Below are 63,988 nucleotides of genomic sequence, written 5' to 3'. Positions count from 1 at the left end.
TAGCCAGTTGCGATGATTGTTTAGATCATGTTTTTTTTATGATTAAATGTGTTGTGATGTTTTCAGCGGTGGATTGTTCCATAAGCAGTGAATTTCACAGATTTTTGTTTGCTAAAATAAACTTTTATGGTCATTGAAAGAAATTTGTAGGATTTTGCAATTTTATTTTTCAATAAAAAATATGTTGGATTGGGTTTTATGAAAGTGTACAAGTAAAAAGAAAGATAAATTTTGTGAAAAAAGTTGAAAGAAATGGTGAAATTCAACAACACTGATTCTAAACAAATGTCTACAAAATTCTCACACAGATATAACACTGCAACAAACAAACAAAAGTTCCCAATTATTTATAAGATTACTGTATGTATATTTCAAAAACTAATAAAATTTAGCTTTTAGAATTAAAATATTAGAAATATTTTAAATATTTGTCTAAGTAAATTCTTTTATATTTACAAAAATTCCTATTTAAGTCAATGTTCAATAATTCTTTAAATAGTTTTAGAAATAACAAGTACTTTCAGTACAAAATCTTTAAAGAGTTTTTATGATTTCCTTCACATTGTTCATTTTCATGTATTTTGAAAAGAATTTTAAATGTGTTTTTTAAATTTTTAAAATATTTGAAAAATTGTATAAGAAATAGTTAAGCATTGAGATCTTCACTTTATTCAAAGATATCGTTAAAATATTTAAGTTCATTACAATTGAAATTTTAAGTTGATTATCAGTTAGCCACTTTCAGTACGACACCAAATTTGATTTGTTTTTTGTTGATTATTTTTTAAATTATGAATTGTAAATTTAAAATATAAGTCACTTTTGGAATAATAGCTAATACGATAGAAAAATTACCGATGTCTGACTAAAAGGTGGTTGTGTCTAACGTATTCTAGATTAATTTCATAAAATGTGTTAATCACTGTATTCGTACAGTTAATTTGTGTTTTAAATTAATAAAAAATTAATTATTATTTAAATTTTAACTACATCATTAGATCAGATCCTCACTTTTGTATATAATGAATATGTAAAGTTTTAAATGATTAGTAATGTACAGGGAGTGGAACTTTGCAGTAAACAAGGTAAGCATGCACCTCACTGTCCACAGCTGGGTGGTGCATGCTTTGGGAACCACTGAATTATATATTAGCCAATTGAAAAATACTAATGCTATACATGTGTAGGTGAAATCTAGTTTTAAACATCATAGTTGTCATTATTGATTGCAGAAATTGTTAGTTCTTAGCTTGTTCAGCTTTCAGTTACACTCTAAAGGTGTGCTCATAAAATTGTTTTTCAGTAAGAACACTATTTTATAGAAATATGAGCTACAGTTTTTGTTAAATTTTTGTTTTGATTGAGTTTGATGATGAATTCTGAGATCATAGAGTTGAAATATAGTGCACTCTTGCTGATATGAAGTAATTAAATGTACAGGATTGTTTTGAATTATTGGGGGTGTTCATAAAGAAAAATAAAGTAAAAATGATTATAAATTCAACCTGTTAAAAAAAAAAAATTAACCAATAATTTTGTTTTTGGCTGGAACATTTAGCAAAAATCAAACAAAATTAATCCAGATTAGAAGAAAGTCCGTTTGAGATGTTAAACTTCATTATGACAGCAAATTTTTTAATGTGATTTTAATATGAATATTCTATAGCACTATTTATTTATATTTTAAAATATCTATGTTCCAAGCTAATGTCTTGAATCATATTAATTAATTGTATAGACAACTTAACTATGTTTATAATAAAAATTTTCCTTAATAAGTTAATATAAAATGTTTATGTTTTACTAATATAAATATTTTAGATTATAAAATAATTATTATAAATATATTTGTTTATTATTATAAATACAGATAAGTTCATTCTTGTGATTTATCATTTCCCTCCCCCCTTCAGTTCTGATTGTATAATCAATATATACTACTCATATTTGCTTGGTTTCATTATCATTTATCATATTTTATCTTTCGTTCTTATTACCAAAATCATCTGTTTGGAGTTTTTGTTACTCTTCTCTTCATTTATAATATGAAATATTATAGGAAAATAATTCTCCGAAATAGAGAAAAAATTTATCTGTATAAACATCTAAGGAAATGTATTAATAAAATTAGAATTGATGTTCTAAGGAGATTTATCTTACACAAGTGTATCATCTTCATTTCTTAACCTTATATTCGAAAGAAAAACACCGAAAAAAAAATTTCATTCTTTACATTGTTTATGCCCATTCCTGCAATTTACTTTGAATATAAATTAACATTAAAGTAACTATTTGATTTTGTATTTAGAAATGTTCAATGGTTTTTTTTCTTATTTTAAGTGATCCGAAAACGAGATTGAGCGCATCCCGAAAACGTTAATCAAGTAAATGATTTTTGGTTCTTAGAAACTCTTTCGGCATTTTTCTGTTTGAATTTAAATTAGAGGTTGGTTTCTAATTTCAAAAAAATATTGATTATTTGAATTTGCAATACAACAAAAACTAGTGTAATTTAGTATAATTGGAGTCGGAATTTATTCTCAAAAAATATTTTTAAATTTCTCGAAAATTTCATTCTAATCATTAAAAAAAAATTCTTTAAAGCGACTATTTTCTAAACATGTGATTGGTTTTTTTTTTCTTTCTTTCTTTTATGAGGAAGTGATGGATTGTTTCACTATTTTTTTATAAATAAACTTTCGCTGTAATTAGTTGAAAGGTTGTTTATTATATAAAATAAATGACAATTTTTAAATTTATAGCTTTTTCTTGTTTAATCTAGAGTAAGAAGAATTTCTTATTATCAGCAATTTCAGTTATTAAAGTAGATAATTGATTATTTTCGAATTAATTTGGAATAGACACTTCACAGTTTTAAGGACATTATTCATACCAAATTGCATTTTTATTGTTAGTTCTGATCATAAATTCTTTCAAAATTATTAATAAATAGCAGTAATAACTAAGGATATAAAATTGACAAATCTGTTTTGTTAATATTGTTGTTTGTCGTAAAGTAATCTTGGGTTTAATTTGCGTAATCTGCTGTTAGTAATTTGGAAGGTGATGGAGTATTAATCCCTTTGCCAATACCGTAGCACCAATAGTATGAGAGATAAAATAATTCATGCTACTTCACTGTTTTGTTTGTTTGTTGAATGCCAATAAGAAATGTATTATCGATTAAAACAGATTTTAAAAAAATATTTCATTATTATTTTAAATAATGCAAAATTAGATTTATATTTTCCTTTTTTTTCTGGAATTTCATATTTAATTTATTATATATAAATTTATGTATTATTATTTAGTTTTAAGAAAATATTTTATTCTTAGAGAATTTCTAGATGAAGTAAATTTAATCTATTTTTGGGTGGTAAAGAAAACTTCTCAAAAAAAATCATTATGATTAGCTTATAACTCTTCAAAGTTTACCAATTTAATAACGAATAACTAGCTGGATTTTCCTTATTAAAATGGCAAGAGAAATTTCTTTTGAATATTGTAAAATTAAAAGTTTTAATTTTAACCTAAAGCAATTCTTCTCCCGTCATTGTTTGTAAATTTTTATAAACACAACTTAAATTCTTAAAGCCTTCATAGTATTTCTGGAGTTTTTACTGTTTTGTGAATAGTATATTTAGTTTCTGTTGCTATGGTTAAAATTATCTTTTGCCTGCTTTATGAATTAAAAAAAAAAAACAAAAACATTTTTCTGAGAAAAGTGTATCCAACCCAAGTTTATAATTTTTCCAGCAAATATTTATTCAACTCTTTGAAGAGGTTGATGATTCCATATTACTTCTCCCGAGGACGACGTGAATGTTTAAAAGTATATTGTTGTTTGCTTGATCAATGGTGAGTTGCATAGTTTATTCTTGACCATTCAAATAAAGAATTTCTATCGTCCTCATGCATTACAAATCTTATGTCATTTGTTTATTTATTAATTTATAATGCGTAATAACTGTATAATTAATTTAATTGCCAATAATTCAGTTTTTGTGCAAAAATTGTTAAAATAATAATTTTTATCCACTACAAAATTATTTATATTTAGTAATTTATTTTAAATTTAAATCCAAATTATAGAATAGTTGAGTAAAGAAATTTATTTAAAAATTACGACAAACGAATTTCAATTATAATTAGTTATCGTATAAATTGCATGAAATTTAAAATTTTCTTTATGGTGTTCAGTAATTTTAACTCGATTTTTAACAAATTAAGTAATTTTATTCTCGTTATTTTATGAAAAATATCTTAATTTTGAACAGTATAATTTTTATAATTTAAGAAATATGAATGAATGTTAATGATTAAATTAAAACTTAAGTTGACTTCAGGAATAGCAAACAAGATAAATTATGTTTATATTATTGTATAGTATAACTTCGTATTAATTAAATTGTAGGATAAAATTCAGCATTTTGAGAATTTGAAAGACTTGATAGCTTAAGATAAAATATACATTAGAAAATATTAATGTAAAAAAAAATAGCAAAGCCCAAATGTATGAGAAAAGTTTTAAAAAAATTCAAATGCATCAAGTAAACAAACAAATTAAACTTTACAATTAAATAATTTATAGATTTTGTCTTTCAGACATTATATATACTTGGAGAAACACAGTGTATATATACATATATAAGCATATTAAATAAGTTAGTTGTATATAGATGTTTATGTATATATACACCATACTGGGTAAAGTTATATCTGGCTTGAGTGCCACAGTGGATGATTATATAGGCCATGGGTGTATGAATCATTCTCAGTCAGCGTCGTGATTAATCTTGGATGGTTATATCAAGAATTAAATATGTCCTGAAGCAAAAAATCAGTTATGTTCAATGGTCTGAGTGTAACTGGCAATGCATCTGCATGGTAGGCGGGAGCGGAAGGTTTGAGTCCCACTCCAGGCCAATTCTTTTTTGCAGAATATTTTAAATTATTTAATAAAATATTAATTTATTATTATTATTAAATTTAATAAGAGATGGTGCCTAATGCCTACCTCTAATACCAAATTATTTAAAATTATAATTATTAATAGTAGCAGAAAAATAGCCTGATACATTATGGCAATCATTTGGCTCTGAGGAACACTAAGTGAATTGTACAAAAATTAAGCATGTTCCATCAAAGTTGTCTATGCATAATTCCTAAAATCATCTACTACTATAACTATGTCACAAACAATAAAGTTGTAATCTTCTTGATCTGCTTCTATTTATAAGACATCATAACAGACTGTAGGATACGTTGGGTATCAACTACTATATTTACCAAGTCGACAGACATTCTAACATCAAATTAACTCCTGACATGTTGGGGGAAAGAAAGGATGTAGGCTGAGCAAAGTTTGGCACAATATATCCACAGATGACTTCTGAACTCTGAAATGTTTAATATTAAGCAAGATGGAAATTCTGTCATGAAAGATAGCTGGAAATGAAGTCTTGCTGCCCAGTGTACCAGTTGCATATTTGGAGATAGCTACTATTATTAAAGTAGAACAAAATGTTTATATGAGAAATTAAGTTCAAAATCTAAAAAAATGCTTCAGAGGACGAAAACAAATTATACTTTTGAAAATCTTAAAGTTTATCAAACATTTTTTTATAATAATAAGTACTGTACATTCCTGAACAAAGAAATAAACATTCTTGGAATAGACATTTACTCCAAATTTGTAAAATTATTTGATGACTATTGCTTGCTTGGATATGTTTACCCAACAAAAATCAAATTTATCGCTAACTCCAATTAGATTATTGTGATGTATCAAAATTATATGATTACTTAGACAACTAAGTAATTAGCTGATTAACTGTTTATATTTTATTGTGTAATATAATTTATGAATTTCATTACATTCGTTCATTGATTTAATAAAGCCAAGAAAATATTAATATCTATGATTTTATAATAGAAAATTTACTTTTCCATATGATTTTTAATTGATATTTTATATTATTGTTAGTATCGTGCTTTACTGCAACCGTATCACAAACAATAAAGTTGCAAATAGATGCAGATCAAAAATATCACAAGATATTGTCAAGTTGGTACCAAGCTTCATTTTTCAGTTAAGCTCTGTATTAACTTAATTGCGATTTTTGAAAGCTTTAAATAATTTTACACTTATAACAACAAGAACAAAGCTTAATAATAATAATGATAATAAAGTGTAAATAATCAAGTCTTTTAATACCCTATCATCTTTGATGCCATAAAAAGTTTAATGTTGAAAATTCCTTTTAAAAGAACAGAAGATATACTTTATATTTTGCATATTTTCTTTTTTGGTGTAAAAATCATCACCGATTTATTAAATAATTGGTGAAATATTAATTATAAAATTTCTGAGTCAGTTATTCTATGTTTTAGCTTTCATAAAAAAATCTGTTATTGGCTTAAAACAGAAAATAACTAGTTTTTTAAAGTATTTCAAAGACCACTATCTGTTTCATCTATAAAAATAACAGAAATTTTGTCATTTTTGGCATAGTTATAATTATATATGAACATCAACTCTCAAACTGTTAGATTAAAGCCAAACAAACTGCTGTTTCGATTATAATTCAGTTCATCTCCAAAAATTGGTTGAAATTAACCAGTTTTAAAATAATACTTTTCATTTGTATCAGTTACATGTTCATCATCTCATATTATTTTTTATATACTTTTATCCTCAACTTTTTATTATAACTTTTTTCCATTAGTCTTAATGTTTCATTATCATATACAGAATTTACTATTATTAACTTTTGGATGTGTCATTTGCAACTGTTATATGACAAATTGAGAAAAATCTTTTCTGTTTTATGTCGGATTTTAATTTTTGATTATAGCATCCATTAACTGAAGCATAGCAATATGACATCAATTTTGCAAAGTTTTATGAACAAGTCAAAAATTTTCTTTCAGTATGGATACGCTCAGGTTTGCATGCGGTTGGCCCATCTTTTGACCGAGAACACAAATATTTGTATACAATAACATCAAAATATTGTTAGAAGAGTATACTGGAATGTGAATTGCTTGTTTAAATAATTTTCTTGACAATTTTCCAAGTAAAAGAACTGTATTTAAATAGTCCAGGGTTAACTAGATTTGTCAAGGATAAGTATATAATTGCCCTTTACAATTTTGATACAATATTACATCTGTTTTTAAATAATTGAATTATAATAAGTGTGTGTTATTACAAATGGTTTATATGTGTATGTATTTTTTTAATCAAATAATAACACAAATTTGCTATCTATATATATTCCAAAATATGAAAAATGCTTGATTTCTTTAAATTGTTTACTTAACATCAAAATCTGAGGTTTTCTTTTGTTTGTGTTGTATGCCTTGTGGTGTATGCCTTGTCTAACTCAGACAAGGCATACACCACAAATATTACTTTATTTTAAATTGAGTATTCATTTGAGATAGACATGTAGAAAAGTTTAAAAATTGGTATGGTAAGACATTCTTTTGATTGCATAATTTAGTTACTCCAGCTCAAAAAATGTAGATATAATTTTCTCTCATTTCAGTAAGATTGGCTTTTCAATCAGTGATTTGTATAAATCTGATATCATTTTTAAGCTTCCATTAACAGGAAGCATTTTTAAGCTTCCATTAATTGTTCAGTGGTTAATCAGTAAGAAGTTTACTGCATTTTTTAATTAAAGGCTTAGTTGCAAACAAAACTGTTCAAATTCTGAAGGTATTTTTATATTTTAAGTACTCCATGCTGTACAGTGCAAAAGTATTTAGTACAGTATATGAAGACATCAGTATTGAGATTTTGGTTGAAAAATGTTTTGAAATGTAATAATAATAATTTGATTATAAGTTTATGCACAACTTATAAATTCATAAATTATATTTACCATAAATCTTGCAATGTTATATTTGAATCTTATTCTGGATAATGTTATGTAAAGACAAATTTAGATTTTGTTTAGTGTCTTCATTGAATCTATCCAATTGCATAAATGAAATAATCATAATTAAAAATTAAGGTTTCTAGTCATATTTAAGCTGCTATTTAAAGCACATACAAGTGGGAAATTAACAAATACTATTGTTGTAGAACTGTTGAAATTAAGAATGGGAAAAATTTCTAAAATAAATATTTTTATTTTTGGTATAATCCCAGATTTATCAGAACAGCCCAAATTAGCAATTTTTTTTATTAATGCTCTAACTTTTACTAATATTCAACCATGAAGTTATATGGCAGATCATTGTTATGTAACTTTACAATTAAGTAGGTACATACAGAGTGTCTGAGAAGTTACTGTGTTGTGAGAAATTTGTAACGACATTAAAGTTACAGGTCTCGTATGCAATAAGTGCCTATAAGTTGTATGCAATACCAAACCTGTAACTTTAACATCATTACAAATTTCTCACTGTACAGTAATTTCTCAGATATTGTATACAATAATAATAATAATAGTAATATTTTTGTTGATAACTAACTTCGTTATAATGTGTTTAAAAATTGTGATAAACTTAAAAAATGAATTAAGCGTTAAAGAGACAGTTTACACATGTTTCTAATTTATTTGGTTTCTAAAATTTACTTATCTGAATATTAAAAACTGGTATATACAGGTAGCATGAATATATAAAGTTGTATTATGTGGATAAAATTGTTTTGTAATTCAGCCATGGTGGTCGTTGTACTGACAAGAGGATTATAATTGAATTTAAAGGATAAACATTTTTGTGTACTTACGCTTTGAAGATGATTGCTTAGTTTACGGTTATAATTGATTATGATTGTTTTACTATTAATCATATATTTGATTTGCCATTATGTTATGATATTCCAGTATTAGTAATTTAGTAGTTTGGTTATCTGATAAATTTAATAGCACGAATTAATGAAATCAATTGGATGCTAATTGGAAAACTGCAGTTTGGAGTACAAATGCAGTTTGGCATGGATCATTCAAATGGAATCTTTATTTTCCTATTCATAATTTATTGTTATTTTTTTTTAAATCTATATTAATTCTTAGATTATATTGAAAAATAACAGTTGGACTGCCATGTAAAAAAAAAATAACAGATGTTAATTTTCAGTCCCGTCTTATTGGGCATCCAATGTACAATTAGAAATTAAGACAATGTTCTGTAGTTGGTATTATTGGTTGCCTAATAGACTTAAAATCAAATTTGTTTTTTTTTTTAACTTAATGTTTGAATAGAAATTATTAAGGTGTGAAAATTTCAGCCACAATTAAAGAAAATCAATTTCTCCACCATGGCTGTCCTTCATTTTTACATTACTAATTACTTAGTGATGACTAAAAAAAATATCACTGTGACAAAGCTCAGTCTATTTATTTTTTTTTTCTAGCATAAATTTTTTTGTTTTGGTTACTGCCGCCAATGAAACGGATCATGTACCTAAGGTTAACTGTGTTTTTGAAGAAAATTTACATTTATTTGTTGAAAACTATGACTGGCGTTGGGCAGCATTTTGTTCCAGAAAATGATTTTCTTTATTATCCACTGGAAAATGAGTTGTCGTGTCCAGCAGAGACGAAGGAAAAGCCCTTCTCTGGGACTCCACAGTCTTTGTTGGATGTCGGTATTCTGTATTATTGTTGCACATCTGTCAAAGACAGAAATATTGATAGATTAAATTTACATGCCATTCCAATGAAAATTTCACTCCATGTATGGTAATTCGAGGTTGATTTGATTGGTTTTAGTGACCCCGCCACATTGGAAGCAAGCTCAGAATCAAAGGCGAGTCCCCTACAGATTGACGGTAATTATGGACCAATAAACATTTTTCTAAAACTGTCGCCAGAATTTTGTGAAAAAAGATCCCTGGAGAAGGGCTTTTCTTTGTCGTAATGCAAAAAAGAATCATGTGTGTTAATTAAGATTTGCTTTTAACTTCCTTTGACCAGAGAGTATTGAGTGTTTCCTAAGTAAAGACCATTTTAAAAATTCTATTGCGAGGCAGAGAGAGAATATTTCACATTACTCATTTCTGTTTATTCTCCAACACCACAAAAATTCAGTCTTACCGAAATTGAATAATTATTAATTAATAATATTTTAATAAATGGAAAATTGAAAGTAGACTAGAGCAAATGGAATGTGAAGTTACTAAAGTTTAAACTGCTATTATTATTATTATTACAATGTGCAATTACTAAAATTGTATGGATCTTCAAAATTTTAATGATTTCATCATTTTCTTATAGACCCTTTGGGATGTAATTAATAAGTAGACTACATTTGATTAGAGGACAATTGTGTTTTGGTTGTTACCGTAATAAAAATTTTATTGAAAATAATTGAAAAATTTATTAAATAAATATAAAATGTTGTCCTTGGATGCTTTTAAGAGCACAACCTTTTGTGTTTTACTTAATTAGTGGAATAACTCGTGCTCATGATAAAATGTATTGTCAAATCTACTTTTTGTTGAGTGAAAAATCAGTATAATAATTATATGAAAAATTAAATTTGGAAAAACTTTCATCGTTGCAAAGACTTGGTGTTTTGGAGAAAGCTGTGAATTATTCTGCCTGTCCCAAATGTTTTGATTAATCATGCTTATGAAACAATTTGTACTCTTGTTTTAATTTTTAATAATTGTTATAATTATATTTTAAATTGACTGCTTAAAATAATTTTTTTAATAATAAAAAAATTTACTAAAAAACTTTTAAAAATCTTAAATTATAATCATAATTTAGTGTATTAATTTCTGTTGAGAATAATGACATTTTTCTCTTTTCAATATTTCAGCAATGATTGCCAGTCAGCAAGCAGTAGCTGCAGCCGTTGGCACAATCCATCCTTACGTGCCAAAACAGTTTGATGTGCAACCTTCTAAGAGGAATTCTTTATTGGAGTGAAACGTGCCATCGACTTGTGCTCATCATGCACCGTAGTTTCTTGCATGTGTTTGTATCAGAAAATTATATTGAAGTAAATGATGCACCGCAGCTTAATTGTTCAAGTTAATCATCGAAAGAATTTGATGAATCCTTCCACCATTGATCTTAGGACCAGTGCAATTTGGAATATTTAATGCATTAACAGACAGTTTCTTGCTGGCAAGTTCTATTGATGTCTTGTGAATCCTACATAAACAAACTGCTGGAATCAGTTGTTTGCTTCGGCTAGAATGGTTTTAGTGATTAACCAAAAACAAGAACATTTAGATGTGAGTTTTCATTTCCATGGTGAGACATTCACTTGTTGAGAAGTGATCATGTGCAGAGATGATAATGTTTTTTAATCTGCACGTCCAGATGAAAAATTTGATGACAATATATATATACGGTATATATATATATATGTATCTAGCATGCACTTTAAGAAAAAAAAAATATCAGACATTGATCGAAATGTTTCTTCCACACATCATGAACTATTTCTGTATCTCGCCGCAAGACGGGAAACCATGTGGTGTTATTCATTTCTTTTTATTTTATAGACATTGCCTTGCATTCAAAACAGTATGTTGTTAGAAACCATGACTGTGATGAGTCCGTGGTATTTGAGTCCACGATCGAGTGGCCAACCTGCTTCATGTACAAAGTGTTGTATATTATGTGTTTATGTAAAACTTTCGACAGTTTCCGGTCCCTAAGAAAACACATGTTGGTGTTTTGACTGTTGTATTTTTATGACACAGAATAAATCTGTGCATTTGAGTTCTTAGACATCAAAATTAGTATCATTTGTTTGATATCACATTATTTAATATTCAAAGTTTTAATAGTGTTTGATAAAAGATAAAATAGTTTAAAAAATTTTTAAAGACAGTTTTCCTGAAAAGATGATAAGAAAAATTACATACATTAAAGGATTACAGGAGCTATTTTAATATTAAAATTTTCACACTACACCTTTTTTTGCTGAGATAGTTTTATTGAAAAATTAACATTTTCTGCCTACTCTATTTTTCTTGTTTTTCCATTATTATTTTTTGTATTTAAATCTATGTATTCTATTTAATGGAACGCCAATGTTCTTTTTTTTTCTATCGTTAAGCCTGAGGATGGCTATTTTAATATTTATTTGTGAGAAAATTATTTGAAATTTATATATTAAATACTATTCTTGTAAGTTATTGTCTCCCAAAAACAATAGCATTATCTAAATTTAGTTTTCATATTAGTTTTGTTTATTAGTTTATACAAAAACAGATACAATTGCTCCTATAATCTTTCTACACTGTTATGGTTAATATTACAGGATGTATTTGATTACACTACATTGATTAAAATAATAATAAGGAAATGGGGTATTAATAAAGTATTTTAATGTTTATTAAAATTGTAGCCCATAATTTAAGCTGTATCATTAATATTTACTGAATTATTATAAATATACATCTTTCTTTTAAGATTTAAAATCATTAAGTATGGAACTTATATGTTCCTAAGGTTTGTTTTGATTACAATAAAGTAATACAATTTGATTGATTGATCTAAAATACATTTTCATTGAATAGAACAATTGGTTTTGGCAAGTTGGTTGCCGCCTCCAGATTTCAAGTTCAAAATTACTAACAATTTGAAACAGTTTTAAATTTTGAATTTAAATTGTTTTAAACTGTTAAATATGAAACCTGCAGATAAGAATAGACTTGCCTATATTTATTATTTGGTTTTAATAGAATGTATCTTGCAACAAGTAGACAAAATGCGTTATTTTGAGATTATTTTGAGAAGAAAGAAAATGAGAAAAGGGGGAATTATCCCATAATGGTTTTTCAGATCATTCAAAAATTCTACTCACATAGGATTTGAATTTGCCAAATTATATAAAATTAGGAAATTTATAGGAAAACATGAAAATGGAAGTGTGAAAAGGATTATTTTTAGCTAGTCATGATGTCATTAATGATCGTATTTTATTCCTCATAGAAATATGTTAGTTGTGATCATTAAAATTAGATGGTTTATTTGTTAAATTAATTATTTTATGATTTTATTATAAGATGTTAATTGCAGAATGTAAGTTAACCTTAATTGTGTGATTAGGAGATATTCTCTTAATTGAAGAATACTTTAAATATTGTTATAATCAGAAAGCAATTTAAAAGTAATGATGAGTTTAAGATTCAAAATTTCAGACAATAGCTGCTGTTCTCTGAAATTTTGAAATTCTAAAAAAAAATTGTTTTCTTAGAATTGATTATATTTTAAATGTCTGAAGATTTCAGTTGATGATAGTTGATGTGCAAGATATTACAAGAGCTATTGCAGTGTTTTAAACCTACATATCAAGTTTAATGTATTTATTATAACTGAGTAAGAAGGTACTGTACATACATATAAATCTTACTCAAATATTATATAAATTAGCATTTGAAAACAATTTACATTATTTGATCTCAATATTTAGTTTTGATCATCATCAATATTATCCCAAAGTTTGACATTGCACTTTGAAGAATGTGTTTTGGAATAGTGAATATGTCGCACTCAATAGGCGACTCAAGCTTTGTCTTTGAGCCAGTTTGATAAATATTACCTTCAAGATATCTCTATGAAAAGACATCTTCAGATTTGGAAAAACATGCAGATCAGTCGGTTCATATTTTGAGGTGTTTTCCACAGTGCAAAGCTTGTTGAAGTTGAGGATTAACAATTGAACACACTAACATAAATGGCTTCAAGTGTGATTTGAATGATACCTGTACAACTTGTTCAGTTTGTAATAAAGCATTAAAGTTTATAACTTTTGGAACACATTGTATATAATGGATTTTGCCCAAGATAATATGAAACTTCATGCTAAAAATGATCTATGTTTGTTACATATAGGATGATGTGAAATAATTTAACTATGCACTATCTTGTGTAATATTTGAACTTACAGAATATTTGAAGAGATTTATCATAAAGAATAAGTTCATTTGTTTTAGCAATCTGTTTATGAAGTTTAGTCTTACAGTGTATGTGTGGCCAGATCATGTTGCACAGACCTCTGCATAAAGCTTAGCCGAGGGGTCGGAGCCACAGTACTCTCCTGTATAAGACTAAACTTTATATAACTTTTATATGTTTCATATAAAAACAAACAAATTGATTTTAAAAATGACATTGAAATCAATTTATCTCCATTTTATAATTAGCATTGTACAAAGAGTGTCTGTTTATATTATACCAATTAACAATTACATTTGGTTTGTCATTGAATTTGGCAATACAATTACATTGTTAACATAATTAGGCAATTTTTGTTTGTGGAGAAAACAATAGATTGCTTGGGAATGTTGTGGAAACCAATAGTGATTAACACTCAATTGAAAAGATTAACAAATTCTATAAAATGAATTACTATAAGAAAATAATTCTGTGAAGTAAACATTAGTAGGAAAATTTGATATTTATTGGGTATATATATTGAATATATATGAATATATTCAAATTTAAAAGGTAGAAACGATTACAGCATTTTAATATTTGTCAGCATATTTGAAATCTCTAGGTCTTGATTATAATTAATTAAAAAATTTTACAAGCCTAAATTTATGCAAGATGATAGCAGATTATCTCACAATATCCCATGTATTAATTTTAAAAATTACATTACCCTATACTGTTGTTGTGTTTATACTATAAAGATACAATGAATGTGTAATCAAAATTAAATTAATGAATTGAACCAATAGTTCAGTTCATTACATATTCATTCTATCTTCATATATACTGTACATATTAATGAGAAAGTTTTAATGTAATATTTTAGTCATATTAAGGATCTTGTGATTACTTTTTACATACATTATTGATATGATCATTAGAATTAATTTCAAATGCAATACTGCATTTCCAATACAAATTTTTCCAAAAAGTAATGTATTATAATTTATTTCTTGGCTGGAACCAGTATTAACAATTTAAAACTAACTGAAGTGTGTAATACAAGATTAAAGTGACCAACTTTTATGATCTAAACAAAATGATCATTGGATTCTTCATTGAAAATAGTTCATCAATCAGTGAAATGTATTATGTACCAAATTCTTTTGTTTCAGGAAGACAATTAGGAATGAATTTTTCAATTGACCATGCACTGTAGATTCTTCAAATATGATTACTTTGGCAAACACATTATTTCCAAATTGGCAATTTTAAGTTAATGGAGAAAGATTTTCTCCCAGTGTTAGAGAATACGAAAATGAATCAGTTACTTTGAACTAGAAATAAAAAAAGATGGTGGAAACTAAGATGATATTTCAAGTGAATGTATTGATTACCCAAACTGATGGGTTTTAGGACTGTAAAACAATTGACAGCCTTTAATATGATATTAACACACAAAGAAACACTTATCACCATTCTACTAAATTACTGTTTGACTAAAATATCAAACTTAGATGCTCTAAGTTTGATATGGAAATACCACTTACACAAGATACATGGTGGATGTGTTATTTAAATATGATGATGGTGATTGGATTTGTACAAAAGCAAGATATATATTATTGGGTTATATCTATATAATGTAAATATGGACGTAATAGGATTTCGTAAGCAAAGCATCCCTGTTTTCCATTTTTGAAATTAAATATTTATTGTGAAATAAATTGTGGTACATTACTTTTATAGTTCTTGGTGCATTCGTAGTGTGGCTATGGTTTCCAACTATTCGGAAATGATCTGAAAAATGAGTGAAGTGTATGTTTTCCAGCTCTTTTCTTCCTCCTGAAAAGTTGGCACCTCTAATCGTAATCTGAATTATTTTCATTCCCGCTAGTTTATTTTTTTCATTTTTGTTTTCTGCTCTCTGGATATTAAATGCTTTTTTAAATCCCATTATGTGTCTGGCTGAATCCACAACGGGTCAGCAGTGAGGATGGGTGCTCGACGTATTCGGAATGGGATCCATATGTAAAATTCCTGGGGTGGTTCGCTGGGATTCGATTCTTAGTCTCCAGAGCTGTAAGCTGACCACCTCGACCATCCTGGCTGTCTCCTCATCACCAAGGAAACAAAATTTGAAGTTTGTAGGTTTTAATTTGCTCATCACATTTTCAAGTTGGTTTTTTTTCAATGTGTTCAGAATTTGTTACTATGAAAGTTGGCAACTCAAGCTGTGTTTGGCCCAGAAGCTAAGTAACCAATATATAAAGATTATTTTAAGACCATTAAATTATAATTGGTTTGGAACATGATTTATTTTGCTTTCAGTGAAATGACTGAATCATGAATAACTAAGTAGCTGTATCAAATTATTGATACATACATAAGTGAGTTACTCGTCAATAGAGAGGTTGAGGCGCACGTTTTAAACGTGTACGTGTGACGTTCGGCGCCGCTTTCTCGTAAGCCTAAAAGTTTGACGATGGTGTTTGGAATGTTGAGCGTGATTCCACCGACTATCCAATGTCTATATATATATATAACCCATTCAACGTGTCCGTCTGTCCCGTAACCGTTTGATAACGGACACTAGAGGCGCCCCTATCGTGTGTCATATTTCAAACATTCAAATTAACAATTTTAATTATTATTTAAATTAACAATATAAATTATTATTATTATTCATTTGGCCCAAAAATTATTATTTGCCCAATATATAACAATATAAATAATTCAATATATTTGTAATAGGAATTTATTATTGTNTGAAATAGTTAAGGTAATATTTTAATATAATAATAGAAACCTTTCATGGCACGACCAAAGAAATACGCCACTGTGGGGGAACGTAAAGCTGCCGCTGCTGCGAGACAAAGGGAGAGACGTGCGCAGGAAACATTACAGAGAATAGCACAATCAATACGTGGAGGCTTGCAGAAGATGAAGAAATGTATACATTTATATATACTAACTGAATCAAACTTTTAAACATTAAGCGCACACAACTTTCATATATTAAGTGCATTAAACATGTCTCAGGAATTTGTAATGCTGCTGGAACGCCCACTAGGGGGCGTCCCGGGCTACTAGTTTCAATATATACGACGAGTAACTCACTTTTGAGCATCAATATTTTTAACGATAAAGAAAAAACATGCCCTTGCCATTCTTTTGTTTGAAAGCCCGTCATCGACCGAGTGGATAAAACCACTGAACATTGGCTACTGGTCCCTGCACGAAAACTCTACGTGGCGAGATCAGACATCCGGACGGACCACTCCCGAAAAATTCCAGGGATTATTCAATTCGTCCGGATTCGATCACGAGCAGTAGGGCTGTCACCTAAACCGCTCGACCATCTGGTCGACGTTATTATGTAATTAGTTGCTGAGTGGATAAAAACCACCAAACACTGATGGTCCTGGTCACGGGTTTGCCTCTCACCGAAGAGCTCTGATCATGTGGAGTTTTCCGGGTCATCTTCATGTGTCTTATACTTATGTAGAAGCCACTTTCCTACACAAAGTCCTCCCGGAGGCATCCCTTTTTGGAAGATCTCCGTGTTGCGTTTCCTTATCCGATCAATCCTACATTGTTTTTTTCCTTTGCTATTTTTAGTACTAATCAAAGAAATATTTTATTAGAAAACTTATTCATTTTAAAGTTTCGCTTGAATTTCGTGTTACCCATGTATTTTCTGCTTATCATTATCAATGTACCACAAACAGTTCAGTTAGTTTAGTTATTTTATTAAAGCACAAAATGCACATTTTCAGCAACGCTAGGCATAGCTGGAGGTTGAATACAGAGAATATGATGTAAGTCGTATACAAATTGTGAAACGCGTACAAAATAAAAGTAAATACTGTATATGAGTACAGTATAAAATTGTTAAATCAGAATACAAGATTATGTGCACGCGTTTAGAAAATGAGAATATAGCATACGTAGTAAGTAAAGATACATCAAAATGCCGAGATACAGTTAATTTTTATAATACACCATTAAGATGAAATAGAAGTAATGATTAAAATATACGTATTAAGAAAATTACAATATTTACATGTTGGAGGATACCAATCAGTTAGCTGACTGTTGAGGCCCAAACCACAAACACAGTAAACTGAGACTCCATCGTTTCCAGAGAGAAAAATTTGGAAATAATTTATATGCAGGTATTATAGTAAGTTTCAATACTAGCAAACCCATAGAAAATCCTTCCGGCAGGACTTTCTATGGGGAAACTTCTATTTAGATGTTAGACACGTGAGAAAGATCTGTAAAACTTCTCTAAAAAACGGACTGGCCACGTGAGATTTTTTGCTATTTTTACGTGTTAATACTTTACTAACAGTTGGTACATCGCATGTAAACAGAAGGACAGACGACACAAAAACAATTACCAGACGCGTATGACTACATTGTGGCACATAAAGCTAATTACCGGATGTAAGCCCTTTCAAAATACCGCTAGATAAGGTCCTTTAGAAGGAGATAGTTGTCTTTGCTCTCAAGAAAGAGACTCAGATCACAAGGCCAATTCACATTCTTAGCATGCAACTTAAGTTTTATAAGTTGCCTTATGTTATGAAGCATTGGGCAGGGAAAGATATAGTGTCGAATCCCGAATTTCCACAATAACTGAACAGCATTGAACTCGACTTATGGAATCGACAGAGATACGTGTTGAACTGCCCGTGTCCCGTCAGAAACTGAGTCTGAAAGTTTGGATTAAACCACCGACTGTGGAGATGCCACTCGATGCTTGGAAAGAAGCTCCTGGAGATGTGATCCAGGGGAATAGATTCCCACTCGTGTTGCCAAATTTTAATCATTTTCTTACAAAGGAGAAGACAAATCTCGAGGCTGAAAGAATACAATAGTCAGAGATGTTACGACAGTCGGCGGCAGACCGCGCCAGCTGATCAGAGCTCTACCATTCCCTGGAGTACAACAGTGCTCTCTAATCCACCCAATAGAAAAATTGTTAGAGTTAGGTGAGATGATGATGTTGAGAATGTTCCTGCATAGTGGTTGAAGACTGTCCTTGTTTTTCAGAGCACAGAGCTGTCGGTGATGATGTTAATCACCCTTTCAACAAGATTCACCTCGCACCAACTAACTGCGAAAAGAATGGCAAGGACCTCATCCTGGAAGACCGCGAAGAACACGTGTCAAAGAAAATTTCTGTTCCTCCAGAAAACATAGAAAAGGCACACCCGGTGCCATTACTAATCCTTGATCCATTGGTGAAAACTTCCACGTCTACTAAATAATCCTGTCTTGCATATAGCCCCTTCCTGTGGGGTGGGTGTGGAAGTTAGTCTACTTTTCTGTTAACCTCGTACTGTACATTGTCGAAGGGAAGAAGAAGCTTCCAATATCGACCTCGAACCCTCTGGAGATAAAATATCGCTTAGCAGTCAAATCAAGCTATAGGTGGATGGAAAGCTTTTTGGCAATGACCTACAGGGACTGATTGGAATTGCACATATGAATCCAACTTGGTGTCAAGTGTAAAGTTGGGGTTTTGTGGGACCCAGGGCGAAAGCCCGGTGCGTCCGCCGTTAAATTTACCTCTGCATCCACTATGGGTTCAGCAAGGCCCATAATAGGGCCTGTTGGGTGGTGAGGGGTGAAGACCAATACATTCGGGATAAAAACTTCTTGGGAATTGCTCACCCAGAATCGAATCCGGGTGAGCAATTCCCAAAGAGGTAAGCTGACGTCAACTTCCTCGTCCTTTCGACCCAGTTAAGGGTTAGTGAAAGTAAAAAGATGGAAGTTTTCTTACACGAGTTCTACTCACTATCATAAGGTGTCTGAAGTTCGACTTAGGAGATTTTAACAAACCGCATTTTATAGATATTCTGAAAACGAATAAACAGAGAGAAAATTGAAGACGAGAAGGAAAAAGAGCATTTGAAAAATTTCAGGTATGAATAATCATTTGCAATTATTTTAATCAAAAAATCTAGCAACGAGTTGCTTAATATACACGAACCCCTTTATCTCCCCACCGCTCGACCTTTAATCGCCAAAGTTTAATTACCTTAATAAACAAACCTCTCTTATATATTTTCTAAATGTAAAGATGGAGTCTATTAAATAAAGATTTTAAAACAGTTTGTCATATTTATTGAAAAGTATTCTTTTTTCAACAAAAGGCAATTATCTTCACATCTTGCTTTTTTACTGTTCGGGTTTCACATCCGTATGATGTCATTGTAAATATAACTTGAGGAAGTTGAATCTTTATGCATAAAGATACATCTCTACATCTGAATATTTTAATCAGGTCTTTCACAGTTGTTTTGCTATGCACAATTTACAGAGGTTGCGGCCGAAGTTTTCATCTCTAAAACGTAAACGTCGAACGTTGAGCGCCGCCATCTTGTAAGCCTAGAAGTTTTACATTGGCGTTTGGAACGTCGAACATGATTTCAGTGACCTTTGTCAAACTTCTAGGCTTACAAGATGGCGCCGCTCAACGTTCGACGTTTACGTTTTAGAGATGAAAACTTCGACCGCAACTTCTCTATTGTCTTTAGCTTTCTTGTTTGCTTACGGGTTCAATCAGGCTGAAATTATATACTGTTTTAATGAATAATTATATTAATTTATTTTATCGATTGTCGTTTACACACTAAAGTTGATCACGCGGATTATCAAGTGTTCTGATATAACCATGTTTATTAATTTGGCCCAGAGTTTTTCACGTTTACCACAGTGTCTTGCAGTATATATTACATAATTTAAACGTATATAATGCAAATTATTTATGACAAACACAAGCGTTAGTTTACTGTGAATTTATTTATAATTATTACAAGGTTCCAGTTTAGTTTCAGTATTATATAAAACATACGGCGTATTGTATTTCAAAATCACTTTAAGTTTACTGCTTTTAACTTTTTATTAACTTCTTATGTAATTTTTCTGTATTAAGTAGATTGTTTCACCATATTTATCTTACATTACTCGCGTTATTATTCATGAAAAATAAGTTACGCATACTAAAAATTTTTACGTAACAAATTCTTATAAAAGAAAGTTCACAGATAAATATATTTGCATAAATAAAAGCTTAAAAAAAAAAAATAGAACTATATTTATATAAAGAAACATTTTCGTTACGGAGGATTCCGGTTCGATTCCCAATTGAAGTGATCCTCTACCCGAAATTATAAAAATATTAATCATAATATTATTATTAACTGACATATTGTTGTTATTAATATATAACAATAACAGTTTAGTATTTTAGTTAAATTTTCCTTCACACTATTTTGATTTTAATTAATCTGGCAACACGAAAGCGTGCGTAGCGTGTTTGATGCAGACGATACAACTGCTGTTTGAAATTCGCATTATTTAAGCATTTTCGGAAATGATCTCGATACGTAACGAACAAGAAGCCAATCAAATTAAACTTTACATTTCTTTCTTAACGAAATTCTTGAGAGAATTTACATGGTTAATCGATTCCTTTGTGTTGGTACGTAATCGTTTTATTTCCACTTAAAATTATAAATTATTCATGCTATAAAGAAAACTCTTACGTAATACATTTCTACAGAAGATGTATTGATTGGTGTTGATGGTGTATAAATCTATTTACATAAATTAAATCACATTTTATAAATAAATTCCCTTAATTTGTGTTAGAATTACTCTAACACATGCAATGCTAACATATACAAATAGGAATAAATGATACAAGTTGCTTTGGTTTAAGTACAGTGTCTAAACTGTAAACTGTAATGTATGAACTGCGGTTGCTCCAAAAAACCAGGACTGAATGTAAACTATTGGTCACGAACTAAAAGAAATTCTTTGTGTCGGATGGTGGCACGAGTGCGGCTTCGAACGAGGTGGTTGGGACCTTGTCGCGTCCGTAGACCGTGCCCGTGGGAGTAAAAGAGATGAAGGTGTGACCCTTTACAATATATAACCCCCAAAATCAATCGATTGTGATTTCGAAGACCTCAGAAATGAGGTAAAATTTAAAAGTGAAAAAATCTCAAACTATTTCTTGAAACCGTGCTAAAATCGATTGTTTTTGCTTTGCTAGAGATGACTAAAATCTCATAAATCACAAGAAATACCAGGGCGCAATCGGAGTTGTGTTGTGGATTCCATCGAGCCTTTCGTGTATTTAACGGGCGTCCCGTGGGTTGATTTCGGGGCTATATCTTGCAGGGGTATGTGTAGACTACTGGTTCCTTTGATTAACTTCTATGGGCACGGCATACGGCTCTGATAAGGTCCGACCGTTTCGTTCGGAGCTTCGTTTGTATCAGATGGGGTGCAATTTGAATCTCTCTCATCTGGGCAAACTAAGTTCTGCCCACTAGTGGCCAAGTGGTTCCGTTCCCTAAAAACTGAAAGTTTGGTCATGGTTTTGTGCCTCGCCAGGACGGGCTGGCCATGTGGAGTTTTCTGGGTTTTCTCCACATCTGTAATTCCTGAATAGGGGCCAGTTACCCTTAAAAAGATTTCCTGGAAGGCATCCCCTGCCCTAGGCAGATTGCCGAAGTGTTGCATTGTCATAACTTAATAAAACAATACAAACAAAGTAAGTTCTTGTTGCCCTTTTTTATTTTTCTGGAGGTTTTGGAATGTTGACATGTGATGAGTCAGCCCATACCACTGCTACTTTGCCTTCCCCCGTTATCCTATGTACTTAATTAATGTTCTTTTATCTGGCACTGATGAATTATCCCTTATAATATGCTCTTCAAATTATTTCCTAAATAATTATACATCTCTCATCACCACCTTATCTAATGCCTGGACACATGCCACATTTGTCCGGCTTAGTTGTCTGCATTGGAGTTTGGGATAAAAACAAAACAAAAAATATACTAAAAATTACTACTATCCAATATTGGATTTTCTGAACAATTAATAATTACAAAAATACAAAATTCCAATTAATTACAAATTGCAATTAATGCTAGTTAACATTCTTAACTTGCATTAACCTGATTAAGGATTTTTTATGCTATTTTCTCTTAATCAATAGTAATTACAAAAACTTAGGCTGATACCACAACAAAATTAATGAATAAATATGCAGATGAAACTTCTACAAATGTAAAATTCTGTAATGTGGATAATGGAAATAAAAAGTAAATAATACAATTCAATGTAATTGTAAATAAAAGTTCTTTTGTTACCAGAATGAAAAAAAAAAACATGTTGTATATGTTAATAAAAACATGCTAAGTCATATATTTATTGAGATGAAATGTTTCTCAAGATTTAAAAGTAAACATTCTGTTAAAAATGATAAACAAAAATTAAACCAGGTTTAAATTTTGTTGATCGGCCCAAACATTCTGTTACGTTTAACAGAATGTTTGGGCTGATGATGAGACATTTGGATTTTGGAAAATATTTTTCTCAATAAAGACACAATTTCTATAACTTATATAGCAATTTTTCATCCTAATGATGATTATGGAGTCAGCAATTAATAAGAAGATGATTCTTTTGTTACATAAATATATAGCAAGAGAAAATTTTTGTTTTAGCCCATGGTTGTGCATTAGCATTAGGTGCTAAATTTTCTATTTGATTAAGCTGCTAAAGCAGGATGAACTCTACACAGTTTAACTGACTGTGATTGATGGATGGTTTTGTTACCTAACAATGTTTGTGGGGAGAGCAAACATTAGGCAACATTTTCCTTCAGAGACGAGTCGCGTGATGACAGATGTTACTACTTTGCTGCTCATAAATTGACACAAGTATCATCCGAGACTTTTGCTGATTGGTTGTTGATGACAGCAAGTCCAAACTTTCAGAAAAGTAAAGTTGGCTAGCCCTTGTTGGGTAGCATGTTTTCTGATGTCAAAATTGGCTTACAGACAATGTTGCGCAGCAAAATTGTGTAGTGTTTGACCCATTTAAGACATGCATATGCCTTCAAAACTCTGGATCAAGAGTTTTAGTCAGTTGTTAACTTGCACATGAAAAGAATAAAGTGGATGCTAATTTGTTAACTTTTAGCTGGTTTTTGATTCTGAGTTTTGAATATGGATATTAACTTTTAGCAACAGTTATTTTTTTAAAACCATATTTTTGTTATAACTTCATTCCTAATCATTCAAATAGTTGAAAATTTCAAATGGCAAAAAATGTACATTATTGTATTATACAATCAAGTACATTATTGTATGACAGATGCTCGGTTTTAAAAGAATTAAAGAATGAAAGAGCATTTCTTCAATGACAAATTGCTTTGCTTATATAATTCATTCGATCTTATATAACTCATCACACATTTTATATATTTTTGAATAGTAAATAGCATGTTGCTACTTGTAATTAGTATGAATATGTTTGTACTACTTTCTTTATTCATGAGAAAATAATAAATAATTCATGATAAAAATAAATTTCTATATAATCAACATCTTTACAAGGGAAAGTGTATTGATTAATCTAATTCCATAAATTTACATTATAATTACAAATAAATTAATTTATTCTGAAGTTATTCTAATAAGTGCAAATTTTGCAAGCATAATTGCAAAAATGATCGAAATTATTTTGGTTTTGTTTGTATAATTTACATACATTTAATATAAAAATTAGGTAATTTAAAAATATTAAATTTTGTAAAATTTATATGATGTCACGTAATGTCGCAATTTATATGAAACAGATTTAATTTTGAAGGTTTTTTTTTTATTTTGTTGCAGTGAAGTGCACTAAATTGATTAATTTAAAACAATGGCGCCACTCTGGAATAGTTCAGAAAAATTAGGTCTTGTTATCAAGTACATTATTGTATGACAGATGCTCGGTTTTAAAAGAATTAAAGAATGAAAGAGCATTTCTTCAATGACAAAATAATTCCAAACAATGAAAAGTAAACACTTGTTTTGTAGATGCCCAATGAAATCGTAATTTGATTCTTCCTTTCACTATGCTTCCATTAGAACTGCCTTAGTGATATTTATATAAGTCTTGAAAACAAATTTAGCTTTGTCAAATCTTAGTTAATAGAATTAAAAAAGAAACATTGTTATAATTGAGACAGGGAGAATAAAAACATCGACTCTACCAGGTGTCTAGAAAGAAAGATCTGATTCATTGTCTGCTTTTCATTGTTTGGAATAATTTTGTCATTGAAGAAATTGTTTCACACTGTCTTTCTGATACTTCTAATTAAGATTTAGATTTTATTTTCTTTTTACAGATTATTTCTATAATTAGAATAAATTCATTTTTTAAATTTACAGAAATCATTAACTTTTTCCCTATTTTTCTGTCTTTTGAATAATAAGAGGATATTATTAATCATATCCATTGTGAGTTTGGCTATGTCCACAATTGGGGTCAGCTGAATGCAAAGGAAGGACCCAACATATTCGTGGCAGATTTCTCGTAAAAAATTTCTGGAGATCTTTCCAACCACCTGTATTTGATTCCGAGATCCTAGAGCAGTAGATCGAGGCTTTAACTGCCTCGGCCATTTGACACATTGATTTAAATGTAAAGATTTGCTGAAAACTGTGCAAAACTTTGGATTGAAATCTCTGCTTAAATTTTTTAAAATTTTTAAACAGTGTTTATTTTTATAATGCCAATTTTTTTTTTCTTAACAACTTTGTATTATGTTTTCTACATGAAATATTTTTGTAGTGTTATCATTCTTAACAAAAAAGAAATCAATGATTTCAGGTTTCTAAAGAAACAACTTAATGTCAAGAACTTTCATCTATTGTTTATTAACGACGACTATTGTTTATTGTTTATTAACTTTTATTTATTAACGACTGTCAACCTCTCCTAACTCCATTTTGATTTTGTATATTTCATTGTGTAAATTTTTCCATTTTTCTCCAAATAAATATTCTGTTCTGTGATGCCATGATTATTTTAAATTAATCTAGATATCCTCTGTCCATTATTATTATTATTATTTATTTTCTATGAGTATGTTATTATTGCATGCTGCAGACCAGATCAAGTTTTACGAGATAACTTGTAGACAGCGTCCTAAAAGAAACCATCACTTACAAGTTAACTCGTTGACAGTCAATGTGTTAAATGAAGATAAGATGATAAACTTGGTTCTGATGATTTTCATATTGTAATATGTAATTAGGATGCGAAAATTTATTTATATAGTTAGGAAGATTCGTATATTTGTTAAAATAAGACTTCATGTTTACGTTCTTTTAATGCAATATCTATCTCTATCTAAATATTTCTAGTTACTGTGTTGATATATTTTTTAATATTAAAATTTAAATGGATTTAGTGTCCTTTTTTTAATATTAATATTGCATGCTATTCATTTTAAGAAGACTTTTTTTTTTTTTTTTTGAGATAAATGCATTTTGTCTTTGGATCCGAAGTTTGATAATGTAAGTGATTTGTTCTATTTTTGAAATGACAGTTCTTAATTAAGTGTAAGTTTCAGATTTATAGATGTGACATTTTCTATCTCAAATAAAAATGGGCTTCTTTCTTCTGCTGTGCCAAATAATTGTCAAATATGCTGTAAATTCACTATTATTAGTTTGTAATTAGGAAGACAGAGAATTAATTGGACTAGAAACAGAATGTTGGACATGTTTATCTTACTTGAATTATCATGGAAACTCATGACAGGAATTGGTGGAAACTATAATAAATATAACTAACCCTATAATTATTTTAAATAACAAACAAACAGCCAAATTCTTTCTCAGGTGACTGATAAATGATCAATGTTGTTATATCTGAAATTATTTAAGGAAGCAAAGATCGAACAGAGGTCTGGGTAGCATAACTGGCATCATATCTGCACGGTAAGTGGGAGTTGCAGGTTCGAGTCCTGCTTTGGGCTGATCTTTTCTTCCAGAATAAATTTGTTAATTTATAATTCCATTCATCTTTAATTTGCGTTTTGGGTGCTGTGTATCGGCACCTAAAAATCAAAATAAAAATGGATGTAAAGTAAAGCCTAGTGTCTATCGAAAAAAGCATTTTGTCATGAAATACAGATAAATTATAATTATTTTATTTAACAAGAGATGACAGCCTGTCCTGCCTCCTGCCAAATTGCTTAGTAATTATTTAGCCTTATTGCTCAATAAAGAATCCAGCTGTTTGTTTGGTATTTGGTGATGATCATAAGATATTATTATTGTTTAATTCTTTGTTAATTTATCAGGAAAGTCTGAAACAGATTTGGATTTTGAAGTTTTAAATCGTTTTAAGTTTTTTTTATAAATACACAAAAGCAAATAATGTTTTTTAAATTGCATTGGAATTGTTGTTTATTATTTGAGATTATATTATGAATTGTATATTGCTTTAACTATTAAAAAAAAGTCTTAATTATTATCATTTTTCTTAATTTAAATTATTTTGTTGTTATATAAATTAATCATACGAAACTTATTTTTAGGATTTCTTCACCGATAACCATTGGTCGAAATTACCATTTTCCTGGCAATTGTGTCTTTGCAATGTAGAACCACAAGATCTATCAGTTTGGTTAACGAAAGAAAAAATGAGGTAAATGAAATGACTTTGCTGCTAATTTTTGAATTATTTAGGATAATCAAATTATTAACAAGATTGTTTAATAATGAGAAGGAAAAAATACTGCTACAGTAGAGTCCTGGAAACTTGATTCTTGATAACTTGACAGTCCATAAAACTTGTCGTGTCATTTGAAAAAAATAAAATAATAATAATAATGATGATGTAAGTATTTTGATAAAGTTTCTGTTGGATGGTAAATTTTTCTTTGTAAATAAAGACACAGTTGTTCCAAAAATACCAGAATACCAGAGAATCTACATTTAACAGTGCTTTCTTCCAGTGGTTATAAAGGCCGGAATTCCGAATGGAACAGGATCAAAAATCTGAAGATGTCGTAAGATCTGCCAGTTCCAATTTTTTTAATTTATATTTTTAATTTGATAATTTTTTTGGATGTTTTTTAATGAATGTTTTAAACTGGACAGCCGAGTAGCCTGTAATGGAAGGTCTGGTCGTCTAAAGTTTTATTCTATAACACATAATAAAATGATGGTTTTCAAAAGAATTTTTGGAACGACTGTGTCTTTATTTACAAACAAACAAACATAAAAATAATAATAATGTAAGTATTCTAATTTTTATTTTTATAACTGAACACTAGGATCAAATAAGTTATCATTCTTCACTAGCAACACTCAATAACAACATCAATTCTATGTGTTAACAAAGAATATAACCTTTTTTCCAAGCTTCCACCTGTAAAATGCCATGATGCAAGTGTCACTAACTCAAAAGTAGCCACTGAATAGCAAATATTTTTAAATAAATCATATTTTTAAGGAATATATTAAGTGTTCCTTGTAGATTTTGTAAGTTGTAAAAATATTTATTTTGTGTTTAATCATTTAACACACTGATCACATCTTTATTTGTTAAGTTGCAATAGAAGCTGATCAGTACTAGCTAAGATCTCTTCTAACATTCAGAATATTTGTGACTATACCTACTTTTGCCTAATACATGCATTCAAAGGAATATTTACTTTTATTTAAATGTGCAAAAGTTTTTGTTATAGTTTCTTATTTATGATCTGTTAGTTAATTACATGCAGCATTTTTAAGGCGTAGTTTGTGTTGCTATGCTGTCATTTTATATTCATGTTTATAGATGTAAATTAAGAGCAAGAATAAAGTATTTATTGCTTAACAAAATTTTGAAAGGATTTTATAAATTAATCAAATCACTTCAAGTTCTAAAATGAATTTTTTTTTGTTTTTTTATTTTTTTTGCACAGAGTGCAGAACAATAAGTTTATTATTATTGTGTCAAGATGATTAATACTTACTTCTCCACAAATCAATGTAAAAAATGATAGAATGATATAAAATATACAAACAAGAAAGAATTTTTGGCTCAATGATATATAATAATTTTAATAAATATGTTAGAAAGGTATATTTTTTTGATTTTATAAAATGAGAATGCATAAAACTAAGACTGTGTATAAAAATTATCATGAAAATAAAGGGACAAGTTCATGTTTATTTAATAGTTTAACTTTAATAAAAGCTAAACTCTTATGTCTTTATAGTAGAATGTAATTGTATCAATGGGCGGTAAAGCCAAAAGCACTTTAAGATGAAAGGTTCACTGTATGTATGTCATATGAGAAATTAATTCATAAGCTTGAGTGCTTTTATAGTTAATAATTCTCAAATACATTGGTCAGTTACTCTTTTATTTAGAGTTATGCATAAATTGTAAAACCAAGCGATTACCAGATTACATTGGGATTAATGCTACTAACCAGAGCCATAACTAGGATTCTGGACGCTTATGGCAAAGAATAAAAATGGCACCTTTTTAATTTTTATTATTAAAAAAATAATAATATTATTTTAAAAAAAATTTCTGTCCTTTCACACGCTGTACGAGGCAATAACAATAAATATGAAAATTTATGTTATTAATTTCGAATACATATTATTTCGAAACCTTCTCGTTGGCGCCTTTATTAAATTGGCATCTATGGCAGGGGCCACATTGGCCATACCCTAATTACTGCTCTGCTACTAACTACTAATTAAATATCAAGTAATCTAAAATCGAGTAATCTAAATCTTTAATCTAAAAATCGGGTTAGTAGATGTTTATATTTGTATAAATTGTAAAGACAGAAATTAAAACTTGGGAAAATATACAAATATTGATGTCATATATAGTTAATTATGGTATTTTACTCTCTAACAGTTTATTTAGTTTAAATTTTTAATATAGTGATAGTATGAAAGGTAAATTTAAACCATTTCCATTCATTTAATTATAAATTATAAAATCAATTGTTAATATATTTTTGAATGATACAATGATTTTTTATAAATCTTTCAGTTACAAAGAGGTCTGGCCTTTGGGTCTGCAAGCTCTTCGAATTGTTGCACATACATTCACATTATCTCGTAAAGCAGTTACCTGTTTCCATCAGTTAGAACAGTTTCTGAATTCTTTTAAATTTGAAAATAAAGGTAATTTGTCTTTTATCAAAATTACTTTTTATAAGTTAAATAAAATATATTATTAAATTTTTGTGTAAACTTCTTGTTAATAGTTTCATAAATGTTTAATTTACATTTTAGAATTTATAAAGAATTACTGAATGTTTTTAAAGACATTTTCTATCTTATGTGAACAGTTCAAAGTGATATCAATATCAACATAATAAATTATATTATCACGTTGATACCAGATCCTTTCTAAATTTGGTTAGTTGTTCTAATTATTAAAATTATCAGCAGGCCTGTCTTTACTGGGCCTCCTAACATTCGAGACCTCAAAAATATGCAAAATTGAATAGAGCAACAAGTAATAAAATTATTATAAATAGTAAACAATCAAAAGATATTTGATAAATTTTATTAAACATAAATATACCAATGTGTTTAGCAAAGAAAGCTAATTGAAAAAATTTATGATCATTAACCCTCCATTACGAATTCCTTAAGGGGGCCTCCAAGCTTTTCTTGGCTCAGGACCTCGCACGTACCAAAGACGGGCCTGCTGATATGCATTCTGTACGATGTAGTAAAATGAAAAAATTACACAGGGTTATTCTCTTTACAGAGGTCTTAAACATTTCTTAACAACTTTGTTATTTCTTTATATATGCCTATGAAAATTTATATGGATATATCTTGTACATTGCAAAACAAGTTTTCCTGAAGATGTTGAAAATGGCCTCCTTTAACATTTAAGCTCTTTTGTATTTGAATCTGCAGATTTTCAAACATGTTTGTTAATGTGATCTAGGTAATGGCAGTAACACCACCATATCATGTCTTTGAAGGTGTAAATTTTGCAAGGATTATTGCTGTATATTCACTCCTTTATTAAACCTCAAGAAGTTGGAAGCCATTAGGCCTCAAGATCTTGGTGGCCAAAGATTTTTGGAGATTACTTGGTCACCAAAAACAACTTTTAATTTTTCTCATGTTTGCATATATATGTGGCACATTGCTTTATCTTGTTGAAAATAATAACTTGTCAATTGTTTGTCTGTTAACTGATGGACAGTACAAATCTTTGAGTATGTTAAAGTAAATCTCAATTGTAACAGTTTTATAAAAGAATAAGAGGCTGATAAGTTAGATATAAAGGTGTTTAGATGCTGCAGGTAGTCATATTTTAGCATTGCTTTAGGAAAAACTTGTTCAAAGTACAAGGTCTTTTAAACTAGTCTTCCATATAAATATTCATATGCAAATATAAAGAAATAACCAAGTTGTTGAGAAATGTTTGGGATTTCTTAGTGAGAGAATCACACTGTATTTAATTATAAATGGGATAAATAAAAGCAATTATACTTGTATTTGGAACAGGTTGTTATACATATTTTCAAATAGCATATTCCTTCAATTTTACATAGCCATAGAATCTAAGATTCATCACGACTTTGAAATCAAGATTTTTTTTATGAAGGGAAAAATTGTTAAATCATTAATTTTATTAAGTTTTAAAAGAAACAACAAGTTAGAAAAATAATTCAAATACCATGAAATAGGTAATGTTTGTTAGTTTTATTTTCATGCTCTTCTGAAAATACAATAACTATTCATTGTAATGCTACATTATGATATCTCAAAGGCACTTTAAACTTTAAAGAAGGTGTTTAAATCAAATCTTGTTACTAGTAAAGCATGTTTGAACTAATTGACAGGATAGCCAAAAAAAATGTTTATTCAGTAATAGGCATTTTTTGGCTAACCTGTCAATGGTCGTAAACACTTCCAAGATTTATATAGAAAATATATTTCTTCTTGACTATACATACATAGATGAGTCTTTGTCTACTTTCTGTCCTTTCACACGCTGTACGAGGCAATAACAATTCCACCGGCAAAGTCAACCTTTCTATGTAGGCTACCATGGCAATTTTTATTTTTAACAAAATGTAATTATTAATTTCTAAGCCACCGCTAGAGGATGTTTTTAACTGTTTTACATTTTACGTGCGAACGGTAGCCTATATAGAAAGGTCGACTTTGCCGGTGGAATTGTTATTGCCTTGTACAGCATGTGAAAGGACAGAAAGTAGACAAAGACTCATCTATGTATGTATAGTCAAGAAGAAAGATATTTTCTATGTAAATGTCATAATTTGTCCTGGCAATTTTTATTTTTAACTTCCAAGATTGTTTATAACCTTTTAGCATTTAGAATGAAATGTGTAAATGCCTTTGAAAGTATTTATGAGAAGTAAAAAAAAGGACTTCTTAAGTAGATTATAGGTTATTTTTTGTAGTTTTAAATGAATGGTATTACAGATATTTATAAGATGACAGCATTATGGTTAATAACAATTGATAATATAATGAAAATTTACTTTGTTATAATTAGCATAGAATATTGAAAATTTTTATATTAAAATTATAAATAAGAAATGTAAGTTTAGAAATAATGACTTAATTTTATAGATAGAAACATAAATTCAAATGAAGATGCCGAAATGTTGAAGTGTTCAGATTTTGATCATATATTTACAAGACATGTAAAACCTAAAAAACGTCATGAAATTGAAAGAATTGCACAGGTTAGTAATTTTTAAATATTTCAAATATAATATAAATTGGCTTCATGTGTAGGATTTTTAAAAGAACTGAGTTTAAAAAAAATTACTTTTTCATAACATTTTGTTCCAAAGTAATTAACTAATTGTAGTAATTGTCAATGAGCAATGATACATGAAAAACAAGCTTAGAAGAGCTCATAACCGGTGGTCTCATGCTGTCCATTTGTCTGTTAGCACCCACTCAAATAATTCCACCATTTCCTATGAGGCAATATCACTGTTTTGGAAACCATTGATCTATAATTAAATAAATTTTTAAAAAAACAATGTTGAGGAAAATTTACATTTTGCTGTTAAATTTATTTTTACTGTTTTTAAAATAATTATTTAAAAAGTATTATTTGAATTTATTTATAAATCAAACATTTTGAAAATAATTTTAAACCTATATTCAATTTTAGACCAAAGAAGCTTTAATTATACTAAAGGTGAAAGTACATTCATTAATAAATCTTTAATGTTTTGTTATATTGTTGAATTTATATGTAATTATTGCTTTTAAAAGACTAATAATTTCTTAAATATAATTTTAAGAATATTTTTATCTGTCTTTTAGAGTTTATTTTCTCTCTTTCTATTGTTAAATAAATATTTCAACTATTTCAAGTGGTAGGAGTTCTTTTTATAGTTATTTTATAGTTCTTTTGTATGAATATATTACCTAAACCTCAATCATCAGTAGTATTCATATTATTTATAGCTCTTAAATTAATTCAATTTTGAAACAGACACAGTTAACTCTTATAGAAAAAGTATATAGCAATATCTATCAAAAATCATTAATTTAGCCATTAATGGTAAAACAGGACTATCTAATTATAAAAAATATTTTATAACAATAGATTTAATTTAATTAGATTCTGTAAGGACATCATTAATGCATCACTTATGTATTGCATCAAATGATAGCCTTACACGAACATTGCCTGTTTTATGTAAAAAAGTATACAAAATATTAAAATGGATGAAACGATTAGCATTTTAATGTTATTTTTTTGAAATTTTGTGGCACACCAGTAAGCTTTTTAGAAACTATATAATTCACACCATTGGAATATGTGAATCATACTATTTCTACAAAGTAAGAGGCTGAAGTTCCAGTTACCAAATAATATTTATTTCATATGTAATTATAATAATATTTCAGATTGCCCAAGTGGTCTTACAAAACATTAAATGTCATAATGTTGTTGATATTGGATCTGGCCAGGGACATTTATCTCGTCTTTTATCACTTCGGTATGGCTTTCAAGTAATAACAATGGAGACTATAGAATCTCACATTAAAACTGCAGAAAAATATGATAAGAAGGTAATAAACGCATTGTAATTCATTAAATAATTATTAGAAAATATTTTATCTATAAATTTATAAATGTTACAGATAGTTTTATTGTAGGCTTTAAGAGAAATTGTTAAGAAACAAAACAATAGTAATTTGAATGAGAAATCTGAATTGAGTGCTTTAATATTGCCAAAGCATATTGTTTATCATATATCTGAATCGACAAGTGAATCTGAATTAATTCAAGTAAGTATTGTCTATATATATTGTATATACAGTGGAATCCCATTTTAACATTTGCCATTTAATAAATTTTTTCAGATGATAAAGAAAAATTGGGAAACAGATGTAATAAACTCAGATGTATGTAAATTATTTTATATATGTTTATATCTATAACTGATTTTATCTGAAATAGAATGATTATTAGAATGATTAATAGAATGATATGTTTATATCTATAACTGATTTTATCTGAAATAGAATGATTAATTAGGACAAACAAACTTTTCCATTTTGTCACTTTCCTATTAGATATTTAATTAAAATATTGAATGGAAATTGTGAATGGAAATAAAACAGCATATCAGCCATAATAACTGACCACAAAGTTATTAATAATATATGAATGCATAAATGATGAAGCGATCATATATTGCACAAAGATTGAGATTTGAATCTTGTTCTTTAGAGCAGGATTTACATCTGTAATGTTTTTCAGATATATCAAAATTTAATTAAAATAATAATAATAATAATAATAAGCAACACTTACCCATTTTCCAAATTTACAGATTATTACTAATATGTAAATTTTAATTTATTTCATTTTGTAATTTGGAGATTGAGATTTTCTTCTGATGTAAATATCAAGTAAGAGAAAAGATTTTTTGTAGAAATGAAATAAACTTTAATCTGTATATAATAAATACATCAAGTTAGTTATTTCATATAAAAATTCTTACAGGCAATACTGTTAAGTTAATGCCATAGATATAAAAAAATTATCTTTTTGGTATATATAGTCGACCCCCTATAACATGGATTCGTATGTCGCGGGGAAAAAATTGCGACCATATTCGTATAAAGATGCTAAAAGAGACTCGTAAAATGCAGTAAAACGTCATCACCGATTCATGTCGCGACAGGATTGGTCGAATCTGGACCAATAGTGGACGAGCAGCTGAACTACTTACACGCTACGGAAAGTTGAGTTTACTATCGTCTGTACAGTATATAAATTAGGTACCGTAAGTCTAATACAGTACTGTAATTTTATACATTTCTTGTGAAAAAAGCATTTCTTATTCAACGGTCATAAAAATTATTTTTATTAATGATGTCTCCAAAGTTCAATGAATTTTTCACAGAAAAATAACTTATCAGAAAATGCGCCTGCCATTTGGTGCACTGCTCCGCGATGAAAACAAGCTTAAGCAATGGCGTCGTTGAATGGTGCACACTCGGTAATTAATCCTATAATTTTTTGTTTATAGCATAGTTTATACGGATTATTCCCAAAAAATTATACATGTTTTGGAAATGTTGAGTCAGATTAGTCTAGAATCGATTAATTTTATGGAGGAAAACCTTTCAAACAGCCGTAGTCCGTAAACTGCACACGTGTCGGGCTGTGATTGGCTCATATATTTAAGGATTCCTACAACGTGAAATTCTTATAAAGTGGAACGTATCTACTGCGTTATAGGGAGTCTACTGTATAAATAAATTGAATCTTTAATCATACAAGTGTTGTTTTATTTAAAAATAGATTTTTCCAGATACATTTTAAACCACATCTGAAATTTCTAAATAAAACCACAATAAAATTCACATGACTTCTTAAAATCTTAAAAAATNAGTTTTGGATAGTGATTTTAAAACCTTTAAGGACTTATTTTAAAATGCAAATAAAATGCAAAGAATTATAATATATAAAACTTTTATTTATAAATTTTATAGATGGCTTTATTTCTAAATCATTGATTAGTTTATGTATTTGTGATCAATTATATTTTTAATAAGACTTATATGAGACTGAATTTCTTATTTTAAATAAAGAGTAATAATCATTTATTCTTAATTTGCTACATTGTTTTAATGTAACTAGTTATCTGTACATTACATATGATAGTCATTCTATAGTTTATAATATATTACATTAAATTAATTTCCTTTTAATATCTTTATAGAATAATTTTGTTCTTTTATATAAAAAAATATTCAAATGTAGATACAAAATATTTTAGTATCTAATCTTAATGAATTTAATTGTATTTTATTTTCAGATATTTTTCAGTATTGTTGGGCTGCATACTTGTGGAAATCTTGCAGTTAATATGATTAAATTATTTTTGAATAACTTTGAAGCTAATGTAATTTTGTCTGTTGGTTGCTGTTATATGAAGCTAGATTTAAACAGGTAATATATTATAGTTTTTCTAAATTTTTTAAAATATTTGTTAAACTACTTGTTAGATAAGATCAGATTAGACAAATTTAACAAAATGTAAACATATTTATTTCTAAACATATCAGATTAATGAAAGTTTTAACTTTTTATCTTGGAAATTAATAATTTTGATTTCCATTTTCCATGATGATTAATTTTTCACTTTACAACATAAATATAATGTAGATTTTGAACTTATGAAACATTAAGTGTCAATAAATTTTCAATTTTTACACATTACTTTATAAAATACTGATTTAAATTATTATTAAGCCTATCTAAATTTTATATTAATTGACTTAATTGCTGATAGATTCAAACTACTTACAATTAAGAAACCTGTTATAATATTGCTGAATGAATTTGAGCTAGCAATTTCCAACAATACCAGTGTTTTATTTAAATACTAATTGAAACATGGAAAGCATAAAAGCACAAACAATAATGACACAGCAGATTTAGTACTGTTCAGCAAAAACCATTTCATTGTGTATAAATATCAAATAAACAGGAAAATAAGCATAGTGTTAAAGATTAAACTATATTTATTTTTGGTAGTTTCAATGATTTATTATCATCATCATCATCATATGTTTGTTACAAAAATGATACATTTTTAAATTTGAAAAAAAAAACATTTGGTGTATTTATGCTTAAATTGTCAACTAGGACTTAATTTATTACTAGGACTTATTATACTTCTGTTCCAATCATGGAATGGAATCATCAACAGAGGGTGGAAGAGGCGAAAGGATAAAAGGAAAGATCAACTCAAGATTAGGCAATGTTTAATTGAAAGTGAATGATAAATGATGTAAGTTTTTTAAAAAAAGGGTTTAATCCAATTTTATCAATTTAATTGATTTTATTGTTTTAAATGCAGGAATAGGATTGGATATGTATTATTTATTGTCTTAAATATTGTTAGATTCAAGGATGTATTTATAAACCATGATATTGTAAGTTTTACACTGTTTATTTTATTGTTGGGAATTTTATATTTTATGTTTTATATAAATTTGTAACAATTTTATAATTGATTTTTTAGAGAATGTCGGTCGGAAACCTGCTGATGAGGGACCAAAGGTCTGAAACACAAAGATATCGTGTGTGTGTTCAGGTGATAAATAAAAGACTGTTTTTTTTCTGATTTGATTATTTAACTTGTAGAACCAGTTATCCAGTATAATAAGTCCTAGTTGACAATTTAAGCATAAATACATAAGTTAAGTACACAAAGGCATAAAAGTTAAAAACATTGATTTTTACATACAGATTTATTTCAATGCAAAACTGAAATATAATTATGTAAATTGAAACATAAAAGTAACATTATCTAAATAGGTAATATAATAATTAAAACATANAACAAAATATAATGAAAGCAAAATAAAAGTAAAATAAAAATAAAGCTCAGACTTGGTTCCTTACAAAATAACTACAATTACGAAATTTTAAACTAAGAAATTTCAATTACAGTTATTCTGTTGGTATTGGTAAGACTGCTAACTTTGTTATTGGTTGTTTTGTGTGACCAGCCTTAGTTTTAATAATACACATACTAATCTTATTGTAAAATATATTACAACTTCAATTCTATCTAAGATACCATTTGTTATGATGAAGATGGTTGAGGTAGTATCTTTGCTATCTCTTCCACAAGTGCTGTCAACTTACTGGTATATTGCCATCTGCTCAAAGTATTGTCCTTCAAACTCATAACATCTGGCTCAAAAATTGATGATAGCTGGCATCCCACCAAGAAATGGGTTGGGGTCAAGGCTTCTAAGTCATTTTGATCCTCGGACAGGAGAAATCAGACAAGAATTCAAGATTCCTTCAGTTTGATTTATAACTGTCAAAAATTCCTTGAATGTTAGTATGGTGACTCCAACAGCACTTTTAAAATGGAATTTGAAACGCTTGATGCCGGCCTCCCAAAAACCCCAAAATGAGGAGCCCTTGGTGGAATGAATTTCCACTGAATTCTCTCTGATCTTAAATAATTAGCCAACATTTCATCAGGATATTTTACAAGATTATACATACATTTCATCTCATTGTTGGCTCCAATAAAGTTCTTAGCATTGTCTGAAAAAATTATATTTACCACATTTGGCTAAAAATCTCTTCAAAGATGCAATAATGCCTTCACTCATCAATTCAGAAACTATTTCAAAATGAACAACCTTGGTTAAAAAATATATGAAAATACAAATGTACATCTTATGATATGACCTCCTTTGTTGATTTTTGTTTTTAATGGTAAAAGGACCACAAAAATCTACACCAGTTACTGAGAAAGGAAACGAAGGCCTTAATCTTTCACTAGTAAGTTACTCATTTGTTGTTGACAAAGGACCAGGCTGTACTTAGTACAAGTTATGCAGTTATGAACTATTTTTTAGCTTCCATCCAAGAGCCAATATTTTTGACAATTACAATTTAAAAGAGATTCTGCATCACCATAGAAATATTTAAGATGTTCGTTTTGTTTAACATAATCAAATGAGTCAGTCTATGACTCTTTGGTAATAATATATGTTGTTTAGAACTGAAATTAAGAGAACTCCTTTTCAACCTTACACCCACACATATTACATTTGATTTATCTAAGAAGGGAGTTAAATCCTTAAGATTACTCCTTTTATCAACCTGTTGAGATTTACTCAAATTGTCATAGTCATTGCTAAGGCTACAAATGAAATGAGTTTGGTCTCGCTTTCATTGATTTCATCTACACTTAGCAACCAATTCTTTTGTCTCTTTCACGACAATTGTAAATAAATTGACCCATAAAACTGAAAATGTTAAGAATCTTACAAACAGTTTACAATAATTATTACTCTGATTTAATAGATTGTCTAGAAAAGATTGCTGAACACTGATGGCACAGAAAACAGTATTATCAGATTTCCTTAATTCTCACAAGTAATCATCCTCATTCTCTAATATCTCAACTGTCATATCTGGGGATTTCAGTTCAAGTTGATTTTTCAAGAATTCTGGACCATTGAACCAAAAGGGATTGTCTAACAGATGATTGTCATTTATGCCTAAAGATAAAAGATCCACTGGGTTCTGGTTACCTGGACAATGATGCCAGGCACTTGAATTGCAAAGGTTTTGAATTTCCTTTATGCAATTGGCCACAAAAGGCTTCCAGTGTTGGCCCTTGATCCAGTGAAGTGTAATTATGGAATCAGTCCAGAAGAAAACAGACACGGATTTTTTCTGGTCCAAGATTTTCTTGATGTTATTTGTTAGCAGGGCAGCTAGCAAGACTCCAAGTAGCTCCAGTCTTGAAATGGTAATTCTTTCGAAAGGAGCCACTCTACTCTTGGAAGTGAGGAGGTTCTCTATAATATCAACTTTTACAACTCTCAAGTATATGGAAACACCATAGGCCCTTTGACTAGCATTACAAAAACTGTGGATCTCAATGATACACATCCCTAGGGATCTTAAGTCTGGTGAGATGTGGAACCTCAGAACACCATTGGAGCCATTTTTTCGGTATGTCATCAGGTAACTGCTCATTCCAAGGAATTTTCTGCAGCCACAGGTGTTTCACACAAATTATGAAAGTATTCCTAATGGGTTGAAGATTTTCACAACTGCTCATAGGAGGAATCACTTGGACATTTCTTAGACAGGATCTCTAATAGACCCTTCACTTCTATGATGAGACAATCCTCATTTACATTCCAGGACAGTCCCAAAACCTTGGCTGCACAGAAGCCTGACTTAATGGAATCATGCTCCAATTGGGTGTCGAGTCCGTCTTATTTCCACTGCTCCATTGGAGAGCTATGGTTTGTTGTACACTTCCTTAACATTATGTTTGCCTCTTTCATAATGGACAAAGCCTCTTGGGAGACCTCCAGGGCTTCTTCCGTGTTGTTGGCACTGGCAATGAAGTCATGCACATAGAGGCAACAATTCAATAGTTCTTTTGTGGCTGGGTAATCATGCTGCATCTTTCTTAGTTGTGCCTTGATTGAACAGGAAGGGACTGGAAGTGACCCCAAAGGGCACTCTCTTGAATCGGTAAGTTTTAAGAAGGCCATTTTCCTTCCACGGCATCTCTGTCCCTTTCTGCCAAGGACAATTGCAGAAAAGCCATTTCTATGTCTGATATGAATGCAACTTGTGAAGTTGCATTTATATCTGTTAAACTTCCAACTTGTGAAGTTGGAAGTTTAACAGATCAAATATATTCTGATATGAGTTTGTCCCAGGCCACAACAGTCATTTAATGATAGTTGCCCAACCTCATGTGAACTCGCATCAAAAACGATGTGCATCTTGGTGGTTGTGCTGTCCTCTCTGATGACAGGATGGTGAGGTAGATAGTAGACTGTCTTGTCTTTTAATTTAATTATATCTAGTACCTTTGCAATGATTTCCTTCCTTTCATAATCCTTCAGTGTTTCTGAGTATTTTGACTGAACTGTTGGGTTATGCTTAAGGCTATTTTGAAGAGAGTTTATTCTTTTTGTTTTGATATCAAAATTGTAGTTGAGTTCTCTCCAATCCTTTATCCGAGAAAATTCAACCTCGTATATTCCATTTTCATAACGGATAGTTTTTTCAAATTTCTCTAACACTTCATCTATGCTGTTGCCACTAGGATCATCTCTTAACAACATTTTTCTGGCCTATCTACCCCTTTCCTTGTTCATACCATTTTGCTGACAGCATTCCCCATAACTTGAAGCTACCTTACTATTTGGTGCTGCAATTTCAATGTTCTCAATTTCCCAAAATTTTTTGAGCATTTTGTCTAAACTAGTTTCTTCTTTAATAAAGCCACAATGAATTTGGTTACAGTTCTCCGCTGATACACTTCCCAAAATGACAAAGCCAAAAATGGTATTTTGTAAAATAAGAAAAACTGAATTCTCATCTTGAATTTGCCCTAGCTTCAGTAGCTCATAAAAAATCTCAGCCCTCAATAGCATATCCACACATTTTGGAATGTTAAAAGTTATCATTCACCAACTTCAAGTTAATAAAATCTTGAACTCGAACATCTAACTTTCGTGAGGAAGTTACTTCAGCAGTTATTTTGAGGATGACTAAAAAATCTAAACTCTACAAAATCTTTCTCCTAGTTACATATTAGAGCATTAACCTTATTCTTTATGGTATAGAAAGCATCATTTAGACCAGAAACTACAATATTAACCTTTTCCTTCTTTAATTATATCATTTCTATACATCTTGACATGAAAGTTGATTCACTTCCAGTATCCAAAAGGCATCTTACCTTATATTCATTCTCCATTTCATCAATCAAAAAACAAATTGCAGTGTTCAACAAAACCATATTTTTTTGACTTCAATGATGACTAATAAATGTCTTTTGCAAGAATTCTGTTGCTTCGGCATTTAACACAGACCTGGTATGGCCATTTGTGCTGTTGTTTGAAACTTTGCCTCAGTACAATTTTTGTTTTCCTTATTATTCGACTCTGATGCTAACTGCTCTTTGGAACCAGTATTATTTGGTTTAGGAAAATGGGGTGCAAAATGTAAGTAGATTTCTCTACCTAATTTGTTAGGTTTGAACCACCCATCTCTCTGTCTCATGCTAATATGAGAAGCTGTTTCTCTATCTAGTGATACAATTTGTCTGATACTATGAATTCATTTAAATTTTTGAAATCTGACACATTCCTCAGCTTGCATTCCCAAGCAGTAGTCATCCTAGAAGCAAATTGCACATATGTTTTGTTAGGTAAATGATTTGTCCTTCTAAAGTGCTCTAAATACAAGTAAGGAATAGGCTGAAACTTTCTCAAGACTATCTCCTTCACCTTCTCATAATTAGTTAAATTTTCATCATTTAAATATGTAATTACATTAATGGCTTTCTTCTCCAGTAAGTTCAATAAGATTTTGGCCTTATGAATGTCAGAAACATTTTTGGAAGTAAATACTCTTTCCAACAATGAAAAGAAAAATCCCCATCCTTCGGGTTTCAAATCAGCTCGAAGGCGGGCTAATTTTAATTCTGTTTTCGATTGCTCCAATATAACCTTTTAATCTTGATATGACTCTGTTCTTCAGACTTTCTTTCCTCAATAATTAAATTGGCAATTTCCTTAATTGACTCAGGATTGCCCTTAAACCTTATCTGTTTTTTAATCTTATCATATAACCCACAATTGTTACTTTCTCATTGACAGTTAGACCCAAGTTCTAAGTAATATGAATAAGATCATCTCTTTTAGCACCTTTAAATGTGATTTCAAATGTTTCAAAGTACAAACAGAAATTGCTCTTGGTATTTTAACTCAGAATTCTCAAATTAAGGCTTAGACTCTCAACTTGGAATTCTCAAAGTTAATCTCAGCTGTTGAAAGCAATGACACACAAATTTAAATTTATCCACAGATGAGCGTTTCAAATCCACCACGATGGACCTTCATGTCAAAGTTTTTATTGTTAGTGGACCATAAAAAATTTTCTCTCTCACAATTCGAAACTCAAGGAAAAGAACACTCATGGCTCAGAGACATTTTATTTTATTTTTTTCTGCCTAACATACTCTAGGGCATTTAAATATATACTACATCCACTAGAGGACATTTAAATATATTAAAATTGTTAATCAGATTAACTCAACCGACACAGCAGTTATCATTTTCCATCTTATTCAGTTAGATGCATAATTTGAATTTCAGTTGAGAAACTTATTTTCAATTGAAAATTTGATGCTCTTTTAAACTAAAAGTTTGTATTATTATTTTACTTATAATCTCATATTAAACAATCTGTCCACAAATGTTTGGGTTGATGTTTTAGTTCATTTCTTGATAAAAATATATAATTTTTTGGAATGTTTTAATATATTTATTTTAATCTGCATATATGTTTATTTTTTAATATATAAAGAAATTAATTTACTATTAAAAAAATTTAAATTAATGAAAATGAATTTATATAAATATATATATATCATTTACAGAAATTTTCCACTGAGTAATTTCCTGAAGAATTCCAAATTCACACTGACTTATGAAGCTTTAGAAATAAGTTGTCATGCAATTGAGACTTATACTGAGAGATTAAGAAGTATGTTAAATTGTACATTTTATAATCATATATTTTGCTTTACCATATTTTTTATTTTCACGAGTGTCCCCATAAAGCAATGACGCCTTCTGGGTGTTTCACTTTTTCTGTCCATCAGTGTATATTGAAGATTATACTCAATTGGCTTGATATTTGAATAAATCTTCAAAAAAAGTTTAAAATTCAGCAATAAATTTATTTGGCTAACATTTGTGGTTGTCAAAAAGTTACATTTGTACCATGTTAACATAAAATATTCGAATGCATATGAAATTTGAAATTTGGTTTTTTTATTCATGTACCAAATATAACAAAACAAAGTCACAATTTAAATATATTTTACAGTAGAAAAAAACACGAAGCGCTCTGGTATTTTCCAATGTACAAATGTAAATACAGTACGGATGATTCTCTTCCAAATTAGTTGATGATGGAGAAGTGTTTTTAAACATTAATTAAGTTTGTTTTTCCAGTGACATATGTAAATCATCTTATGGTAAAAATCAGCATTTATTCAATGAGCACACTGCAGAAATGCTTGCCATTTCACGTGCTTATACGACAGATATCATCCACGAAATTGTGCTCCTGGAAAGCAAACAGATTGAATAATGTTAATAAAAATGTTTTTTTTTTATTATCAAAATTGGTCTTGAATAATGATAATTTTGTTTAAAATCTAATCTTCTTCCCAAATAAATTATAAATAAATGTTAGTACAGTCTGTAAAGAAATTATAAACTCAAGTGAAATTTCTCTGTGTTTTAATTTCTTTTCATCCATAGTTCATTGTTGCTATATCTAATGATTTTATTTAGTGTTACGAATTTATAATGAAATAAACAAGTCTTTGTATTGTATCATTTTAATAAACAATCAAAAATTTTAATTGTTACAACTTTTTGCTGTAAACAATTTATAAACTCAAGGGTGATTTAGTACNATTTTATATATGTTTATATCTATAACTGATTTTATCTGAAATAGAATGATTATTAGAATGATTAATAGAATGATATGTTTATATCTATAACTGATTTTATCTGAAATAGAATGATTAATTAGGACAAACAAACTTTTCCATTTTGTCACTTTCCTATTAGATATTTAATTAAAATATTGAATGGAAATTGTGAAGAGAAATAAAACAGCATATCAGCCATAATAACTGACCACAAAGTTATTAATAATATATGAATGCATAAATGATGAAGCGATCATATATTGCACAAAGATTGAGATTTGAATCTTGTTCTTTAGAGCAGGATTTACATCTGTAATGTTTTTCAGATATATCAAAATTTAATTAAAATAATAATAATAATAATAATAAGCAACACTTACCCATTTTCCAAATTTACAGATTATTACTAATATGTAAATTTTAATTTATTTCATTTTGTAATTTGGAGATTGAGATTTTCTTCTGATGTAAATATCAAGTAAGAGAAAAGATTTTTTGTAGAAATGAAATAAACTTTAATCTGTATATAATAAATACATCAAGTTAGTTATTTCATATAAAAATTCTTACAGGCAATACTGTTAAGTTAATGCCATAGATATAAAAAAATTATCTTTTTGGTATATATAGTCGACCCCCTATAACATGGATTCGTATGTCGCGGGGAAAAAATTGCGACCATATTCGTATAAAGATGCTAAAAGAGACTCGTAAAATGCAGTAAAACGTCATCACCGATTCATGTCGCGACAGGATTGGTCGAATCTGGACCAATAGTGGACGAGCAGCTGAACTACTTACACGCTACGGAAAGTTGAGTTTACTATCGTCTGTACAGTATATAAATTAGGTACCGTAAGTCTAATACAGTACTGTAATTTTATACATTTCTTGTGAAAAAAGCATTTCTTATTCAACGGTCATAAAAATTATTTTTATTAATGATGTCTCCAAAGTTCAATGAATTTTTCACAGAAAAATAACTTATCAGAAAATGCGCCTGCCATTTGGTGCACTGCTCCGCGATGAAAACAAGCTTAAGCAATGGCGTCGTTGAATGGTGCACACTCGGTAATTAATCCTATAATTTTTTGTTTATAGCATAGTTTATACGGATTATTCCCAAAAAATTATACATGTTTTGGAAATGTTGAGTCAGATTAGTCTAGAATCGATTAATTTTATGGAGGAAAACCTTTCAAACAGCCGTAGTCCGTAAACTGCACACGTGTCGGGCTGTGATTGGCTCATATATTTAAGGATTCCTACAACGTGAAATTCTTATAAAGTGGAACGTATCTACTGCGTTATAGGGAGTCTACTGTATAAATAAATTGAATCTTTAATCATACAAGTGTTGTTTTATTTAAAAATAGATTTTTCCAGATACATTTTAAACCACATCTGAAATTTCTAAATAAAACCACAATAAAATTCACATGACTTCTTAAAGAATAAAAATTCAACAAAATTATTGATAAGTTTTGGATAGTGATTTTAAAACCTTTAAGGACTTACTTTAAAATGCAAATAAAATGCAAAGAATTATAATATATAAAACTTTTATTTATAAATTTTATAGATGGCTTTATTTCTAAATCATTGATTAGTTTATGTATTTGTGATCAATTATATTTTTAATAAGACTTATATGAGACTGAATTTCTTATTTTAAATAAAGAGTAATAATCATTTATTCTTAATTTGCTACATTGTTTTAATGTAACTAGTTATCTGTACATTACATATGATAGTCATTCTATAGTTTATAATATATTACATTAAATTAATTTCCTTTTAATATCTTTATAGAATAATTTTGTTCTTTTATATAAAAAAATATTCAAATGTAGATACAAAATATTTTAGTATCTAATCTTAATGAATTTAATTGTATTTTATTTTCAGATATTTTTCAGTATTGTTGGGCTGCATACTTGTGGAAATCTTGCAGTTAATATGATTAAATTATTTTTGAATAACTTCGAAGCTAATGTAATTTTGTCTGTTGGTTGCTGTTATATGAAGCTAGATTTAAACAGGTAATATATTATAGTTTTTCTAAATTTTTTAAAATATTTGTTAAACTACTTGTTAGATAAGATCAGATTAGACAAATTTAACAAAATGTAAACATATTTATTTCTAAACATATCAGATTAATGAAAGTTTTAACTTTTTATCTTGGAAATTAATAATTTTGATTTCCATTTTCCATGATGATTAATTTTTCACTTTACAACATAAATATAATGTAGATTTTGAACTTATGAAACATTAAATGTCAATAAATTTTCAATTTTTACACATTACTTTATAAAATACTGATTTAAATTATTATTAAGCCTATCTAAATTTTATATTAATTGACTTAATTGCTGATAGATTCAAACTAATTACAATTAAGAAACCTGTTATAATATTGCTGAATGAATTTGAGCTAGCAATTTCCAACAATACCAGTGTTTTATTTAAATACTAATTGAAACAAGGAAAGCATAAAAGCACAAACAATAATGACACAGCAGATTTAGTACTGTTCAGTAAAAACGATTTCATTGTGTATAAATAAACAGGAAAATAAACATAAAGTTGAAGATTAAACTATATTTATTCTTGGTAGTTTCAATGATTTGTCATCATCATCATATGCTTGTTACAAAAATGTTACATTTTTAAATTTGAAAAAAAAAAAACATTTGATGTATTTATGCTTAAATTGTCAACTAGGACTTAATTTATTACTAGGACTTATTATACTTCTGTTCCAATCATGGAATGGAATCATCAACAGAGGGTGGAAGAGGCGAAAGGATAAAAGGAAAGATCAACTCGAGATTAGGCAATGTTTAATTGAAAGTGAATGATAAATGATGTAAGTTTTTTAAAAAAGGGTTTAATCCAATTTTATCAATTTAATTGATTTTATTGTTTTAAATGCAGGAATAGGATTGGATATGTATTATTTATTGTCTTAAATATTGTTAGATTCAAGGATGTATTTATAAACCATGATATTGTAAGTTTTACACTGTTTATTTTATTGTTGGGAATTTTATATTTTATGTTTTATATAAATTTGTAACAATTTTATAATTGATTTTTTAGAGAATGTCGGTCGGAAACCTGCTGATGAGGGACCAAAGGTCTGAAACACAAAGATATCGTGTGTGTGTTCAGGTGATAAATAAAAGACTGTTTTTTTTCTGATTTGATTATTTAACTTGTAGAACCAGTTATCCAGTATAATAAGTCCTAGTTGACAATTTAAGCATAAATACATAAGTTAAGTACACAAAGGCATAAAAGTTAAAAACATTGATTTTTACATACAGATTTATTTCAATGCAAAACTGAAATATAATTATGTAAATTGAAACATAAAAGTAACATTATCTAAATAGGTAATATAATAATTAAAACATACATAGAATAAACTTTTGAAATTACTTGTTAGATAAATTTGATCTTTATATTTTTGAATAAAAAAATTTTGAATTTTTTTAAGTTTTTATAAGTAAATGTTTAAAATCCCAAAAATTTATTACTACTAAAGTTTGGTAGATGATTTTGAAAGCTAGTATAAAATTTTTTTAATGTCATTGATGTCAACACTCTTCTCGTTAGTGGACTATAAAAAGTTTTGTCTCTTATAATTAGAAAGTTAAGGAAAAGAACACTCATGGCTCAGAGACATTTTATTCTCTTTTTTTCTGCTAGAGGGCCCAACATATTCTCTGATCAGACCAGACCATATTCCCGCATTGAATGTGAAACATTCAACACAATACACTCAAAACACGGGTGAGTTTAGAATACAACAAGATTATATAAATAAATACAATTATTACACTCAAATAACTACAATTACGAAATTTTAAACTAAGAAATTTCAATTACAGTTATTCTGTTGGTATTGGTAAGACTGCTAACTTTGTTATTGGTTGTTTTGTGTGACCAGCCTTAGTTTTAATAATACACATACTAATCTTATTGTAAAATATATTACAACTTCAATTCTATCTAAGATACCATTTGTTATGATGAAGATGGTTGAGGTAGTATCTTTGCTATCTCTTCCACAAGTGCTGTCAACTTACTGGTATATTGCCATCTGCTCAAAGTATTGTCCTTCAAACTCATAACATTTGGCTCAAAAATTGATGATAGCTGGCGTCCCACCAAGAAATGGGTTGGGGTCAAGGCTTCTAAGTCATTTTGATCCTCGGACAGGAGAAATCAGACAAGAATTCAAGATTCCTTCAGTTTGATTTATAACTGTCAAAAATTCCTTGAATGTTAGTATGGTGACTCCAACAGCACTTTTAAAATGGAATTTGAAACGCTTGATGCCGGCCTCCCAAAAACCCCAAAATGAGGAGCCCTTGGTGGAATGAATTTCCACTGAATTCTCTCTGATCTTAAATAATTAGCCAACATTTCATCAGGATATTTTACAAGATTATACATACATTTCATCTCATTGTTGGCTCCAATAAAGTTCTTAGCATTGTCTGAAAAAATTATATTTACCACATTTGGCTAAAAATCTCTTCAAAGATGCAATAATGCCTTCACTCATCAATTCAGAAACTATTTCAAAATGAACAACCTTGGTTAAAAAATATATGAAAATACAAATTTACATCTTATGATATGACCTCCTTTGTTGATTTTTGTTTTTAATGGTAAAAGGACCACAAAAATCTACACCAGTTACTGAGAAAGGAAACGAAGGCCTTAATCTTTCACTAGTAAGTTACTCATTTGTTGTTGACAAAGGACCAGGCTGTACTTAGTACAAGTTATGCAGTTATGAACTATTTTTTAGCTTCCATCCAAGAGCCAATATTTTTGACAATTACAATTTAAAAGAGATTCTGCATCACCATAGAAATATTTAAGATGTTCGTTTCGTTTAACATAATCAAATGAGTCAGTCTATGACTCTTTGGTAATAATATATGTTGTTTAGAACTGAAATTAAGAGAACTCCTTTTCAACCTTACACCCACACATATTACATTTGATTTATCTAAGAAGGGAGTTAAATCCTTAAGATTACTCCTTTTATCAACCTGTTGAGATTTACTCAAATTGTCATAGTCATTGCTAAGGCTACAAATGAAATGAGTTTGGTCTCGCTTTCATTGATTTCATCTACACTTAGCAACCAATTCTTTTGTTTCTTTCACGACAATTGTAAATAAATTGACCCATAAAACTGAAAATGTTAAGAATCTTACAAACAGTTTACAATAATTATTACTCTGATTTAATAGATTGTCTAGAAAAGATTGCTGAACACTGATGGCACAGAAAACAGTATTATCAGATTTCCTTAATTCTCACAAGTAATCATCCTCATTCTCTAATATCTCAACTGTCATATCTGGGGATTTCAGTTCAAGTTGATTTTTCAAGAATTCTGGACCATTGAACCAAAAGGGATTGTCTAACAGATGATTGTCATTTATGCCTAAAGATAAAAGATCCACTGGGTTCTGGTTACCTGGACAATGATGCCAGGCACTTGAATTGCAAAGGTTTNTTTTCCCTTAAAGAAATAGATTTTTCATATTTCACTTTCAGTTAGGGTTATTCCCCTTGGCATTTTTGTCACTTTTTTAGTTTGAATTCTCAGACTCACCCAAAATGTTACACATACTAATTTACATTACTATTACAGTTGAATGGATTGTTCCATTCAACTGTAATAATCAGTTTTCACCCTTGAGTTTATAAATTGTTTACAACAAAAAATTGTAACAATTAAAATTTTTGATTGTTTATTAAAATGATACAATACAAAGACTTGTTTATTTCATTATAAATTCGTAACACTAATTAAAATCATTAGATATAGCAACAACGAACTGTGGATGAAAACAAATTAAAACACAGAGAAATTTCACTTAAGTTTATAATTTTTTTACAGACTGTACAAATCCCATATGTATTGTACATGAATATTTTGAAAATATAAATATAATAAATTAATTATATTTATTATATTTTAAATTTTGAAAATTTTAAAAGACGTTTGATAATATGCACTTAAAAGTGAATTGTATATGAGTTTTCAGGAAACTCATAATATAAGCTCTACTCCTAAAATAAGCCCCAGTGAAGATTGACATCCAGATGATCATATTTAAAAAGTATTTAACCCACGACGGATGTATTGAATTATAAAATAATAATAATATTTAATTAAATGTAAATAAATATTATTATTGATATTAATACTTAAAATAAATGATAATATAAATTATAATTAAATATTGTAAATATTCAAGTGTGTATCTTTGAATGAGACATCCCCTGAAAATAATACCTAATGCATCTTTTGGAGCAAATATTAATATAAGACCCAGTCTTATTTTCAGGGGAACACGGTAATATGATTGGGGGGTTATTTTAAAATATTTTAAAAAGTTATATTATATTTTTTACTTCTATTTATCTAATAATAAAATAGTATGAGGCTCAATTCACTTATTTTTGGTTTAATATTTTATTATTATTGAATCTTTTTCTCACAACTGACAAAATTAAAAATAGACCGGTTTAATCCAGCAATCATTCGGCTTTATAACTAACAAAGTTTTGTCAGTTATACTACTAACAAGTTTTATAGTTTACATACCACTGACTGCCCTCATGAAAAATAATAATTATATCTCTTTCCATCATTTGAAAAGAAAAAAGACAGACAATAAAATAAGAACACCAAATATAACAGAAAATAGTTTAACAAAAATATTAATTTTGGATATTAAAAATAATATCCAAAATTTTTTCTGTTGTCTCAGGAAAACATCTTTAGTTTACAAAATTAAAATTTTTATTAAACTATTAAAACTATGATAAATTATTCCCTATCCGCAGGTGTTATCGTTTTTCTAATAAGCCTAATAAGACTTACTTCTCGATTTAAACATTTATTATCTATGCTACTAAGCCTAGAAATAGAGTACTAATTCAACTAGTAAGAACAACTACCCCCAAAAGAGCTGACAACTCCCTCCTAATAATTTTTATTATCTTGGCTTAGCCCTACTTGTAGCCATGTCACAGCTAACAGGAAACACACTTATGAACTCAACAACTATCTTATAATGTTACTTATCCTCTCTTTTTTAATTCTTTAAGATTCTATTTATTCATTAAGCCATTTTATTTTGTTTTGTCATCTGTAGTTGAATTTTACAAATATTATAGAATTAACTGTATTTTACTTGTGTTAGGTTGAAATGCCCATACATTATGCAAAGAATATTATATTTTTTATCAAAGAAACATATTTTCTAGTTTCTACTAACAGTTAAAAAATACAGAAAGATTTATATTATTTTTATATTGAAGGAAATGCAGATTGTTTGAAGATTCACTGTTACCGAGCTACTCTGGAAACTTTGATTGTAAAGTATTTACCGGAGATGAAACATTTCGGTCTTCATAGTATAAAGCATGCAGATAAAATGCCATTTTCTGTGTAAGTTAAAGTTTAATTTTATAAATTACTGTCATAAATTTAAATCTATTTATCGGTTTTTGTTTATTACAGTTATGTTCAGAATGCATTGAAAAGAATTGATTTAAATATCACTCCAGAAGACGTATCGTCTCCTTACATTAATGAATGCCTTGAACATTGGAAACTAGTCGTGATATTTTATTCTCTCAGATTAATGATTGCGCCAGTAATAGAAACCCTTGTGTTACTAGACAGGTTGCTGTTTTTATATGAAAAAGGTAAGATTTTATAGCATATGAATTTAATAATAATTTGTGAATCTATAGAAAGTTGACTGATGATAAGTTTAATGACAAGATAGATTCAGAAAATTTGATATAGGTTAAAATAAAAAACTGAAAATATACTGATTCAGAGTGAAAGTTGGATCGTCAACTCTTGTTCAATCACACAAGTTATAATACAAAAATTTAATCCCAAAATTAATGCAAGCTTATTTATTGCTCGCTCTGTGAATGAGATTAATTTACGCTGATGTAAACAGAGAATAAACGTGTTGATTAGATGTTCTAAACAGGCATTCGGTGCTGAATTTTATGTCACCGAAGAACTTGGTATATTGCGTGTATATTTTTCTATGTCATATTCAATAAAAGATTGTACTTGCTTATATGGAATGAAATACTGAAATTCTCCAATAAATGCAGAGGGTCAAACATCTACTTGGAGCAAAAATTTCACAAAAATAAGGTACATTTGGATGCTTTCTTCCCATAAAAATACTTGATTAAAAACATTTAAATGTATATTATTTTGTAAATTTTTTGTTGCTAAAAATGCATTTTAGTGTGGGTCTCTCAATATAAAGTAATTGGATAAGTAATCAGGGTGATTGATACCAGTCAGTTTTGAGATCTGACAACTTAACTCATGTTTGCAGTGTTTTTAATATCTTTTTCCTGTAGGCAAGTGTATGACTGTTAGAGGAAGGAGATTTGCCTTCAAATTTCATTTCTAAGACAGAAGTTTTGTTTAATTAGAAAACTATATATATTTTCTTGCATTATGTATTCTATCTGGTGCATAACAAATATAAATGCATATTTCCCCCGAGAAAGATAGAGAGTGTGTATGTGTGAGTTGATATGAAGTTGATAAATACTTATAAAATGGGTGAACTTGGTGAGATTGGAGTTCTAGGAGCTTGGAATGGAGGAGGATGGAGGCAACATAGAAAATGGATTGGCCACGGGTGAAGATTGCTTAAAAAACATGGACACAAGCACCATACTCTTTCTTGAACTTCTCCATCAAAGAGTTTTTCTTCTCCAATCTTCTTCCATCAGGGACCTTCTGCAAACACTATTTGCTGAATCATAGATTCTGTCATCTTTAATTTTATTTTCTAATCTGACTGAAGGTTTTTGATGATTACTTAAGAAATCTTCCACTTCATCCAGAGGAAGTATCTTGCCTACATTCCTTTTTCTCTTCTCTACATTATTCTATTGTTTCAACACAATAAATTTGCTAAAAAATATATTTCTTGAGACTATACATACAGGATGAGTCAATTTCATTCGGTTCCTTCACACACTGTTGAGGTATAATAACAATTTTATGACAGAGTCAACCTTTTATTGTAGGCTACTTGTCTGCCAAGGTCGACTCTGCTGTGAAATTGTTATTACCTCAATAGCGTGTGAAGGGACCAAATGAAATTGACTCATCCTGTATGTATAGTCTCAAGAAATATAGTTTTTTGTAAAAGTAAATTCATCTCGGCAATTTTTTAAAATGTATTTACAATAAATTTGATTGCCGACATATTTGTATCTTTATCCCTTCTGATAAAATATTTCTTTTTTACACTTATTATTTAAATGAAAAGTTTTTTTCCTACTTTTCCAAACACCCCATATAAGTCATTAAAGTCCTAATCATCTAATCCATGCAATTTCTGAAGGTTACGATGGACCAACCTGTATGTAAGATGTTTAATCTTCTGAATTAGAGGAATATTTGAAATAATGAAAATATTTATATCAATTTCTATTGTTAAAACAAAAATTATTAAAGAAAATGTCATAAAATGAAAGGTTAATGTATTTTTTTAGATTGTTAACATTTGAATATGAATAAATTCAATATTATTATTAATTTATAGTGAATTATAAATATATTTTGATTCAAATTCATAAAATGATACACAAAAAGACATGAACTATTTAATTTTTTACAGGTTGTTCCTGTTGTTTGATGCCATTATTTGATCCGAAAATATCGCCACGTAACCAAATTTTGATAGGAGTTAAACCGAATATTTTTAAACATTAAAAATTTAAAAAAAAACTTTATCAAAATATGAATTACTGTAGATAAAAATCAATTTCTTCCATAATAATTAATTAAAATATTGTACATATTTCAACTCATTTTCAAAAATTGCATATTATAAATATTTAACAATTATAGAAGATAAGCAAATTATTTTATTAATTATTTATTGAACGAGAAACATTTTAACATTTTTGATTTTATTCAGCACCTATTATGAATGAACGAATGGTAGCTTATGCAGCAATATGACTATTTTATGCAATTAATATTTGTGTTATGCATTATGGTAAGAGAAAATACCCAGGAACAGAGAAGTATTATTTGATAAAGAATTGTTTTGGACGAAAACAAATCCAGCGAGAAATAAGTATGATGAATTTAATATTGACGGTGTCTGAATGGAAAATTCTAAAGAAAAATGTCGACAATTGCCCGAATGAGTGAAATAAAATAAATACATGTTTGCAAAATAACCAAACTTCAAATGATTCCTCAATGTATGAAATAAGCAATTTGATCACAATGATTTTCAGAAGCAAATATGCATAAAATTAGATATACAGTACACAGGCAATCAAAAAGTTCCCAAAATTATGGTAGAGCATCGTAATGGTAAGACATATGGATATTCTTACTTAATCAGCTTTAAAATAGATGATTAAGCAAACCCTTCAGCACAAACACACTTGCCCCATTGATCCTGCCATTGTCGGAAGCACTTTTGGAAACTCGTTTTGGATCATTCGGGAACCACTGTCCAGATGGTACAAGCTACAAGTTCATACCAAGTGGACAGTGTGATACTGACCATTTCTGCATGCAAATTTTGCATAGGTTACAAGTTGTAGGAAATGGTATGACAAGTGGCCGGAAAGGTGGTTTCTACATTGTGATAACGAACTGAGTCACTGTAGCAACTCATTGTTGACAAGACTTCCTGTCATTGCCAGGAAGCCATACTCACCGGATCTCACTTCGAGTGACTTTTGGCTGCTCCCTACCCCGAAAGTGGATCTCAAAGGGCACGTTTCATAATCACAGAAGACAACAAATGGAACGAGATGACTGAATTTCTGAATATTCCTAAAGAAGCCTTTCAATGGGGTTTCCAACAATGGCAGGATCGACGGCACAAGCTTGCATGTGCCAAAGGGTCCTGCTTTGAAGGCTATTAGTTAAGTGTTTCATATGTCCTACCATTACAGTGCTATACCACAATTCTGGGAATATTTTGTCTGCTCGGGTATTTGTATATTCAAAAATTTTGGGTTACACTAACCCATTTTTAAGAGTTTATCTACAGAATGAAAAATAAACAGAATTTCTTGATTTGTTTATTATTTACTGAAAGTAGACAACTGATTTAAAAGTGTTTAGTCTGATTTTTAAACACTTTTTTTTGCTTTGATAAAGTGATTAATTTGACATTTATAATTGGACGAGCTTTCGCAACAAGGATATAAACAATAAACTTTTCACTCGTTCAGAATATTGACTGAAAAGTATAAAAATATAGGACATAACAAGAAGAATGATAAATATGCAACAGAAAAGATTTCATGCGATGCCATCTCTGTGTAATACTGGAGAACTTATACTATTATCAAATGCCAAATAAAAACATTTAATTAGTTTTTACAAGATTAAAAGTTTTTGTATATTTTATATGGTTAACGGATTGTACGAACTGCAAGAGAGAGAAAACAGTGCCGAAATGTAGAGAGAAGGAAGCTAGAAAAGACCACAAAGAAGAAGAAAGAAGCTTTTTGGAGATTGGTTTGGACATTAAAGACTTACTCTAAAGTAAAATCGTAAATTTTATTACTTGGAATTACTTTTTACTGTTCGTTCTGCTAATATTGTATCTGCAAAATCCGTAGAAACTTGAATGGAGGAATCAAGGTGAAAATTTGATTAAGAACAAATTTAATCTCGAAGTCTAAGCAGGTACATTTGATCCCTAATGCTTTTATCAAAATTATAATCCTGAATTTATAAAGAATTGATAAGAATTATAATCTCAAATTTATAAAGAATATTGACATTATAAACGACTTTTTTTTTTAAGCCNTAGAATTAACTGTATTTTACTTGTGTTAGGTTGAAATGCCCATACATTATGCAAAGAATATTATATTTTTTATCAAAGAAACATATTTTCTAGTTTCTACTAACAGTTAAAAAATACAGAAAGATTTATATTATTTTTATATTGAAGGAAATGCAGATTGTTTGAAGATTCACTGTTACCGAGCTACTCTGGAAACTTTGATTGTAAAGTATTTACCGGAGATGAAACATTTCGGTCTTCATAGTATAAAGCATGCAGATAAAATGCCATTTTCTGTGTAAGTTAAAGTTTAATTTTATAAATTACTGTCATAAATTTAAATCTATTTATCGGTTTTTGTTTATTACAGTTATGTTCAGAATGCATTGAAAAGAATTGATTTAAATATCACTCCAGAAGACGTATCGTCTCCTTACATTAATGAATGCCTTGAACATTGGAAACTAGTCGTGATATTTTATTCTCTCAGATTAATGATTGCGCCAGTAATAGAAACCCTTGTGTTACTAGACAGGTTGCTGTTTTTATATGAAAAAGGTAAGATTTTATAGCATATGAATTTAATAATAATTTGTGAATCTATAGAAAGTTGACTGATGATAAGTTTAATGACAAGATAGATTCAGAAAATTTGATATAGGTTAAAATAAAAAACTGAAAATATACTGATTCAGAGTGAAAGTTGGATCGTCAACTCTTGTTCAATCACACAAGTTATAATACAAAAATTTAATCCCAAAATTAATGCAAGCTTATTTATTGCTCGCTCTGTGAATGAGATTAATTTACGCTGATGTAAACAGAGAATAAACGTGTTGATTAGATGTTCTAAACAGGCATTCGGTGCTGAATTTTATGTCACCGAAGAACTTGGTATATTGCGTGTATATTTTTCTATGTCATATTCAATAAAAGATTGTACTTGCTTATATGGAATGAAATACTGAAATTCTCCAATAAATGCAGAGGGTCAAACATCTACTTGGAGCAAAAATTTCACAAAAATAAGGTACATTTGGATGCTTTCTTCCCATAAAAATACTTGATTAAAAACATTTAAATGTATATTATTTTGTAAATTTTTTGTTGCTAAAAATGCATTTTAGTGTGAGTTTCTCAATATAAAGTAATTGGATAAGTAATCAGGGTGATTGATACCAGTCAGTTTTGAGATCTGACAACTTAACTCATGTTTGTAGTGTTTTTAATATCTTTTTCCTGTAGGCAAGTGTATGACTGTTAGAGGAAGGAGATTTGCCTTCAAATTTCCTTTCTAAGACAGAAGTTTTGTTTAATTAGAAAACTATATATATTTTCTTGCATTATGTATTCTATCTGGTGCATAACAAATATAAATGCATATTTCCCCCGAGAAAGATAGAGAGTGTGTATGTGTGAGTTGATATGAAGTTGATAAATACTTATAAAATGGGTGAATTTGGTGAGATTGGAGTTCTAGGAGCTTGGAATGGAGGAGGATGGAGGCAACATAGAAAATGGATTGGCCACGGGTGAAGATTGCTTAAAAAACATGGACACAAGCACCATACTCTTTCTTGAACTTCTCCATCAAAGAGTTTTTCTTCTCCAATCTTCTTCCATCAGGGATCTTCTGCAAACACTATTTGCTGAATCATAGATTCTGTCATCTTTAATTTTATTTTCTAATTGTGACTGAAGGTTTTTGATGATTACTTAAGAAATCTTCCACTTCATCCAGAGGAAGTATCTTGCCTACATTCCTTTTTCTCTTCTCTACATTATTCTATTGTATCAACACAAAAAATTTGCTAAAAAATATATTTCTTGAGACTATACATACAGGATGAGTCAATTTCATTCGGTTCCTTCACACACTGTTGAGGTATAATAACAATTCCACGACGGAGTCAACCTTTTATTGTAGGCTACTTGTCTGCCAAGGTCGACTCCACTGTGAAATTGTTATTACCTCAATAGCTTGTGAAGGGACCAAATGAAATTGACTCATCCTGTATGTATAGTCTCAAGAAATATAGTTTTTTTTGTAAAAGTAAATTCATCTTGGCAATTTTTTAAAATGTATTTACAATAAATTTGATTGCCGACATATTTGTATCTTTATCCCTTCTGATAAAATATTTCTTTTTTACTCTTTTTATTTAAATGAAAAGTTTTTCCTACTTTTCCAAACACCCCATATAAGTCATTAAAGTCCCAATCATCTGATCCAAGCAATTTCTGAAGGTTACGATGGACCAACCTCTATGTAAGATGTTTAATCTTCTGAATTAGAGGAATTTATCTAAAATAATGAAAAAATTCATATCAATTTCTATTGTTAAAGCAAAAATTATTAAAGAAAATGTCATAAAATGAAAGGTTAATGTATTTTTTTAGATTGTTAACATTTGAATATGAATAAATTCAATATTATTATTAATTTATAGTGAATTATAAATATATTTTGATTCAAATTCATAAAATGATACACAAAAAGACATGAACTATTTAATTTTTTACAGGTTGTTCCTGTTGTTTGATGCCATTATTTGATCCGAAAATATCGCCACGTAACCAAATTTTGATAGGAGTTAAACCGAATATTTTTAAACATTAAAAATTTAAAAAAAAACTTTATCAAAATATGAATTACTGTAGATAAAAATCAATTTCTTCCATAATAATTAATTAAAATATTGTACATATTTCAACTCATTTTCAAAAATTGCATATTATAAATATTTAACAATTATAGAAGATAAGCAAATTATTTTATTAATTATTTATTGAACGAGAAACATTTTAACATTTTTGATTTTATTCAGCACCTATTATGAATGAACGAATGGTAGCTTATGCAGCAATATGACTATTTTATGCAATTAATATTTGTGTTATGCATTATGGTAAGAGAAAATACCCAGGAACAGAAAAGTAGCATTTGATAAAGAATTGTTTTGGATGAAATCAAATCCAGCGAGAAATAAGTATGATGAATTTAATATTGACGGTGTCTGAATGGAAAATTCTAAAGAAAAATGTCGACAATTGCCCGAACGAGTGAAATAAAATAAATACATGTTTGCAAAATAACAAAACTTCAAATGATTCCTCAATATATGAAATAAGCAATTTGATCACAATGATTTTCAGAAGCAAATATGCATAAAATTAGATATACAGTACACGGGCAGTCAAAAAGTTCCCAAAATTATGGTAGAGCATCGTAATGGTAAGACATATGGATATTCTTACTTAATCATAGACTCTCAACTTGGAATTCTCAAAGTTAATCTCAGCTGTTGAAAGCAATGACACACAAATTTAAATTTATCCACAGATGAGCGTTTCAAATCCNCAATTTGATCACAATGATTTTCAGAAGCAAATATGCATAAAATTAGATATACAGTACACGGGCAGTCAAAAAGTTCCCAAAATTATGGTAGAGCATCGTAATGGTAAGACATATGGAAATTCTTACTTAATCAGCTTTAAAATAGATGATTAAGCAAATCCTTCAGCATAAACACACTTGCCCCATCGATCCTGCCATTGTCGGAAGCACCTTTGGAAAACTTGTTTTGGATCATTCGAAAACCACTGTCCAGATGGTACAAACCACAAGTTCATACCAAGTGGACAGAGTGATACTGACCATTTCTGCATGCAAATTTTGCATAGGTTACAAGATGTAGGAAATGGTATGACAAGTGGCAGGGAAGGTGGTTTCTACATTGTGATAACAAACTGAGTCACTGTAGCAACTCATTGTTGACAAGACTTCCTGTCATTGCCCAGAAGCCATACTCACCAGATCTCACTTCGAGTGACTTTTGGCTGCTCCCTACCCCGAAAATGGATCTCAAAGGGCACGTTTCGCAATCACAGAAGACAACAAATGGAACGAGATGACTGAACTTCTGAATATTCCTAAAGAAGCCTTTCAATGGGGTTTCCAACAATGGCAGGATCGATGGCACGAGCTCGCGTATACCAAAGGGTTCTACTTTGAAGGCTATTAGGTAAGTGTTTCATATGTCCTACCATTACAATGCTATACTACAATTCTGGGAATATTTTGACTGCTCGGGTATTTGTATATTCAAAAATTTTGGGTTACACTACCCCATCTTTAAGAGTTTATCTACAGAATGAAAAATAAACAGAATTTCTTGATTTGTTTATTATTTACTGAAAGTAGACAACTGATTTAAAAGTGTTTAGTCTGATTTTTAAACACTTTTTTTTGCTTTGATAAAGTGATTAATTTGACATTTATAATTGGACGAGCTTTCGCAACAAGGATATAAACAATAAACTCTTCACTCGTTCAGAATATTGACTGAAAAGTATAAAAATATAGGACATAACAAGAAGAATGATAAATATGCAACAGAAAAGATTTCATGCGATGCCATCTCTGTGTAATACTGGAGAACTTATACTATTATCAAATGCCAAATAAAAACATTTAATTAGTTTTTACAAGATTAAAAGTTTTTGTATATTTTATATGGTTAACGGATTGTACGAACTGCAAGAGAGAGAAAACAGTGCCGAAATGTAGAGAGAAGGAAGCTAGAAAAGACCACAAAGAAGAAGAAAGAAGCTTTTTGGAGATTGGTTTGGACATTAAAGACTTACTCTAAAGTAAAATCGTAAATTTTATTACTTGGAATTACTTTTTACTGTTTGTTCTGCTAATATTGTATCTGCAAAATCCGTAGAAACTTGAATGGAGGAATCAAGGTGAAAATTTGATTAAGAACAAATTTAATCTCGAAGTCTAAGCAGGTACATTTGATCCCTAATGCTTTTATCAAAATTATAATCCTGAATTTATAAAGAATTGATAAGAATTATAATNACGTTGGTCGGTGAAGTGCAGTCCGTGGTCTGCAGACCTAACTGGTCGTCGAAGTGCAGTCCGTGGTCTGCGGACCTAACTGGTCGTTTTTCTAAATTGCGAGAAAATCTGGAGTATGAGCATGGCCCCAAACGAGGTGGTGGGACGTTATCGGAGCTGTAGACTGTGTCCGTAAGAGCGAAAATGTTAAAGGAACCTCTAGTCTTCGTGTTAATCTTTGCAAGAAATTGGCCTGTCTGGGATTTTGAAGATCCCCAAATGGGATAAAATTTAAAAGTAGAAAAAAAAAACAAAATATTTCTCAAAATGGTGCTAAAACCAACAGTTTTCCCCTTTATGTAGACTGGTAAAAGCTGGTGAAATGCAAGAAATGCTGTTGCACCGAGTGCCGGAGTTGTGCCGCACGGTCTGTTAGACGTCTCGAGTGCTTATCGAGCCTCTGGTCCAATTTTGGGAGGCCATATCTTGCGGAGTCATGTGTAGACCGTTCGGTCCTTTGACAACTTTTACTCTTACGGGCATGATGACGTACAGTTCTGATAAAGTCCCAACTGCCTCGTTCAGAGCTGCATTTGTACCCACAATCTATCAATATCTAAGGTGATAATTATGGGATCGTATGCATTTTTTCTCCTTGTTTCATTCTTACGATATGTTATAATTTTACTCTGTCTGTTGCAAGGGCATCGAAAGGCCTTTTTAATTGTACTCGTTACGTGCCCGACCATACAATGGATAAGAGAATGGCAAGAGGTGGTGCACAAGATATCAGACACACCACCTGTAAAAATTCCTACAGATTCCCCATCTGGTCCCCAGGGCAGCAGACAAATAGAACCTAGTGATAAGGTGGCAGCCTATCACTCTGAGGAATCTGAAAGATCTGTCATCGAATGCATATTTTAAACCAGTCTTCATCTTTTGTATATCCTATGCTAGGATATATAAAGGATACAAAAACTCTTCAATTTTGGGTCATCGACGGTCCACCGGTGTCCGAGTGGATAAAACCAGCAAACACTGGTTCTCGNACATGGAACCTTGATTAATTGGGGCTTGGATAAGCAGGGTTCTACCATAGTAACTTTTGTGCATCGGATAAACATTGCATCATGATGGTCGAGACAATTCTTTTATTCTATATTTGTATATATGGGCTAGGATATATAAAGGATACAAAAACTCTTCAATTTTGGGTCATCGACGGTCCACCGGTGGCCGAGTGGATAAAACCAGCAAACACTGGTTCTCGGTTGTCAGTTTGCACCTGGTCATTGGGCCGTAAGGGAAATTATTCGAATCATGTCCAATTTGATCCTCTGAAATTTTTGCAAATCTTCACATTTTGAGACCTTCCGAATCCAAAAAATCAAAATGGCAAAAAATTCCATGGATGTGTGTGTGCGCACATGCATCCATTTCACGTAATATCTCAGGATGGGGTTAAGATTAAGAAACAGAATATGACACAATTGTTTGTATATGAGGGGTATTGATGTTAATAATTAAAAACATAGAAAGTTTTTACCAGAAAACTTCGTAACAGATGGCGCCACTCACAAATTTATTTTGCTTAATATAAGTGGTTTTTTTTTAATAAATAAAACTCATAACAGCCGGGAAAGTTACTCAACTGCGCCAGATTTCTTTTTTTAAACGTACGTGTAATGAAAAAATTAAAACGACGTCTCTCATCTCTGTAATCNGGCGTTAAAGTATGATAAGCACTCCACTCTGTCGATTGTCGTGCATCTTGTATTTCTTGGATAATAATTATGTTAATGTAACATTTAGCTTACAGTAACTTCAAAATAAATGCTAACATTACCAGTGGCAGAACGTCTCGATTTTTTTCCCCTAGTCGATTTTACCGCTAGTGTCGCTACTTCGATACATGCGACGATTTAATTCGTCACGAGATAAGGCGGAGTGACGTCGATTTCGTAATAAATAAGGTGATTTAATCTCGTCTCCCGGAAATATTGGAGGATAATATTGGCAGAGGGCGTTGCGTAGCGATTAAATTGCCAGAGAATTCGAAATGGGTTCCGTAGGTACTTTGAGCCCCTTCGTGTATTGGGCTCAAACGGAGAAGAATTTATCGCTGAGAGTCGATCTGAGAAACGTAAAAGTAAGTTCGATATTCGCTCGTTTAATATGTTTTGTGGGTAATTGCGAAATTGTATTTTTTTCGTGGCGATCGATGAGCCAATCGCGTCATCTCTCTCATCCTTGTAATTAATGGTTTTGTTTATGTAGAGGTAAGATGGAGGAATTTACCGAATTTCTACTGCATAAAATCGCGGCAATTTCGAGAATTATTGGGGTAAATGGTGAACTTGTACCGTGTGATACTCGAATTCCTGCATTTAAGCTCTAAAGTGTGCGCCGTGCTCTGCGTCTTCCTCCGGATGACGTCTGGAACGTTGGTTTGTGAAGTGCAGTCCGTGGTCTGCAGACCTAACTGGTCGTCGAAGTGCAGTCCGTGGTCTGCNCCCTAAAGTGTGCGCCGTGCTCTGCGTCTTCCTCCGGATGACGTCTGGAACGTTGGTTTGTGAAGTGCAGTCCGTGGTCTGCAGACCTAACTGGTCGTCGAAGTGCAGTCCGTGGTCTGCGGACCTAACTGGTCGTTTTTCTAAATTGCGAGAAAATCTGGAGTATGAGCATGGCCCCAAACGAGGTGGTGGGACGTTATCGGAGCTGTAGACTGTGTCCGTAAGAGCGAAAATGTTAAAGGAACCTCTAGTCTTCGTGTTAATCTTTGCAAGAAATTGGCCTGTCTGGGATTTTGAAGATCCCCAAATGGGATAAAATTTAAAAGTAGAAAAAAAAAACAAAATATTTCTCAAAATGGTGCTAAAACCAACAGTTTTCCCCTTTATGTAGACTGGTAAAAGCTGGTGAAATGCAAGAAATGCTGTTGCACCGAGTGCCGGAGTTGTGCCGCACGGTCTGTTAGACGTCTCGAGTGCTTATCGAG

The 63,988-nt window shown here is 29.6% G+C and overlaps 3 protein-coding genes and 3 long non-coding RNA genes across 8 annotated transcripts in view; all 6 read left to right on the top strand.

Annotated features, from left to right (window-relative positions):
- Positions 1-3,262: 3,262 nt before the first annotated feature.
- On the top strand, positions 3,263-11,361 carry LOC111624275. 3 transcript variants are annotated; one of them, XR_002756551.1, is made up of 3 exons: positions 3,263-3,858; positions 9,732-9,790; positions 10,786-11,361. It is a non-coding gene; the product is annotated as an uncharacterized LOC111624275 (long non-coding RNA). The 3 variants fall into 3 exon arrangements; XR_002756549.1 differs by lacking the exon at positions 3,263-3,858 and having other exon boundaries at positions 4,259-9,790; XR_002756550.1 differs by lacking the exon at positions 3,263-3,858 and having other exon boundaries at positions 4,259-9,895.
- Positions 11,362-21,172: 9,811 nt separating this feature from the next.
- Positions 21,173-56,149, top strand: LOC111624272 (protein RRNAD1-like). Its single transcript, XM_023367087.1, has 12 exons — positions 21,173-21,363; positions 27,280-27,389; positions 29,748-29,881; positions 32,327-32,442; positions 33,629-33,793; positions 33,881-34,012; positions 34,088-34,129; positions 36,055-36,188; positions 43,195-43,301; positions 51,634-51,763; positions 51,836-52,023; positions 53,988-56,149. The coding sequence occupies exons 1-12, from the start codon at positions 21,256-21,258 to the stop codon at positions 54,080-54,082; spliced, it is 1,461 nt and encodes a 486-aa protein (XP_023222855.1). The 5' UTR covers positions 21,173-21,255; the 3' UTR covers positions 54,083-56,149.
- Positions 37,093-37,368, top strand: LOC111624273. Its single transcript, XR_002756547.1, has 2 exons — positions 37,093-37,177; positions 37,267-37,368. It is a non-coding gene; the product is annotated as an uncharacterized LOC111624273 (long non-coding RNA).
- LOC111624274 lies at positions 47,200-47,475 on the top strand. The gene is made up of 2 exons (XR_002756548.1): positions 47,200-47,284; positions 47,374-47,475. It is a non-coding gene; the product is annotated as an uncharacterized LOC111624274 (long non-coding RNA).
- Positions 56,150-56,247: 98 nt separating the features above from the next.
- LOC111624297 (protein RRNAD1-like) lies at positions 56,248-59,326 on the top strand. The gene is made up of 3 exons (XM_023367108.1): positions 56,248-56,433; positions 56,506-56,693; positions 58,661-59,326. Exons 1-3 carry the CDS (start codon positions 56,378-56,380, stop codon positions 58,753-58,755), a joined length of 339 nt encoding a protein of 112 aa, XP_023222876.1. The 5' UTR covers positions 56,248-56,377; the 3' UTR covers positions 58,756-59,326.
- Positions 59,327-62,885: 3,559 nt separating this feature from the next.
- The window catches only part of LOC111624268 (very-long-chain (3R)-3-hydroxyacyl-CoA dehydratase-like), a 24,231-nt gene continuing 23,128 nt past the window's right edge, over positions 62,886-63,988 (top strand). Inside the window, exon 1 of the mRNA XM_023367082.1 lies at positions 62,886-63,139. Within this exon, the coding sequence (XP_023222850.1) occupies positions 63,050-63,139 (90 nt within the window). The 5' untranslated portion in view covers positions 62,886-63,049. The remainder of the gene's footprint in view (positions 63,140-63,988) is intronic.

This window comes from Centruroides sculpturatus, unplaced genomic scaffold, assembly GCF_000671375.1.
Source record: "Centruroides sculpturatus isolate CEXI.00-Female unplaced genomic scaffold, Cexi_2.0 scaffold242, whole genome shotgun sequence".
Classification (NCBI taxonomy): domain Eukaryota; kingdom Metazoa; phylum Arthropoda; class Arachnida; order Scorpiones; family Buthidae; genus Centruroides; species Centruroides sculpturatus.
The sequence above is the reverse complement of the archived record's forward strand: the minus strand, read 5'-3'. Positions and strand labels throughout refer to the sequence as shown.

Excerpts from the sequence above, each read along its gene's own strand:
- LOC111624272 (XM_023367087.1), top strand. The coding sequence starts at position 21,256 with ATGATCTCGATACGTAACGAACAAGAAGCCAATCAAATTAAACTTTAC. Across the intron at positions 27,390-29,747 it reads TTAACGAAAGAAAAAATGAG|TTACAAAGAGGTCTGGCCTT; the intron begins GTAAATGAAATG and ends TAAATCTTTCAG. Across the intron at positions 34,130-36,054 it reads CAGATGTAATAAACTCAGAT|ATATTTTTCAGTATTGTTGG; the intron begins GTATGTAAATTA and ends TTTTATTTTCAG.
- LOC111624297 (XM_023367108.1), top strand. The coding sequence starts at position 56,378 with ATGAAACATTTCGGTCTTCATAGTATAAAGCATGCAGATAAAATGCCA. Across the intron at positions 56,434-56,505 it reads GATAAAATGCCATTTTCTGT|TTATGTTCAGAATGCATTGA; the intron begins GTAAGTTAAAGT and ends TGTTTATTACAG. Across the intron at positions 56,694-58,660 it reads GCTGTTTTTATATGAAAAAG|GTTGTTCCTGTTGTTTGATG; the intron begins GTAAGATTTTAT and ends AATTTTTTACAG.